The sequence below is a fragment of the Uloborus diversus genome, chromosome 10 (genome assembly GCF_026930045.1).
Source record: "Uloborus diversus isolate 005 chromosome 10, Udiv.v.3.1, whole genome shotgun sequence".
NCBI classification, from domain to species: domain Eukaryota; kingdom Metazoa; phylum Arthropoda; class Arachnida; order Araneae; family Uloboridae; genus Uloborus; species Uloborus diversus.
The window spans coordinates 120747987-120820075 of record NC_072740.1 but is presented as its reverse complement, the minus strand read 5'-3'; the positions used below and the strand labels follow the sequence as shown (position 1 = coordinate 120820075).

Sequence of the window (72089 nt, the reverse complement as noted above, 5' to 3'; positions counted from 1 at the left end):
AAAATAAACAAAGGAAGATAGATAAAAATGAATCTGAAAAAAGGGGAATGGGGAAAGGACAAGCACAAAGGTATTTATTTATCTTATTAATTTTATAATTTTTTTAGCAATATCTTTTAAGTTAAACACTAAAAGATTTTTAAAAAATAATTACAATATCAATACTGATTATTAAAAAAAAAATACTATTGAAAACTGCTTGAACTTTAAATGCAAATAGTATAACATTCAAAAGTGCCCTTTTAGTTGAATTAAAGTGCCCTTTTATCTGGAAGCACCCTCCCCCTTTTTTGGTGTGTCGGAACACTAATCAACTTAGTAATTTAAATTTTCAGTAATAAATCTTAAATGCTAACAGTTTACGTTTATTATAAAATTATACTGATTTACACATAAATTAAAATATCTCCGAAAAAGGGCACCTCTACCTAATTAACAAATGTCCAGTACCCTTAGTGTCCCTTATTGTTGAGAGGTTTTACTGTACTATTGTGATGTTCAGTTTTGTTGAATGCTCTTTCATCCACAAACTAATTTCTTCTTCAGAGAAAAAATTGTTCCTTGTAACCTCGAAACACGTGTATGCAACAATTTGCATTTTTTTGTCCATTATTATTGTTGTTTCCCCCGATTTAATTAAAAAAAAGGTGTTTTATTCCCGAGAAATAAATAATACATATTGGAATTAAGGTACAAAATCTGGATGTAACTGGAATCATTGCTGTTTTTTTTTTTTTTTTTGGTTTACATTCACTATTGAAGTCATGTCTGATAACACGATAAGTTGTCACAGCTAGTAACAGGAAAACATAAATTAAATAGCTTAATATCGATATCATTTGACCGCAAATGCTGATGCAAACGTTTTGAAGTGCTTTATTTCACTGAAATTTATAAACGCAACTTTTCCTCTCAGAAGTGATCTTTGAAACTAAAAATTCTGCTACACTTTACTTTTAGTTTACACCTGACAATTACACTTAAACCTGACACATTCACCAAAGAAAAACTTTTTACTTTAATTAGTTTTGTTTGGAGACGTAAAAAACAAGAACACACACACACACACATATATATATATATATATATCTATATATATACATACATACATACATACATACACATACAGTGAAACCTGTGTAAGTTGACCACTCGCGGTGCACTACTTTAGTGGTCAACTTACAGAGGTTGATTTATATGATAAAGGCTAATTCCATGCCTGAAAAAAGCGGTCAACTTAGACAGGTTGTCAACTTCACAGGTTTTACTGTATATATATATGTGTGTGTGTACGTGTGTTACGGTAAATGTGATAAATTATTAAATATTAGGCAATATTTATCAAACTTACCCGTGAATTTATGCAATCCTCAACTAGTAATGGGGAATGTAATGAAAGTCAATACTTATCCATAATTCGTTCAGTTTGCGCAGCTACTTGTCTTTTTCTAGCGCTGAGTATCTTTTCGCGATGAGGGTTCACAGACTTTTCGTTTTTGTCTATGTCGGTTGCACTTCTCTGCATTTGCCCATGGATTGACTTTGTTAATAGAATTTGAATTTCAATTCAATATAGTTACCCTTCACTAATCGGGACCCTAATAAAGCGGATTTTGATAAATTCGGAAAGCCATTTAGATGTTCATACTGCATAAATAAAATGCGAGTTTGGGTATTAATGTATTTTTGTGGACCATATTTAGTGTTTTCATAACGTATATTGAAAATTTTCTCTTCAATTTCATGATTCATTTTCTTAAATTAAAAATAGAATTTTTACTGCGTACAGTAGTTAGTTTACCCACCTTGGCTCGATTTATCGTTTATTATTCTTAAATCCGCATATCGGACCGCCTATATGTCCGGATACCCCTACGTTCCTTCTCGGCTACCCAAGTACCCCCCTTGCAAATTTGATTGAGATCCGACGTTAACTGTGGATTTGCATAGGAGCCATGCACACATACATACATTTAAAAATATACATACACACACTTATATTCTTTGTTTTATTTATAAAAATTATATGGAACAATTATTTAGTTTTCATCCTTATAAAGCCAAAACAAGTAGTTGGTGTTAAGGCCATAATATTTGGATATCTTACAGAGGACTATTTTCAAAGACTGTCTCATGTTTCTGTTTGTTATTTTTTTGTTTTGTATCTTTATTGTAACCCACAAGTCATGCATACAAAATTGGAAAACTCGCCTTTAACTAACAAAACAACTGATTTTCAACCTGTATTTATACCCAACGATGAATAATTTACGAGCTATTAGTTGTGGGGTTTTTTTTTTTTGGGGGGGGGGGGGTCACTAAAAATTACCACTTTGGTAGACACCCGTGCTAGGAATTCCACTGTATAAAGCAGAAATTTTTTTTTAAGATTCTCGCTAATACGATTGGTGCTCAAAATGTGGTATGACTGAAATAATACTGATATTAAAAATTGCAATTTTTTCTATAGCAATAATAAAGTCATTCAGGATGGCTTTGAGACACTTTTTCTATTTTAAGCTGCCCTACTAATGTTTTAACAGTTTTATTGTATTTTTTGGCATAAAACGGTGTAAACACTTCTCACTAGTGTATAGATATCCAAAATTTAGATAATAATGATCAAATTCATTTAAAATGAATAATTATCCTGGTTTTTAGCTGTCATGCCATTTAGGGCAATTTTGAGCCAAGTTAAAAATGGGATGAAAAGAAAAAAATAATAATAAAAGTAGTGCGTTACTTCATTGAATCAAAATATAATTTCTTAATGTTCAAAAACTCTTCCTCTGTATTTAACCACCCCACAAAACTTTTAGCAGCATTTATAATTTTGCATGGAATATTAAAATGTAGGAAGGACAATTTCAAGAACTTCGACAATGGCTACCAGGCAGTCACTTGAGAATTGATGCGTTCAAAGCTAAAGAGGATTAAGTCGAAATGAACTTGATCTACTTTACATCTGAAGGCCTCAATTACTAAATGTGCTAGGTACAAAAAAAAAAAAAAAAAAACTTACATCATGACCTGGCGAGGTGAGCACTGGGTCTTTGAATTCTTACAAAAATCAAAAGTGATAAAAATATTTGAAGTGTCAGAAAGTTAACCCACATGGTTTAAGTTTTAAATGATTGCAGGTGAAGTTAATGACAAACTATTTCAAATTATCTTTATATTCCACTATCGGGTGACCGATTTTTATCAGCTTTTTAGACAACTGAAAATAAACTGGACAGTATGTAGTTTGAGAAGGAACTAATGTGTGCGGTTACTCGACGATTCGAAACTGTAGTGATGTTGATATAAACAGCTTTTATTTAAAAAAAAAAAAAATAGCGCTAATATCTATTTTACCCTTCCACAGTTAACGCAACTTGTATCAAATGAATTAATTGTCTGTTTTACTGAAATGGGGTAGTCTAGTACTTGAGTAAATGAATGATTCATAGTTTCAGGAAGTTCCACTGAACTTTACCACTCCAATGTGTTTACATTTTGAAATTCATATCTTTTGTGAAATTCTGAACGAACTGGCAATTAGTATACATAAAATGAACTATTCGCTCCAGTTTCAAAATTTGGATAGTAAAATCTTAGTCCTAGCTAAAAACTTTTTCAGCAACTTGTAATTTGCAATTTTACTTTGTGGGTAATTGTCTTTCTTAAGTACGATTTGACACATTACTAGTGAGTAATTGTTTTCTATAAATGTAATTACAAGCAGTTCCTCGTTATAGTGAACAAGCTGTACTGCCGTGGGCAGGTAAAGGGCAGTAACTGCTTCGTTTTCTGCATGTTGTTTAACTTTATTGTACATAGTACAAGCTTGCTTATTTGGTTTCCTCTGAGAAAAAAAAAAAAAAAAGACGTCTAAGTCCACCATTTCCCTATTGTTGTAATTGACTCCAAAATGCGTTTGTTCTAATATCTCAAAAACTCATTTCTGTAGATACTGCCGTTGACTTGCCCACGGCAGTGTATCCTTGCTACAGATTCTACACCGCAAGTGGCTCTCTTACGTGGCTTTTTGAAAGTGTGTGCGTCCCGTCAAAAATAAAATACAGAAAAGCACCGATTATCCTAACGCCAGTTAATCGAACGGCCCGATTATCCGAGTATGCCAGCCCTCTCATTTTTTTTTATGACTGAGCATGCAAACTCGAAGACATTTCTCGTACGTAAATTAGAATGAGGTCTTGGAAGAAGAGTCAAGAGAAGGTCATGGTCTAGGTCAGTGATTCTCAACCGGTGATCTGGCAGACCGGTGCCTCAGAGAAATTTGACCGGTTCTCAAAGATTTTTGCTCGTCCATTAAAGAAAAATTCCTTTCAAAAAAAGAAAAAGGAAACACTATCATAATAACACTATATCACATCCGTTACGTTAATTTTGAGACTATTTTTGGTAGTTTTCTATGATTTTTTGGCATTGCTTAAAAACTCATTCACAAATTACGATAATTACTTATCTTATTCTTAACATTTATGTTTTTGTAACAATTCTTTAACTTCAAGTAAAGCTTTATTAATATTTTTATTAATTCATTTATTATCATTATTATTATTTTGTAAAAGAAAAGGAGAAACCCCTCAGTCATTCGCAAAATGTGTTTAACAGTATCCGAGACAAAGGTTTTTTTTTCCCTCAAAAAAGTGGGGAAAGCCTCACCGGTTCGTAAAAAATCACACGTTTTTAACAGTCCGCAAATGAAAGTTTTTTTTTTCTCTTTGAAAAAAAAGAAAGGAAGAATAAGAAAGGAAAAGAAAAGAGAAAGGAAAAAAAAAACTGGTCCGGATGTTATTTTTTTATTATTATTATTATAATGATTTTTTTTTCTTCTAACTCTTGCCAGTCTACGGGTCAAAAAAGGATGAGAAACGCTATTCTTGACAATAGTGCCTATGCCTAGACCAAGAGAGTTTCAATTAATAGAACTATCAAATCCCCCCCCCCTTCTATATTTAATAACTGCGCAAGCAATATTAGAAGATGTTTATCCAATGCAAAAAATAATAAGAATTTGGGAGAAGGGGGAAGCCAAGGTCAAGACAACAGAATGCAACAGCTGCCTGGATAAAGAGTGAAAGAAAATGTTGTCCATAATATTACTTAAATCTACTTATTCACTACCAAATTTAATCAAATATTTGCTGCATTTCAAATATGTATTACAATCGTTTTAATGTAGTCAAAAATATATTTAAAGTTGCTATGCCTAAGATCCAAACTTTTGCTTATCCGAACGAGTGCCATCAAGAATTTCATTTGTTTGCACTCGAGAAAAAAATGACAGCAGATCATTCTTCTCAATGATTTCATTCACAGTAGTTAAAACTGAGCTCGCGGCAATTTCCGAGACTAGAAACCGCAAACAAAACTTTAAAAATAAGTTTTAGAATATGAAATCAACTTAAAATGAAGAATTAGTGGGTGTTCTAACTATCCCTCGAACTTCGGGTAAAGTTCACATTGTGTAGCATTTTAAGGGCTTTAACATGCTGCAAAAACCGAACAAATATGACCTTTGTACGATGAGATACTGTCAAAGTTCTAATTTTCTATAAAAATTGAAATAAAAATCATGGAATACTTTTTTTCTAAACAAAAGGTACCTTATGTACACCCTGGCAACCCTGACAACGTGTATATGAAATTTCATGGCGATGGGATGAGTAGTTAAGGCGTGAAAAGGTAATGAAGAAACAAACAAGCAGAATAACTTTCCCATTTACAATATTAGTGTAAGGATAATGAAGTAATGAAATATTTTGATACTTACGTTCTTACGCATCATATCAGATCAAATTTGGTGTCAAAATCTGTAAAAACAGGGTAATGTTAAGAAGTGATGCAAGTTTTACAATTCAAAGTAAAAGAAAAAAAATTATTTTTATTTTATTTTTTTAAATTTTGACTGACGTGTCAGCTATTATATTTATTGAATTTGGCAATAGTTCTATCAAGAAATGTTGGTAAAAGTAAGTTTTTCTTTCATTTTATTATACTTTTATCTTTTTTCGAAATACGTTATCTTTTAACATTTTGTTTAGAATCCAAATTAGTTTTCAAACACTAATTAAAAATTTATGAAAAACAAACAAATAAAATTTACGGTAAGTTGGGGCCAGATGGCCAGCATAAGGTCAGAGCCGATTAGAACTTTAAATTAATTTTAATTTTTGCTTAGTATTTCACTTAAAAACAAGTAAGTTTTCAAATGTCTTTTACCTATGTTGAGTTTTGAAAAAGTAAACAAGAAGAGAAATCAAGTTTTTATTAGCGTCTCGTGATCTTAGATTTTAATAATCTACACTCTATAACAAAAGAAACGACGCACCAAGAAGCAATCATCCGATTGCTTTGAAATTTTGTATGCATGAGTGTTTTGACCAGATATGCAAATGATTAAAATTTGGTGTCCAGTGAATGAATAGTTTGATCTCCTGCGCATCGAAACTGCGCATCTAGCAGATTTATATAAAGAGCAGTTCTTCAACAGTTGTTAAAACTTTCGGTTTGATTGTGATTCATATTACCTTTCAACAACTTAAAAATGCCTCGCCGCATAGTTCGTGCTCATTACGAGCAACTGTCAGAGTTTAAAAGAGGTCGTAATCATTGGATTGAAAGAGGCCGGTTGGTCAAATCGGAGAATCGCTCGTCATTTGAGTCGAAGCGGTGCGTCGATTCGAAGATGCTGGCAAGGATGGGTGAAAAATGGCAGAGTTCAGCGTCAGGATGGTAGCGGTCGACCTAGGGTCACAGCAGATCGTGATGACAGAGTGATTGTCCGATCAACTGTCATAGCGCTTTCTTCATCTGTATGAACAATCAGACGTTCAACCCAAACACTAGTGTCCATCTTGACCATTTACAGATGGTTGAGATAACGAAATCTACGCACGCGCCGACCGTTACGCCACCTGCCACTGACGTCTACACACTGACGAGCCAGATTACAGTGGTGCATGGCTCATCAGGTTGGAATGGTGCCGACGTATAGTCTTTAGCGACGAATCCCGCTTCCAACTGTGTCATGACGATCATCGAAGACGTGTTTGGAGACACCCAGGGCAGAGGGGGGATCCTGGTTTCATTTTTACACGCCGCACTGACCCTCAACAAGGCATTATGGTCTCGGGTGCCATTTTCTTTGATAACTGGACCCCTTTGGTCGTAATTAGAGGTACACATACTGCACAATGGTACGTCGACGACATCCTACGACCAGTTTTGCTGCCGTTCCTTCTGCAGTACCCTCGCTGGTTTTCATCAGGACAATGCCAGATAACATACGGCACGTGTTGCTATGAACTGTCTGCAGCTTGTCAAACTCTTCCGTGACCAACCAGATCGTCAGATCTCTCTTCCATCGAGCATGTCTGGGATATGATGGGATGGCGATTGCATCTGGCAAGGAATGTTAATAATCTCGTCCGACAATTGGAGCGAATTTGACCGGAATACCGCAGGACACCCTCTGGGAGCTTTATCGGTGTTTGCCACACCGTACTTCAGCTTGTATCCGGGATAGAGGCGGGTCAAAACCTTATTGAACTTGTTTGGTGTGTCCAATAACACCAAAAGCACTGGTGCTTGGGGGGGGGGGAGGTAGTGGCTCATGGCGCTAACTTAAAATTTTTAATGTTTGTAAAAAAAAAACATTTTAGTTGCTATGAAAGTTTTTTTGAGCAATCACGATTGTTTATTGTTCTCATTTGACAGTTTTTGGTGTCCGTGCCTTTTTCAACTTGGACCAGAAGCCTTTGCAGTACCACCGCCCACCGTCCTCTGCCTTCAATTCCGGCTGCTCCGGTTTTGAGCTATCCGCTTCTACTGGTCGGAGGCGTCCATGTCCTACACACACGCACGTTCACACACATACACTACACGACTTCACACACATACACTCACACACGCCTACGTACATGCACACAGGTCTACGCACACACACAACTATGCATACGTAACCGCCCAGGAAGAGAGGCAGGCTTGGGGGGGGGGGGGAACAGGAGCCGTTTCTAGAAACAATAACTCCAATGAGTAGGGTCCTGTCTCAGTTCGTGATTGCGAAAAACATAATTTGGATTCCAAATTTCAGAATTGAAATTAATTTTCTCTTTTTTTTTTGAAGAGAGTGGGGGGGGGGGTGCCCTCAACCTCCCGTTATACGTGTGGGGGATGAATTTCTTTTTAAGGGGGGAGCGTCCTCTTTCGCAAGTAACTCTGCAACAGGGAACAGCCATCGACAATCTGGGAAAAAAGTTCATGCAATTTATTCTAATAAGACGCAGTGGTGCCTACGAGGTGGACGGGGGGACGGGTGGATTTGGTCATGGCGCAGACTGCGTCAGTGAAGGGGATATTAAAAAAAAAAGCTTCTTAAAGTCTCTTCTTTCTTGGGAGAGGGGTACCCCAGACCCCCCTTACAACATCCAGCTCCCCCGAAAGACGTGAAAGACTACTTATTTTTCATTGGGGTTGTGGAGCGCCCCTGAAGCAAATAACTGTACATTGAAATCTCCAATAAAGAAAATTAGGGGTTGTCATTTTTTTTCTAGGGTTCCACCTTTTTGCCCCCGACGAACGTTAGGTTAAAGGTTCCAAATTTTTACATGAGTTAAGGTGCTATTTCAATTCTCTATAGGGTTCCGCTAGTACAAGCTTTTCACATCTGAAAGGTGCGAAATGAAACCAATTGCTTTATTAGTGCAGATTTCAATAAAAATTAAGGGAGCATGCAGAAAAATTGAAACCATTGCATTCTCCCCTAATTTTTTGTGAACAGTGTAGTTCCTTATGACAAAAAATGTTGCATGGAAATAATCAAACAGATTTTAAATATCACTATCACACAGATTAGGAAATAAACGAATACCTTTGTGCTGAGATATAAAAGACAATTAAACAACGTATGAAATGTACAAACTTGTATTGCGAAAAAATGAAGGCACGAGTTTCGGGGTTTCAAGAAACTCCTTTTTCAATGCGCATGTGGAATTAAAGATATCGGGGGAAACTTTTTGTCGGATAACTATGCGTCCAAAAGCTCACACTTTTCAGCATTGAAAAATTTGTTCTTTGAATTCCCGAAAAACGCGTCTGCATTTTTTCCCCACTCAAATTCGTGCAGCTGATCCGCTTGTTAGTTATCATTCATCATACGTTTAAGCTCGTTCAAACAAAGCCATTGTCTGAATGACGAACATAAAATTTAAATTTCAAAACAATTTTTGTTAAAAATAAAGCGTTGCGAATTTCACATACTAAATCATTCAATTCATTAGTGGTAATTGGTGTTTTTTTTTTTTTTTTTAACAGATAGGTGTTGAGGCAAAATGAACATGTGTTGTGTGAAAATATGATTCGATTTCTTAAAATGTCATGATATTTTAATAATTTTAATTCCTTTTTAAAACGGAAAGTATCACTGTGTAATTTAAGTACGGAATTAAGTATTTATACAGTGCAAAATAAAAAACTACATTTAAAGTTTCCAATTTGCATTTAATTCACATAATTTAAACTTTTATCGGATGACTTTTCTGTCATACGCGCACATCTTTTTGCACTGAAAAAAGGTGTTCCGTGACACCTCGAAAACGCGTGTATGCATTTTTTTGAAAATATATGTGCTCGTATGGCGTTGTTTAGTTAACTTTTACTTTTAAGCACCAAAGTATTTTATTATTTATTTTTCTAAGTATTCGTTTATCAAAAATATAATAGGAAAAAAATACAACTCTTACAAACTCCGATAAGTAAAGTTTACGGAAATTTTCTTATGACCAATATTCTGAACAATTCCGAGCATAAAGTTACTAATGTCGTACATATTTCATTGTAACGAAATTTAATTAAAGATCTCTCTCTCTCTCTCTCTCTTTCTCGGCATTTCCCCCAAAACGTTATTACATTTCAGTAAACTTAATTTCTGCTGGAAGATATCGTCACATTACAGAAGTTTGGAATGAAACATTAATTAAATGAATATTTAAAAATTACTTTTGAAGATTTCAAGTCGCATTTATATTTATTTAAATATACAAATTCTTAAATAATTATCATCATAGAAAAATTCAGAAAACGTATTGAAATTGCCAGAAAATTTTCCATCGGAAGCACAAAATTATTAATGAACAGACATAGTACAGTAGAGCTCCAATTATCCGAATTCCAAATGTACGAATCGCTTTCGGAATTTCAGCAAAAAAAATAAAAAGTCGAAAACGTACAAAATAATGATTACGTCTCCGCAAAGCTGGTATGGACCGATGTTCAGCAATGACATTTATTTACAGTATCATACTGTACAGCACTTGTAAGCGGGGCTGCGGAGTGGAAGGAAAAAAGACCGACTCCGACTCCGACAATTTTAGAGGCTTAGACTCCGATTCCGACAATTTTGGAGCCTTAGACTCCGACTCTGACAATTTAAGAGCCTTCATTTCCGGCTCCGGCTCCGACAATTTTAGAGCCTTCGACTCCGACTTCGACAATTTAAGAGTCTTCAATTCCAACTCTGACAAATTTAAAAGCCTTCAGTTGTGACTCCGGCTCCAACTCCGACAATTTTAGAGCCTTCGATTCCGACTCCGGCTCCATCTCCGACAATTTTAGAGCCATCGACTCCGACTCTGACAATTTTAGAGCCTTCGACTCCGACAATTTTAGAGCCTTCAATTCCGGCTCCTACTCCAACAATTTTAGAATCTTTAACTCCGACTCCGAAAATTTTAGAGCTTTCGACACCGAAAGAATTTATAGCCTTCAATTCCGACTCTGACTCCGACAATTTTAGAGCCTTCGATTCCGACTCTGACAATTTTAGAGCCTTCGATTCCGACAATTTTAGAGCCTTCAATTTCCGCTCCGACTCCGACAATTTTAGAACCTTCAAATCCGACTATGACAATTTTTAGAACCTCCGTCTCCGACTCCGAAAATTTTAGAACCCTCAACTCCGACAATTTTATTGCCTTCAATTCCTACTCCGACTTCGACACTTTTAGAGCCTTCGATTCCGACTCCGACAATTTCAGAGCCTTCGATTCCGGCTCCGAAAATTTTAGAGCTTTCGACTCCGACTCCGACAATTTTAGAGCCTTCGATTGCGACTTATCCGGTTCCATCTCCGAAAATTTTAGAGTTTCGACTCCGACTCCAACAATTTAAGAGCCTTCGATTCCAACCGACTCCGACTCCGACAATTTAAGAGCCTTTGAATCCGACTCCGGCTCCGTCTCAGACAATTTTTGAGCCATCGACTCAGACTCCGAAAATTTTAGAGTTTTCGACTCCGACTCCGAAAAAATTTATAGCCTTCAATTCCGACTCCGATAATTTTAGAGCATTTGATTCCGACTCCGACAATTTAAGAGCCTTTGCTTCCGACTCCGGCTCCGTCTCGGACAATTTTAAAGCCTTCGACTCCGACTCCGACTATGACAATTTTAGAGCCTTCGACTCCGACAATTTTAGAGCCTTCAATTCCGGCTCCCACTCCGACAATTTTAGAACCTTCAACTTCGACTCCGAAAATTTTAGAGCTTTCGACTCTGACTCCGAAAAAATTTATAGCCTTCAATTCCGACTCTGACAATTTAAGAACCATAGACTCCGACAATTTTAGAGCCTTCGATTCCGACAATTTTAGAGCCTTCAATTTCGGCTCCGACTCCGACAATTTTAGAACCTTCGACTCCGACTATGACAATTTTTAGAACCCCCGTCTCCGACTCAGACAATTTTATTGCCTTCAATTCCTACTCCGACACCGACAATTTTAGAGCCTTCAATTCCGACTCCGACAATTTTAGAGCCTTCGATTCCGACTCCGACAATTTTAAAGCCTTCGATTCCGACTCCTACAATTCTAGAGCCTTCGATCTTAACTCCGACTCCTACAATTTTAGAGCTTTCGACTCCGACTCCGACAATTTTAGAGCCTTCGATTCCGACTCCGGCTACATCTCCGAAAATTTTAGAGGTTCAGCTCCGACAATTTGAGAACATTCGATTCCGACTCCGACAGTTATGAGCCTTCGATTCCGACAATTTTAGAGCCTTCGTTTCTAACTCCGACAATTTTAGAGCTTTCGACTCCGTCAATTTAAGAGCCTTTGATTCCGACTCCGGCTCCGTCTCGGACAATTTTAGAGCCTTCAATTCCGGCTCCGACTCCGACAATTTTAGAACCTTCGACTCTGACTCCGACAATTTTGGAACCTTCAACTCCGACTCCGAAAATTATAGAGCTTTCGACTCCGACTCCGAAAAAATTTATAGCCTTCAATTCCGACTCCGGCTCCGTCTCAGACAATTTTAGAGCCTTCGACTCCGACTCGGATAATTTTAGAGCTTTCGACGTTGACTCCGAAAAAATTTATAGCCTTCAATTCCGACTCCGAAAAAATTTATAGCCTTCAATTCCGACTCCGGCTCCGTCTCAGACAATTTTAGAGCCTTCGACTCCGACTCGGATAATTTTAGAGCTTTCGACGTTGACTCCGAAAAAATTTATAGCCTTCAATTCCGACTCCGACAATTTTAGAACCTTCAACTGTGACTCCGACAATTAAGAGCCTTCAATGCCGACTGCTCCGACTCCGACAATTTTAGAGCCTTCGATTCCTACTCCGACAATTGTAGAGCATTCGATTCCAACTCCGGCTCCGACAATTTTAGAGACTCCGACTCCGACAAATTTAGAGCCTTCAATTGTGACTACGATTCCGACTCCGACAATTTAAGAGCCTTCGATTCCGACTCCAACAATTTTTGAGCCTTCGACTCCGACTCCGAAAATTTTAGAGCTTTCGCAACTCCGACTCCGAAAAAAATTATAGCCTTCAATTCCGACTCCGGCTCCAACTCCGACAATTTTATAGCCTTCGACTCCGACTCCGTCAATTTTAGAGCCTTCCATTCCGACTCCAAAAAATTTTGAACCTTCGACTCCGACTTTGACAATTTTAGAGCCCTCGACTCCCGACTCTTACCCCAAAATAAGTCCGAAGCCCACTTAGACTCTGACTCCATAAGCACTGGCAGAGTTACGGACTTTGACGGAAAATGATCGACTCTGACTCAGACTCTTGAAATTTTAAACCATTGACTCCCGACTCCGACTCCTTTACCACAACGTCAGTTGGATCTCGACTCGACAGCCCTGCTTGTAAGTACGCTTAGCATGAAAAATGTTACCCTACTAGTTGATTAAGTAAAAGTCCTTTTTCTTTAAAAATAATTTTTTTTAATCTAATTTTCAACATAAATACATTAATTGATTAAATTGCACACATTTTTCAAAAAAATCCAAACATCCAAATAAGGTCCAGTTCTAATTGATTCGGATAATTGGAATTCTACCCCCCCGGTACATAAATTTTCATTCACTTAACCATCATTAACATAAATTTTCACGGACTAAAACTTGTAACACTGCATGATTTTAAGTACCAAGTTAAATTTTTGATTAACCTTAGAATTTAAAAAATTTTACTAACTACATAAATTTCATTCGGTTAAGAAATAATGTTTTAAAACAGTTATATCAATACAAAATTTAGCAAATTTTACTTATCGGAGTTTGACTTTAAAAATTTTCAGTAGTGTAAAAATTAGTCTAGGTGTATTAAAACTAAAAATATCAGTGTTTTCTAAAAATATTTTACACTTTATTAAACCTAACTATTACACACAAGCTAAACTGTTGTTCCGTAATTTATACAAGCACTTTAAAATTTTAATTTTAAAACAAATTATGAAAGCATTTTTTTTTTTTTTAATTTGAAGTCGCAAATACTGTTTTAGAACTCAAACTTCTTTCATTAAAAAGAGAAAACTCTAAAATAAGTTTCATTCAAACTATATTGCAAGAAACTTCCGATAAGTAAAGTTTGCGAAAAATTTCTTCTCTGACGTTTATTTATTTATTTAAAAAAAAAAAGTCAAACTGAATTTCCGCTAAATAATGTAAAAATTGCAGTTAGGTTATATTAAACTAAGAATATCAGTGTTTTTTAAGTAATCAAAATTTCATTTAACGGTACTACTCACAAGCAAAATTGTCGCAGCGTAATTTACGTACAGTAAACTTCCCGAGTACCCGCGGAATTGAGTGGCACAACTGCTACGGATAATAAAAATCGCGGATAAACCGCAAAAAGGCTAAAATGAGGGACTAATAAGAGAAAAATTGTTGACGCGTAACACTTTCTACAAACAGTGAAAATATATGCAGTTAAGTAAAATGTTTTGCATTTTTACCCAACAGAACTCAACATAAATAAAGAACAAGTGCATGTACGATAAAGAAAGCGCAATAAATAAATAAATAAATAAGCAAATAAATAAATAAAACAAAAATAACCGAGTTAAAATTTACAATTTTTCGACAAAAAAAAAAAGTCATTGGTGTTTCCTTTTTGCTACGAAAATACATGTCTCTGAGTTTAAATGACTCGCGGATAATGGGGAGTTTACTGTAACCAATTACGCTTTGATTAAAATTAATTTAAATCACCTTTAAACATTTAAAATCACATTAATTTTTTTTATGAGCGCTCAAACTCATATCATTAAAAAGAGACCATTCTAAAATACGTTTTAATTAAATTAAGTCCGGACAAACCTTCGATTGGAAAAGTTTGCGAAATTGTTTGCGAATTTTTCTTAAAAAATACATTTTATATTTACAGATTATTTTCATTAATTATTTTCTATGTCTAGCAAAATTTCTATCAGAAATAAGATGTTAAAAACAAAAGTTCTAACCTTTTCAAAGGAATTGCGGAATCTTCTTTCCGATCTCGAAGATGAGTGATGTTTCTCGGCTCGAAATGAGTCAAAGAATGTGAAAAAGTTGGTACTACTATCACAGATTTTATGTACAACATAGACGAAGGTTGCCAAAATTTCGCCATCGTCGCCAATGCTGGATGGGCGGGACAAGCAATACAGCGTGATGGATCACAACTTGAGGTTATTTACTTGGCGAAAGGGTTTCTTTGAGAAGTTATTGTCTTTCGTATTTTTTTAATCTAGATTAATTGATTTTAAATTATATAGTTGGAGTTTCTCCTTTATGGCTAAAATTTGGAAAGACTGAACCCCTGCCATTACTGGTCACTGTATTAGTAGCCGACATTAGTTGATAACCATTTATATTTAAATGATAATAAGCACAAATTTGCAGGGAACTGCATACAAGTGCTTTAGGGTTCCATTTAACACTATACACGAGGCTTGTACCCCGAAAGATATACAAGTTTGCTTGAGAGGTTCTTGATTTATTCCAGGAACATGACCGGTTTTTACTCGGGAGGTTTCTGAATTCGTCAGAAAGACTCCGGGATAATTTCGGGAAAGTCACTAAATTTTAATGTAAAACTTTCCTGTTTTTGTCAGATATTAGGCGTTCTAGTCACCTTTTTTTTTTTTTTTTTTTTTTTTTTTTTTTTTTTTTTTTTTTTTTTTGCAGGGGTGCTTCAGATATTTTTTTTTTTTACAGTAAGGAACAACAACGCCAAACTTTCATAATGAAATTGTTAGCTTCATGCATAAATATAGAAAACTGTCCCTCCCTTTCTATTACAGTCAAACTCTCTTATAACGAGCGCAAAGGGACCATGATGCATGCTCGTTATAACCGATTGCACGTAAAAAACAAGTTCGCGAAAAAATGATAAAAATTCGTCATAGTCGCTTTTCTTCTTTTTAATCTCTATGCAGTACCAAAGAAGTTGGATAATTTGATTTCAACTGTCTGAATGCCTGTTTCTTCTGTCATTGTTTTTGGGAGTACACATACGCACACACATATTAACTCCTGTTTGTGAAAATTGCAACACCATGAAGGAAGCATCATAGTTGAATGAAATTTAATACACAGTTGAGTGGTAATGGTACAAATAAATGACTACATTTTCAAACCAAACAATCAATAAAAGGAGATAGAAATTAGTATTTTGTGTGGCCACCACGTGCCGCAATAAGAGCTACTACATGAATCGGCGTGGAGTGAAACAAAGTTTGAATATCTGCCTGCGGAAGAGTATTCCATATTGTTTGTATGCGCATCCAAAGTTCGTCTGTCGAAGCAACAGGACGAGGATCACGAACGAGACGCCACACAACGAAGCCCCACAAATGTTCAATCGGTGACATATCCGGGGAATATGCAGGCCATGGAAGAAGCTGTACCTGCTGCGAAACAAGGTAGGATTTGACAGTCTTGGCGACATGTGGACGGGCATTATCCTGCTGGAATACAGCCCCTGGCAATCCTTGCCGGAAAGGAATAGTTTGGGGTTGTAAAACTTCGTTTATGTATCGGGTACTGTTCAAATTGCCCACAATTCGTAGCAATTGCGATCATCCATGATATGCTATGGTACCACAGACCATAACTCCGGGTGTTCGTTCACTGTGGCGTTCGATAATGCACTCCGGAATGTGCCGTTCACCGGCATAGCGCCTGACACGAATTCGGCTATCATGGTGCTACAAATTCAAGCGGGATTCTTCAGAAAAGACGACCTGCTGCCAATCAGCAAGCCAACTCCTATGCACATTGGCGCATTGTAGCCGCAGGCGGCGATGGTTTTGCGTGAGAAGAATCTTGCATAAAGGAATCCTTGCGCGCAGCAGACGTTTCCGAATTGATGAAGCACACAATGAAACACCTGTAGCTGTTGACCACTGTGCTGCCAATTATCTAGAAGAAGCTGTGCGGTTCGTCAGCGCCATACGCACCAGGTGTCTGTCATCGCGAGCTGACGTCACATTTCGGAGCCCACTCCCGGATTTCCGAGCTGTCCGACCCTCATCCGCCCACTGCTTCCAAACACGCATGATTGTGTTGCTGTTACGCTGCACATGAGCGGCTACAGCACGATAAGACAATCCAGCTTCACGAAGGCCGACGATTCTGCCCCGTTCAAACTCCGAAATTTGCTCAAATTTCGCTTTCTTTCGTCGAAGAGGCATAGTTAAAAATTTAGTTAACGTTTACTCTAGCATATAACCACTGAGAATCATACACGCCTCACTACAGCCGTCTATTTATATTCGGTTTGGTCCGCCGTTCAGAGAGAGCTGCTCAGTATACGCATGCGCTACCGATCTGCAATTCTAATCATTTGCATATCATGCCCTACTTTATATTTCCTGCAATTTTCAGCTCACTCGCGTAAGTCCTTCGTGGTGTTGCAATTTTCACAAACAGGAGTGTAATTTTAAAATGCTTCTCTGCTCCACAAACTAAACGAGCTGATGTGTGCCTCACATGACTTCCTTTTACTCCATTTTAATGTCATTTTCCCATTATTGGCAATTTTAATGTGATTCAATAGTTTAATCTCTAAATATTAAAAACGATGGCCAAATTAAAACCAGATAAAAAAAAAATCGCCAAATTTTCCGCCAAGTTGGCGACAAAACTTGGCGACCAAAAGACTGGCGATATATCGCCAAGTATCCGCCAAATTGTAACACCACTTAAGTTTGCATTGATATTAACAATGATTTCCCCCCAAAAAGGTGCAAAAGACCCCCTTAGGAACATCCGAAAGCAACCAAAAGGGGAGGTGCACAACTAGACCCCACTACGAGTCTATGTACCAAATTTCAACTTTCTAGGACATACCATTTTTGAGTTATGCGAGATACATACGCACATACACACATACGCACATACATACAGACGTCACGAGAAAAGTCGTTGTAATTACCTCGGTGATGGTCAAAATGGATATTTCGTGTGTCTATACATTCTTAGGCACTTTTCCGCATGTGGTCGAATCGAAAAAAAAACTCAACATTCATTTGGGGGGGTGAGCAAAATGGAAATTAAGGGCGATTTTTGAGTGAAAATTTTTTCGCGAATACAATACTTCCTTTTTTGTAAAAGGAAGTAAAAAACGAGCTTTCATTTCTTGTTTCTCAGGATTTAAGATTTATCACTAACTTTTAATTGACTTCGAAATGTTAAAGAAAATTTTCCCGAAAATGGATAAACTTAGCTAGAAGTCAACAGAAATTTATGAATCATAGAAATATTGCTCGCTTTACGTGGGGTTTACTCGTTAAAAGCAAGTTACGCTCCCCATAGATTTAACATTATACCAACCAAGTATCTGATTTCCTCGCTAAATCGAGGTTCTCGTTAAATCAGGGCTCGTTATAAGCGATTTCGACTGTTGTAATTTTACGCAGAGGGAACGGATCGTATATCAATCGAATTACACTGTACATGTACAGCAAGGAAGAAAAAAAAAGAAAGAATATTACTTTAAATTAGATCCTTTTTTGTTGCTCTTTTGTTGCGAAATGTGCCCATAAATTCCCAAAATGGGGGGGGGGGGGTTGAACTCTTTAAAATTTTCATACCAATGGATAGGTTTTTGAACAATCACGAATTGCGTATTGTTCTCACTTGACCATTTTAAGCTTCCATCCGTCCGTCCTTAGATATTATTTTTCCCCTCGCCTCCCTCTGCAGCATCGCCGTCGATCGGCTTCAGGATGCCGCTCCTCCAGCGAGCAACGTCCACCGAAATCCGTTTCTGCTGGGCGGTAGCCTCCATATTAATTGTCCGTTTTCCACGACACTTGTTTCACTTGACTCCTCCTTCGTCACGTGGTGTCCGATGATTCTATCTCGCTGTTCTCGGCAGAAGGTATATTCGGATCATAGCATTTTGTTGTAAAAGCAGCAGTTTTTAAAATGTAAGAATAACTAAAATGACAAGAGGTAAGTGATGTAAAGGGCGCTAAGACATGTTTGCACGTTAAAATGCACGCCCGAGTTAAAGCTGTCTGATTGTCTTCTTTAGAAGCGCGTGGATTGCTTACCGATCACCAACGCGTAAAATGGATCTCTGCGTTCGAGGAGGCGGGGCGAAGTGCCTTCTCGTGAAAAACGGACAATACACACTTACACACGCTTTCATACACACACACACACACACACACACACACACGTCCGCCTACCAGCGGCGCACATATAGGGAGGGTCCAGGGGTCCGGACCCCTCCCATCGCCCTTACAAAATTCTTGATTGTCTATACTGCAGTGGGCAGGTGAAGGGCAGTAACTGCAAATTTTTCATTTTTTTTTAATCTATTGTACGTTAGCTTTATTGTACAAGCTTGCTCATTTGATTTCTTCTGAAAAAAGGCTAGGAAAAAGCGTCTAATTCCAACATTTTCCTATTGTTAGTATTCAATCCTGCACACATTTCTTCAAATACTCGAAAACTCATTTCTGCAGATACAGCCGTTTATCTGCCCATGGCAGTATAATCCCATGCATGTACTACGAAAAATAATTCCAAGCAAAGGTAACAATAATTCAGATTTAATAAATCTTCAGAGATTCACATATTTTCTAATATATTTTTTTCTCGCATATAAATTATTTACTCGTGTATTCGTTTATTGTTTTATTATTCATTCATTCATTCTTTTGTTTACTCATTCAGTTGATCAAAAATCTTTTTAATAATCAAACAGAAAATATTTTATTAAGAAATATTTTACTTCTCATTTTACAGCATGAAAAATAGTTAAAGTTTTCCACTTTTTTTTGAAGATAAATTCACTGCTAAAAATGGAAAAAATGTTTCAATGCAAATTTTATGCACGTTAACAACAGTCGAGTCTTAAAAATTGGAGTTTCCGCTTAACAAGTCAGACGCCACTCTGATTTTACGAGCCGTTTTGTTCGGGCCACAGTTAAGCCAGACGTCAGGATTTTGTCAAAAGAAGAACCACATCAAGCAAATTGGAGGAGCTATGGAAGACAAGAAAAAATCTTTTAAACAGTGAAATTAGAATATTAAACAACAGTAAAGTCTCGAAAATCCGTATTACCGCTAAACAAGTTAATATCGGCACACCAGTTTTATGTGCCGTTCTGTTCGCAGCACAGTTCTGCACAGTTCTGTGTCTGTTAGAAAGAAGAACCTCATCAAGCAAATTGGCGGAGTTATTAAAGACAAAAAAAAAAGGAAGAAAAATCAAAATAATGGACAACAGTAGAGTCTCAAAAATCCGAATTTCCGCTTAGCAAATTAAAAGCGCTACACTGATTTTATGTGCCGTTCTATTCGCGTCGCACACGTTTATTTAAAATCGTTACAACAGTAATGTTTGAAAAATACCAGCAAAAAAAGCTACTTTTCTGGTTGAGTCTTTAGTAAGGTGACCATGTGTCCCGTTTTGAACATCCAGCCCTATTTTCAGATACCTTGTCCCGTGGTCCCCTCACATGCTGAAATATCTCGCTGTTTGAAGAGACAGACCGGGACACTGTATGCTTCAACTAAAAGTCTCTGGGTTGTTTAAGTATTTTCAAACCAATAAATTAAGTCCGGCATAATTATTTAACATAATTTATTTTTTTCTGAACCTAAAGCATTCATATATTTTTGCTTGGGGCTAACATGTGGGCTAGAGAAAAAGCACTGTTGTAATTCGCAGTTCTGAAAGCATTGCTGATATGATTTTAAAAGTAAATTGTGAATTTCATTCTTATTCAAAATCAGCACCAACTTGATGCAAACAATAGTCATTCAAACTACATTAAGAAAAACTACAACAATTCTCCTTTTCCAAGTATTTATTTTTGTTTCGTCGGCCATAAAAAACGCCTCATTATTAAAATACTCAGTGCAGATGTTAAAAAATGTAAATGTTCCGCATTAAGAAGAAGAAAATGGTCACCTTCGTCATTAGGCAGGACATTCTGTCCAACTACATTTGAGCCATTTCAGTTCAAGGTTACTGTTGCGCTACTGTTTTAACACTTAATCAAATTTGTCGCTCTCCTACACTGGAAATCTTCGGAAGAAAAATAATCACCATTTGTTTAAACAAAACACATCATTATTATTTATTTTTTTAGTATGAGAAGTTTTCGAAAAGCAATCATCCAAAATTTCAATTAGCTTCGTGGGAGGAATCGAAAGATGTTTTTTTTTTTTTTGGTGCAAATACTAGGCAGGTTCTAGCTCTGTTTTGGTTCCTGCATTTGAATGGCAAAATTTGTGGCAAAGCGGGGGCGATACCGCAATAGAAAAGAGTTTTTTTTTTCTCTCTCTCATCAGCGGCACTGGCGGTGCCCTACGGTTTTTATACGAAATTTTAGCCAAAAGTGACTTTCTTCCCAGTTTTCAAAAGTTTGCTCTAGCTCAGGGCTGTCCAACTGGCGGCCCGCGGGCCGTATGCGGTCAGCCAATACATATTGTGCGGCCCGCATCGATGCTAAAGTACATCGATGTTGATATTCCTGCCCTTGTAAAGAAGGCTAATTGGACTCAGTTTTCCCATTAAAATGTAAGCAAATTGTTTTATAATCCTTCTGTTTCATTGTTTTGTAATTAATAATTCAACTATTAATTGTTATTGTATAAGAGATAAGAGGTTATCGTTCAACTTTTTCAAACTGCGGTTCGCCAGGTGATCATTGACCGGAATTCTGGCCCGTGGGCTCTTTGCAGTTGGACAGCCCTGCTCTAGCTAGTTAATCTTACCTTTTATGTAGCTTCAGGTTAAAGGTAACATAAAGGTAAAAGGTAATCATTCAGTAAATTAAAAATTCATAAAAACTGCTTAAGAAATAATACGACAGAATAAAGCCATCATCTGAATTGAATCCGAAGTCTCTGAAAAAATTGATTTCACCAAAATTGACTATAATTTTCTTTTTGGAAAACCAGAAAAGTTATTTTATAGGTAACTCTTTGATAGTCTTTGTAGAAGGACTGATTTACATACTTTTCGTTTCATGATATTTGTGCTTTAGTACTTTTTTTTTATTAGTTTATATTTTTTTAGTAAATACTGTTGTTTTGCATTTCTTATTATAAAATGTAAATTTTTCATTTAAAAGCAATTTGTTTGTTTATTATTTTGTTGAGGTTATTGACAAACTCTCATAATCTACTCGGAGTGTCAATAAACTTGTTTTGACACTCTCATAATCTACTGAGTTTTGCCCTTCAGATTTTATTTGGAGTTTTGCTAATGTTTTACTTTTTACATAATCTACTGAGTTTTGCCCTTCAGATTTTATTTGGAGTTTTGCTAATGTTTTACTTTTTACATAATCTACTGAGTTTTGCCCTTCAGATTTTATTTGGAGTTTTGCTAATGTTTTACTTTTTACTTTCATACAATCTATACTAATATAAGGATGAAGAATTTGTTTGTTTGTTTGAACGCGCTAATCTCAGGAACTACTGGTTTGAAATGAAAAATTCTTTTTGTGTTGAATAGTCCATTTATTGAGGAAGGCTATAGGCTATAATTTGCATCAAAGTTTTAATTAGAAAAAAAGTAATTCAATGTTTTATGTGATTTTTTTAGCAGTTTTTAGTACTTTTTACCCCTCAGAACCCGAACCAATTGCGCCAGAAAAATATTTTTTTGCACTAAAATGTAAAAACATTAATTTTAAGTATGATGAAAAAAAAGGTTTTTGCTTTCTGAGTAATTTCTGTATTTTTTATGAATTTTGAAAAAAAAAAAACTATTTTTCGCATTTTTCCCTGAGTTTAATTTTTTCTAAACTCATCACGAAAAAGTATAAAGGCTTTTTTTTTTTCTGAAATTTAAATATGAAATAGTAAAGCCATTTCTCCTTCTTCCGAAAAACAAAAGTTTTCAAAAATACGCAATAGTTATTTTTTTACATTTTTTTTTTTAATGCGGAGTACGTCACGACTTCCAAGCATACCGAAGTTTTGTCAAACTTTAATTTAGGATGGTCATTACGTCATGTAAATGACGTCATGGCCACGTGATCCAACTGCACCGTTTGCTTTTCCTTTTTTTTTAACTTCTGTTTAGGAATTTTATTCATTTATCCCCCCCCCCCCGATGTTTTACTGTTGTTATTTAAGATTCATGTTTATGTGCATTTGATTCAATAAAATCAGTGAGGTTTTTTTTTTTTAATCTTTTGCACACAGCGGGGTATAGAGAGTTTTTTTTTTTTTTTTTTTTGTGCTAGTGGTTAATTAAAAAATAAAGCAAGCAGTTTTTTTGCATGATCTTTGTTTTATATATACATAGAAAAAGATTGTTAGTTACCATCAGAGGTAGATCGTATACATAGATCGTACAGAGAGATCGATAGATAAATAGAGGTTGACACAGGTAGATGGTCAGTAAGAGATAGATAAGCCTGTATTTACGGAACTTCAACGGGTGATCAATGCCCCCCCCCCCCCCCCGAATTTGAAAAATTAAAAACACACATAAAAGTGGACAGGCCTTTTTTTTTTGTTATTTTCCGACAAAATGGGCATTGAGTGTACAACCTCCCCCCCCCCTTATTTGGGCCTGCTTGCATAGATAGGGTAACCAGCTGGTTGCCTATCTGTGGTCGGATATCTTTTTATGTGTTTTGTAAAAATAGTTTTAAATACCAAAGATACTAATAGGTTTTTTTGAAAAGGTGCGTTCGCATTTTAGTTGAAAAAAAATGATCATTTCATATCAGAAGGGGGGGGGGGGGCATGGATATTTTTATTCAACGGATTTCCTTTAAATTCTTAGTACGAGCAACGCCGTGCGGATACTGCTAGTGAGTTTATAAAATCAACGTATAATCAAGTATTAGTCAAAATATGAACAATTCTCCAGAAAGGCGGCACGTTATGTTTTTGCACGCGAGTGGCCGTCCCCTTAGGATCGGCCCTGACAAGAAAAAATCTCTTACAAAGTGAAATCAAAATATTAAATGGCTGTAGAGTCTCGAAAATCCGAATTTCCGTTTTACAAGTTAAACGCCACACCGATTTTCCGTGCCTTTTCCCTTCGCATAAGGCTAGATCTCCCGGGCTGATCGCCGATAGCCAAGCCGGCGAAAACAAGAAAGCTGAGTGTGCCACCGGTCCTTCGATCAGAGGCGGAAAAAATCTCTCGCCGTTCCTAAGGAACGGCGCGGCGAACGTGTTAGCTAAAGCTCCTAACCTATAATGTAATCCAAATATATCCTATAATATTAATTTTGAAGAACTTTCTACTGTTTCTGAGCTTCGTAATCTGACTTCTCTCAATTTGGATGCGTTTTTTTTTTTTTTTTGGAGATCTTTTTAATTTTGTATTTTAATATATTTTTAAAACATGGTAAATCACGTTTTTAACAAGTTAATAGGATTGCAATGGGATCCAATTATAGTTTCATTCTCGCTAATCATTTCTTGTTGTATTATGAAAGAAAGTTTCGTCTTAATGATTCCGCCTCTGTACCAGTATTTTGAAGATGATTTGATGGTATACTTGGTACTTTTTCTTTTCACAAGCAATTCTATTTATCCATTTTTTTTTTAAATCGTAAAAAAACTATTTCTAGTAATCTAAAATTTAACTTCCTTGATCTTAACATTAAAATTGGTTCTATTTGCCTTGCCGATATTTATGATAAACGTCAAGAGTTCTAGTTTACTGTTGTTCACTCATTCTTGTCTTGTCAAAAAGGTTTTGAATGGTACAACAAAACGTTCTACGCGAAAGTCAAAAACCCTCCCTACTGTATTATTACTTCGCAAATTATTAAAATGAAAATAATTTGTAATGCAAAAATCGATTGCAAAGTATCGACAGCCCATTCATGACATCCAGAAACTGCATGCAGTCTCCAGCTTCAATGAGAGGACATCCGCCACCTGCTCAGTTACTGACTATTCACAGGCTGATGACTCCATAACAATGACGAAACTGCAGTCTCTGGATGTCATAACTGGGCTGTTGGTACTTTGTATGTAAAGTAAGACAAACAACGTTAGAAAAAGCACAAATTTGCCAATTACAACAGACACGTGTTTCGGCGTTATACGGAACGCCTTTTTCGATGCAAAAAATAATGAGCTTATGGATGAAAAGACATCCGACAAAAGCAGAGAGCAGATAAGCATGCAGCTTAAAAGATAAAAACAGCGGATTCCATAAGCTCATTATTTTTTGCATTGAAAAAGGCGTTCCCTGTAACGCCGAATGTAGTTTTTAGTTCTGATTTAGCCCTGAACTAAGGGAGTAAGTTACTGTTTATTACTGAAACTGATTATTATTCATTTATTTAAACAAAATTATGAAATTCAAGAAAAAAACCTATAAAAACATTTTTTTTTTTTGCCATTTGCCAAATTTTATTTTTCACATTTTGATTTTTGTGAATGTTACGCTCCTACGGAGCTATTATAACTTTACCTATTGTGAACAGTTAAAAATCACACGTATCTGAGAGGCGTTTTTTAATGCTGGTTATCTTTGTAATAGCAAGTTGGCTTGGTTCAGATTTTTTTTTTTTAAATTTTAAACAATGCTTTTTGCATTTTATACTCTGATAAATAAAGTTCGATGTTTCACTAAGAAAATAAGTTAAATCTAGCAACATTTATTTACAGCTGTCTTAATGGTGATTAGCCATAAGCGCCACGACCTCGTTCGTGGTAAAAATTAACTGTAAATGACCAGAAAGGTCATCGTCGCCGCAATCAGTTCCAGATAGTAACAGTAACCACCAACCAACATATAGACCAACTGTTTTCATTTTGAAACATTTCCTACGTTGGTTTCTTACGTACGAATCAAAAAAGTAAGATATATTATGTCGGGTAGTATTGTTAAGGCTTAAAAAATAACACTAGTATAAATTAGTGGGGGGTATTGGGGAAAAAAATGAATAGAAATGAAGAATATTCACCAAAAATAAAAGGAGGGTCATTCCATGCGAAATGAGCTAATCAGCTGTGGCTGACATGTCACAGATTTCAATGAAAATTTTTATTTAGGTCAACCATGCATATCTATGAGGGAATGCAAAGTATGGAAGTTTAAATCTGTTTGTTGCTTTGTTATTGAAATTAGAAGTTGATGCTTACGCTAAGCCTAAATTTTCAGAGTTCATTGCTGCCAGTTTGTGACACAATAACTCCATAAGTTATAAACGTACACTTAAAAAATAAATATTTCCGCATTCTATAAACAAATCTCTATTGGAAGAGAGCAAAGTAAAATTGATTCGGATCTTTTTTTGAATCTGAGATAGTAACAAATATCTCAGATTCAAAAAAAGATCCGAAATCCGTTCAATTTTGTCAACTTACTTCAGATTCCAGATCACTCTTCTAGCTCTTTTAATGAAAAAATAACAGTAAAAATGATTCAGATTGAAAAACTATCTATAACTAACTATGAGCTCTAATTTAGTAACTGTTTATGAATTTCTTGATGACAAAATCGTACTTTAAAAAATCGAAAATTTCCGAAAATTTCATTTTTTCCTCTATTTCTGATGTTTTTTTGAAGATGAGGGAATGCTCTAAATTTACTCAATTTTTTTTACATAATATATTGAAGTGTGTTTTAGACGCTACTAAATTTTAATCACTGGTATCAGCGTATTTTTGTTACTAGAGTAACTTGAACTAAGGTAAAATTTCATTAGTTACTTCTTTTTATTTTGTAAGTTTAGCAAACTAATCATTTCTTTCGTGTTTCATTTTCTCAAAAGCATGTTTATGAAGAACATGCTAAAATGTACATTTTTTAAAAATCGAAATAAATGTTAGATATACTTGCTTTTGCATCATTGAGTCGTTTATCTAGTTTCTTGAATTCTCGTAATTTCACATACGGGTCAATCCATACAGGTTCCATACTACTCATTCATATTCAAATATTTCTAAGTTATGAAATTAAAATAATTATTTTGAAAATTACAATAAGTTTTTTCAGTACAATGTATTATAGAGGGCACAATATACGTAATTTAAGAAGGTGCAATGAAGTTTTCACACTTTTTATTTCTGTTTTAGTGTGTGAATTGACTAGCAAAATTGCTCAATTTCAAAGACCTGTATCTTTTTTACAAACCAAATACAAAAAACAATATGTATAACATGTATAGTACTTGAATGGAATATTCAGTTGACCAAGAAATTTTATTTTTAATTCCACCCCCTTTTGGTTTACAGGGGTCTAAAAATGTCAATTTTGTCATTTTTCCGATTTTTGGGGGGCTATAATCAATAAAGGGTGCACAAACACACAGCAACAGTTATATTCTTTTTAGCATGGTTCCAGTGATTAGTTTTTGCCGTATTTCATTTTGTGTTTCCGTCCCCTACGCGAGTTATCCTCCTTTGAAATGAGTAAAATTTTTACATTTGACCCTGAACTTTAACCTGTTGCCGTTATTTTAATCATTAACTTACAGCTACATAACTCAGCATGTAATACTATCAATTTATGCACTTTAACATCAAAGCATTAAATTAACTGTCATAAATGTAATTCAGATAGAATTTGGCCAAAATACAAAGATCTAAAAGTCCCATTTCTGACTACGAAAATCACTTTTGATGACTTTTAAAAAATCAAAGGTCCAGTTGAGAGAAAAAATAAAAGTGGTTTTAAACATCTTTCATATCCAGCTTTTAGGGATATGAATTTCAAAAAAATTCAAAATGGTCAAGCGCACCCATCCGTCGAACCTGTATGGATTGAATCATAAAACACAAAGAAAGTGCTATTTTTCTGAATTTTATTTTACGTTTGGAAAATAAAAATCAATTTCGAGTTTCTTCAAGAAAATAGTAGAAACACAGCTCTATATTCTTGTAAAATTTTAAAGTTGCCTGAATTTTTTCTCATTTGAATTTTTGTGTCTATGTAAAGGGGAAAATCATCATTTTACAAAATGTCACTGAGTTTAAAACTGATTTTGAAGACAAAGGAGTTAAAATGCAACTTCAAAAGTAAGGTATTTCTTTTATGATACTTAGCACATTATTCGGTATTAATTTCATCAAAGCTAATGCATTCCTTAAAGATTGAGATCAAAAAATAAAATGTTTAATTATGAGAAAATTGAAATGTTTTCAGTTTTTGAAACTCGGTTAAATGTTAACTATAATAACTTTGAAAATTTTACTGACATCAGATTAATTATTGTACTCCATAGATTGCAACAACATAAAACTTTTACGTTTTCATTAAATAGTTAATAAGATACAAGCCTTCAAAAATGCAACATTTAGCATTTATGAGAATACTGTTCAATTTGAATAATTTTCAATCGCATGTAACTATCCAAATAAAAAAATTTAAGCAAAAATATTTTAGATGTTTTTATATAGGCATAAAAGGAACCTGTATACCAAATTTTATAAAAATCTGTTAACATGCGGCCACCACTTTTTTGTGAATTTTGCTCATTTTGTATGGAATGACCCAGGAGTAATTTTCCAAAGAATTGTCACATTAAGATTTAGATTTTTTTTCTTTTTTTTTTTGCATTTTAAAAATGCTACAGCAAGAAATTTGGACTTTGTTTTTAATTTGTGTCAAAAATTACCATTTCCGAAAAGATCCCAGAAATTCTTCATAATTTTTTTTTAATGATAATTTCATTCATCAAAATGACTATTTATTTTTGTGAAAACTGATTTAACTTCAACATACACAATAACTTACTTAATCACCTTCAATTTAAGCAGTTAAATATCTATTTTTACTTCAGCTACTCATTTTCTACAGCCGCCAAGATTCCACCAATCGGACAAATTCCGGGGGGGGGGGGCTTCTAGAATTGCTACTGGAGTTGCAAGAAATTTTTAATTTAAGCTTTTTTTTTCCCCATTTTAACATTTCTATACTTGCCCTAGTCATTTTGGGAATTTGGCAATGATTTTTGTTTTGGCTACAATGATGGAGTAGAGACTTCTCAAAATCTTGCGACTATTGCCATACTGGCACTTGGTTCAGAATCTCAGTTTTTGGCTTTAAATTGGGCAAGATATTAATAAGTTGTTGGGCAAGATTTAATAAGTAAACGTGACTCGAGCTTTATTTATTTCGTTTGTTTGATGCAGTTTTACCTTAATCGCGTCTCTCAAACAAAGCTATAACTTAAAAAAAAAAAAAAAAAAAAGAAATCACAACTTTTACAAGGTGACAAGAAATAACTTGGGCACACATAATATATTACAATTTTAATGCTAATTAAAGTCCAAACTTCAAAATTAATATGTGAATACATTATTTTATCTAATATATTTACAAATTTTCAAAGTGGCTACCTTTAGCCTTAATACAGAGCTTTAAACATGTGACAAAATTTTCGGCTGTTGGCTGCAACTCATTTACTGATATTTTATCCCATTCCTTGCATAAGGATTTCTTAAGGGATCTCAAAGTTTTATGAGGTTCAGCACACATCCTTGTCTCCAAGACCTTCTTGCATTGTTACACTGCGTCAACGACCACAATGTAATGGTTTGGGGTGATATGTGTTAGGAAAACACCACTTGTTTCTGTTGATCAAGGGATAAAGATTGATCAAAAAACATATAGCAAACTCATTTTGGAAGATGTTATCTTACCTTCAACATTGGTACAAGACACTTTTTGCGGACTTCATTGGAGCTCAAGAATAGCCACCGTCCCACCGTATTCCCCAGATTTGAACCCAATGGATTATTTTGTTTAGTCCATCGTGGAGACAAGAGTATGTGCTAAACCTCATAAAATTTTGGCATCCCTAAAGAAATCCTTGAGGAAGGAATGGAACAAAGTATCAGTAAGCGAGTTGCAGCCCGTAGCCTAACATTTTGCGAAACGTTTAAAGCTCTGCATTAAGGCTAAAGGTAGCCATTTTGAAAATTTGCAAACATATTAGACGAAATAATGTATTTATATTTATTTCGAAGTTCGTAATATTTTCATTAGCAATAAAGTTATAATGTATCACGTTGTGTCCAAGTTATTTCTTATCACCCTGTATTTAATTGAAATACGCACAAATGATTTTACCAATGCGCTTACTGTATAATGCTTGAATTAAAACAGCAAAATATATTGAAATGCCTTTTCCAAAATAAAATAACAACAAAGACAACAATTCCTGAAAATCCCATCAGAAAATAACGTTTGAATTTTTTATTTTCCATTCAAAGATTGCAGCCAGGAACCCGTGATTGTAAAATCCATGATTTTGAATAAATTTTTGCTTATCTTAAATTTTTTTTATTTATGCTATATATCATACAAAATAAGCACTAATGAATAGCAATGTTTTAAAAATTGAATCATATTGCATGAAACCAGCAATAAAACATAAACTACATGTGCAGTAAGAGACGTGAGTTAATTGTAAAAGTTTGCAGAGTTATTCTAACGTGATCTTGGCTAATTTTAAAGAATGCTGATGCCACAGCTGTTTTAAAAAAATACAATAAAACGCAAAAAATCAGTCAAGTAAATAAACTAAACCGAAAAAAAAAAAATCCCGGAAACCAACTTCTAAAACACTTTTAATACTATACAGGAATAGAAATACAAGTAAAGAACAAAATATGAACTTACATGAAAATAGTGCATTGATTCCAAATTGAAATATCGTATTTCCAAGTGTGGTGTGGTCACAGGTGAAAATAAAACAAAAACTGAATTCGAGTATGTACAAAATGAAAGTCATATCAAAAGATTAGAGAAGAAATAAATGAGAGAGAGAGAGAGAGAGAGAACTAGAAAATAAATATCGTCGTTCAAAAGAATGTTCGTTCAAATGTATCTCTAGTTCTTATGTTGACGCACGATCACACCCGCAAAGCGTAAAAAATCATTATTTTTCAAGTGCAATTTTTTTTTACGAAGATGGTACTTCATATTATGATACATCCTGCCGCGGGCAGATAAAGGGCAGTAACTGCATTTTTTTTTTTTTTTTTTTTTCATTTTTGTCATCTATGTACGTTAGCTTTACTGCAGAAGATTGCTTATTTAGTTTCCGCTTTAAAAAAGGCGCGAAAAAAAAAAAACGTCTATTTCCGACGTTACCCGATCGTTAGTATTAAATCCAAAACGCGTTTCTTCAAATATCCCGAAACCTCATTTCTGCAGATACTGCCGTCTACCTGCCCACGGCAGCATACTGGTTCCGTTTTGAATATCTGAAACTTAAAAGATAAAAGTTTAAAATTCCGGGAATAAATCGCAAAGATACGCGCATAAGTATCACACCCGAACAAATGGATTGATCAATAGACAAAATTCACCAATAAGATAATTGCACCCATTTTTTCTAGATTTGACTAATTTCTTGGCGAAGCATTGAACTTTATTTTCAACAATGGACCATTCTCGCAAAAATATTAGTTGTCAGTTTCGTTTCCTGCAATTATCGTATGCGTTCATGATACTTCCAAAAAAATAATCTTCGGATTCTGACAATAAAATTTCCTCAAAACGCAGCGTTAATTTCATGGGATCAAAACTTGCCAAGTTTAGCGATAAGTAGCCAAATACGTGCTTATGTTTCTTCTCGCATGCGCATTGGATGCCGAGTCGGTGATATTGACCCCGCAAGGGTAATCAACACAGTATACATAACTCCTCCTTTCTTCAGCCGCTATGCTCCGGTCTTCGACACCGTTATTCACCTTGAAAATTAATGAGATTTCTAAAATAAACAATTGAAAACAAACGGTTCTCGACCCCTTCCATCCCAATACCCCACCTCCTCCCCCCACTCCAGCAGTGTGAGAATTAAAAAATTCCTTGATTCCCACGATGTAGGTAAATCGAAATGGAAACTTTTTTGTTTTTCAAGACGATGTTTTTAATTAGATCTGCGAAGGTGCTTATTTACAGCGCAACACAACACAATTTTACAACTTTTAGTGCTGAAAAACGACTTCTTTCTCAGGAGAGGCATTGGAAATTTTCAACAAAAACATTAAAGTGTCGCTTTTGTTTCGATTTATCTGAGGTGAAATGGCGTTTTGAATTGTTACACTCTTGTGTCAGCATTATTGTTTTTAAATACGTGTTCAATTTTGTGCGCTAGTTATAGAATGATCTGATTCTTCAATTCCGATAATTATTTGAGTTATCTCGGAATAATTTATAAATTAATGCAAATGAAGACATGACTCTAAAACTCGGTGAAACAAAATCCAGTGGCGCAGCGAGGGGGGGGGGGGTAAAAACACCCTCCAGAGCCATTAGTTTAACATAAATGCAAATTCTAATACAGTAGCTCATGCATATGAAAGGGCTGTTTTGATTAAAAAAAACTCCTTTCAGAAGGTATTTTTGATCAAAACATCCCCTTCAGAAGATATTTTTCATTAAAAAAAAAAAAACCCTCCTGAAGATATTTCTGATTAAAAAATACACTCCAGAAGGTATTTCTGGCTGCACTAGTGACACAATCAATTCTGAATTTACTGTTATTTTTTTTTTTTTGTTTCTTTTCATTTTTTTAAAATTCATTGCTCTATTGTATTGGAGGTGCGATACTCTAGAACAAGCACCCTGGCAAGGAAAGGAACAAAGTTCAAAATTTGAGAAAAACGTATGGGAGTAGTTGATACAGTGAGACAGGGAGAACAGTGAGACAACAACAATATATTTTCCGTTTGGATATTTCCTGCCTGGTAAAACTTTTGAAAAACTAGGTCGATATACTGTGAAAAAACATTATAGAAAAAAGTTTGCTTTCAAGCATCATGCAAGAAAAATAACTTTGTCATCATAGTTTGATACAATCGAAATAAAATTATCTCCATTGTTTGTTGCACTGTTTCTAAAAGACTAGATATACTTTACAGACTGGTATTATTAATCTTACATTAGCTTATTAACAAATATTCATTTTAGCAGTAGAATGATGTTGTTAATCTTCTTTGTCTGAGAATGGCAGCCATTGAGTTTATATTTGAGAGAACAGTGAGACAGGAAACCATTAATTCGTTGCTCACTGATCTCATGCTAGATTTATATTAAAAGTAGAAAAAAAATTATACATTGATTTACGTTTAGTTACAACTAGCCTGTTCATGCAAATTATAGTAAAATAAGGACAAAAGCCCTGCAGCTACAAAATAAGGATGCTTGAATGGAATTATGACTTTTATGGCTATTCAATGTTATATAAATATTTCCATTTCATGATTATTCTACTCATATTATTTTTTTTATCGTATCATTGCAATATCCTAAATGTAATAATATTTTTCCACATTTTAAAATTTCAACATGTCTAGAAAAATGAAATAAGCTAAGATATTTGGAGATTTTCTAAAACAGGCAGCAAAGAAGCTGTTGTACTAGTAAGAGACAAAGTCTACAGTGAAATCATTCCATCTTTATCTAATGTTACATCACAAGATGATACTTAAGATCATTTTACTAATCTAGAATCATCCGAATCATTCTGAGTCCCGAACAAATGCGTGTAAAATGTCACTGCTGTGTGTATAAGACGATAAGAAATTTACCTTGTCAAAGGCAATAGCTCATACCAAAACCAAACGACAACAATCATTCATATTTTCCAGGTAAATTTAGATTATTTCAAAGTTTGCTAATTCAAAACGTATGTGTCACACTGTTCTCATTTACCAGGGGAACAGTGAGACAAAATTACATTTCGTTATTACTTTTTTTTTTCTCTCGTTTGTGTGAATTCGTAGTTTTTTCTAGATCCACTTTTATGATACATTTTGTAGTGACAAATATTTTACCATTTGAAAGAAGTTTCTTCTTATTATTATTATTGTTTTTTAATGATAAGAAATGTGATTGAATTTTCGTGTCTCACTGTATCTCCTTAAAATCTAAAATTAATGCTCTTGCCACAACCCTGACCCCCCCCCCCCCCATTTACCTAATTGTGATGAAATTTAGGCTCGAGCCTCCATTCGGCTTCAAAACCAATATTTGCGACAGATAGGAAAAATTTTATCTCGAAATTGAGGCAGAAGAGCTCAAAAATAAGCTTTTGGATTTTGCTCGAAATGGCAAAAAATGCCATTAAGCACCACCATTCCACTTTTGCCATGTCATCAGGCGCAGACACCCAGAGAAGAGGACAAAGACGACGACTACGATCCGAATGGAACTTATACGTGCAAAAATTGCGTTTTATGTTTTGTTTTCTAGTTTTGCACAAGTACAATTTATATGTCGGTGCCTACTGCCACCTGGAAAAAGAGTACAGAAAAATTCTAACATTATCTATTTCCTAAGTTTCGTGAGAACGTTTATTTCCCAGACTAAAATTTATTTTGTGCGGATTGAGGAACTCATTATCCCAAGAACATTTGGAAGCATTCATGCTGATGAGTTCAGAAAAAGATATTCTTGTATCAATTGCAAAAGGATTACGTCATATTTGACATTTACAAATACTAGTAGCTGTGTTTTGCGTAATATATTATGATAAAATTATTTTTGTAAATATGTTTATAATGTTTTTATATTATTTTTAGCATCTGTTTTAATATTACAGTTTTTGTTTTGCTAATGTTTGTGCTCGATGTTATAACATTGTTGAAATTTTGTTTTTGCATATGAACGTATCATAAGATGTGACTCTACAGGGAGAAATTTACCGCCCTTTTTCTTTCTTTTCTTTTTTTATTTTGAGAACTGAATCAAAAGTATACGGGCTTTCAACAGAAAAGTAAATGCATTTAATAATCAATTATTAATTTTTTAAAGCACTTTACTCTCAGTAGCATATTTCCATTAAAAACATTTTTTCTTGTGTACCATATAAAGTAGAATTACTCGATTTTCATTTTGCGTTGTTGTAAATTACAAAAGTACGAAAAAGAAAATGCTACGGGTTTTCTTCTTTTTTTAAAACTTTTATTTATCCTTTTATTTCAAATTTAAACTTAACACTCTGCAGTATACCCAGATTTAGTCTTAGAGACCTATCAAATGTTCATGAAATTAATAATAGTTTGAAAACACGATATTAAGACAGTATTCTGAAGCTTTCAGTGTACACTTTCGCTATCGGATAAATTTCTAATTTGTTCCTAACATTTTGCGCTCATCTGATCGGCTGCGCCCTCGAGCCTGAACACCTTTTTTTAAAATTATTTTAAATTTTTATTCATTTACTTAATTTTTGGTGCAACCTCCTTATTATTATAATTATAATTATTATTATTATTATTATTTGCTCTCACAAACATGTGCGACTTCTCTTCGTTTTTTTCCCCTTTTCTTTAAACTCATAAACTTGTGTACAATCGTTTTTTTTTTTCTTTCTTTTCTTTTCACTTTTTTTTATTGCACTTTTTTTTCCTTATTGCCTTTTTTTTTTCGCCTTTTCGATTCCAAGGTTGGCGCCCTCTTGCGAGACCCAGTCCGCCTCTGACTTTGACCATTTGATTCACCGTGTTTGACCCTTTACCATTTGTTTAACTGGCTCTATGTAAAATATTAAATCGCCTGGATAGGTTTGGAACGACCCATAGGAAGAGAGTACACGAGAAACTGGAAAACTCAGCAAGAGGTCCACTGAAGAAAAAGGTTGGGAACTCCTGCCCTTCATGGAGTTGGAGTCGTGGCGGATCTTATTGATTATATTAGGGGCGGAAAAGAAGGAGGAGCAGAGTCTGGTTTTATTTTCATAATGAATTGGGCATGGGCAAAGTCGTTCTTTTCAATGATCCGTCATCAGAGGATCGTTCGTTTCTTCTATCCGTTCATTGAATTCGTTCATTTGAACGACTTCATTCATTCAAAAAAATTATTTACATTTTTGAAAAGTTCAACAAAAAAATCTCATACAGTTAAATTAAATTACAAGTGTTTGAAAACTCGGAAATTCGGTTGTTTCTCTTCAGTTTTACTATCCGTGTTTGTTTGCGCTGATGAACTCGGATTATTGGGAAATAATTTTTTTAAATGTACAATTTTACTTTCTACTTTTAGCTCACTTTAGCAGTAAGGTGGCAGTTTGATCCCCCCCCCCCAACTCTATTTTAAAGTTGGTTCTTTTTTATTTAGATATTTATTTTTTGTATAAAATATTAGTATGTATTCATGAAAAGAAGAAGCAGGCGGCTTTTCGCGTCGAGGCTTTGCAAGAAAGCAAAGACAATTCAAGGAGGTGCTTAGAAACAAAGCACAAATTAATGATAAATGGATGGTCGCAATCTATGTTACTCAATTTCAGTGACGGATTTCCTGCCGGCCCGCGGGCCGGTGCGCCCTCGAACCTGTGCGCGCATTTGTTTCTTTTTTTTTTTCCTTTTTCACGCCTTCAAACCTTAGCATCCCTTCGTTTCTTTCTTTCTTTTTTTTGCACTCTCCAATCTGCTCGACTTTTATTTATTATTATTTCTTTTTGCACCCTCACACCATTGTGCTGTGCACCTTCGTTCTCTCCCCCCCCCCGCCCTTAAGCCTGTGCGCCTTCATTTTCTTTTTTTTCTGCTTTTTTTTTCCGCTTTCAAAACTGTACTTTTTTTTTTCTTTTTTTACTATCTCGAGTCTGCGCGACTTCGTTTTCTTCCTTTTTTTTGTGCCCTCGAACCTGTGTACCCTTTGGGAATCAAGGTTGGAGTTCTCTTTGGAGACCCAGTCCGCCCCTGACATAGGGCTTCAGTTTCCGATGTTTTTAACAGTGAAACTATAGTTATCATAAATTTATATTTTCACCTGTGACGTAGGACAATATTAAGTGTTAATAGAATTAGTTTCAAAATTTTTAATCATGAACTTTGTTAAAAAAATAAACTTGAATTTTAAGTCGATTTTCAAAATTTTTTTACATCGTAATGTACATTGTTGCTTATCATATGAAAGTGCAAAAAAAAAAAAAAAAAAAAAAAAAAAAATGCTATAAAATAAAAACCAATTTCCTCTCTCCATCATACTTACCTGTACTAAATTTCAAGAAAATCGGAGATGGGGAAGATAAAAAAATTTCTTTGTGTTGAATTGACACAGAATAACCTTCTAATTCCTTATTTTTCTGCTGCGTCTCTTTTAGCTTTATTTATTTTCAAACATTTCATTATCTTTTTATAAAAATATCTTCGCCGTCTGCTTTTGATAAATAAACAATAATAATCTTGAAAGGAAACGGTGAAGATATTTTTTTAAAAAATAATGAGTATTTTTGAAATAAAAAGAGTAGAAGGAAGTTAAACTAATAGAAAATTCCAAACAGAAGAAAGGATTTTCGAAAAAAAACAGGAAATCTATTGTGGGGGTGGAGTAGGATGATGGATGTCCATTTGATTACTCGATGATAGCTAGTGGTCACCGCAAAAGATCATCGATCCGAGACTACAAATTTCGAAAAACAATCAGAACTGCGGAGGGTCTTTGAATGCCTCAGTTGAAATCAAGTCATTGCCCGGAGATATCATTAAGACTCGTTTCGTTGCACCTTGAGTTCGTAGTCCTTTCTTTAAAATTTTTCTTATAATTTCTCATAGATGTAGGAAACACCTCAGACATGTAAGAACAACAGAATGGAGCGTGAGATTTTTTTTTTTTTTTTTTTGAAGCTTCCCCAGTAATTGCGTGCCATCTTGGTAATACCAAAAATGTGTCAAGATGTCATTTGTCAGGATAACGTATTATCTTCATTTTATTAAAACAAATTTTAAAGGAATTTCGACTTGATAGGGTCCTGTGTGAGGGTGCCAAAGATTAAAATCATTTCTATGTGAAACATGCAACTCTTTTTTGGAGCTGACGGGAGCTCAGCTTTCAATTTTATCAGAATTTTTTTAGTTATTAAAGTGTTATTCAGACTTTTTATGCAGGGGTGCCTACAGGGGAGGGGGAGGAGGGTTTATGGCGCAAGTTGCGCCATAAAAAATGGGGGGGGGAATGCTTTTAGTTTTTTAAATTTATTCATTCAAATTTATTTATGGATTTATTTTTAACTTTAATTATTTATTTTATTTTATTTATTTATTTAGTTTGTGTGTGTGTGTGTCATTGGCGTAGCACAGAACTTTTCTAATAAAATAATAATAATAATTAAAAATAAATAAATAAAGAATTTTTAAAAAAAAAAAAGTTAATAAAATAAAAAAGGGAAAGAGTTGAGAAATATTTTGGGGCGGAATTTAAGCCATTGAACGTAATGGGGGGGGGGGGTGAACACCCCTGTTTTTAAGCATGGAAATGAGTTCTGAAGACTATGTTGCTTCCTGTTCCAGAAAAGTGAAGTGCAGTTAACTTTGTTTGAGTTAGATATTATTTTGTTGCTCCTTAAGAATTTCTATCCTTCCGGAATCAATAATATTTTTTTAGCACTTTTTATAATTCGGAGAAAGTGGAGCTTTGAATTGAAATTTTAAGACATTTCATGGAGAAAAGCTAATTAACATAATTTGCCTAATGCATTTGAGAGGCAATGATTTTTTTCCTAGTCCACCTTTGCAATATAACGGTTTATCCGCATTTAGTGGAGCAAAACAGGACACCATATAAATTTAAGCAGTGGCGGCTCATGTAATGTTGGGCCCTAAAGCGGTAAAAATGTTGGGGTCCTCAAACTTATGTTATAAATTGAAATTGCAAGATAATAATCACAAACTACTAGCGGAAAATAAAACGCACGGAAAGATTCATACCGTTACACTCTGTGCTGTAGTTTCAAAAATAAATTTTTTGGGACGTATTTTTTTTAAGTCAAAAAAGCTTACTTATACCACTTTTAATTCAGAAAGCAAACATTTTTTTTAACGAAAAATGTGGTTTGAAACCATTGTATACATTAATTTTGCTTATTCTTACAATCATAAGCAAGAATTTCCTGGTACCGCGATGGCGTACCGATGCGTTTCTCGCCAACTCCAGCACCGGTCACATAACACAATTAAATTACATTTCAGTAAAGTATTTTTATGAATATACATCTTGCTCTTTATTTCTTGCAATATCATTATTAAGAGCAATAATCTGAGAGAGTGTTACGGCTGTGATTCATGCCATCTCAGATTTTCTCCAAAAAAAAAAAACCAACTGTTACTTATTTAAAAACTACATCCAGAATTTTTTAATTCTAAATTTGAGTTGTTCACTTTCTATGGACCCCTAAAGGTTAATATGCGGCATCAAAAACTAAGCGGATTTTTGAGACATGAAAATTGCTATGAGTCACAACTCTTTCAAAACTGTTTGCCTCCAAATTTTTTTTTTTTTTATGTTTGACACATAGAAGGGTCGAAGGGTCGAACTTTATATAAATTTGATGCAAGTAATTGCCCCAAGGTGAATGAAGGTCACAAAAGTGTGGCATTTTCAACGTTTTTTTAAGCATTTTTGAGGTTCAAAAACAGCTTGCACCTTTCAGTTGTCACGGCAGCCAAAGTAGTGTAGTTTGAAAGGCAAGTAAAAGCACTTTAAAAAAATGTACAAATTACTGAGGCAAGTTCAATGTGCTTTCAGTTATATTAGGCCGAAATATGAAAAATGTCATATATTACCGATATTCAAACTCTGTCATAAATGTTTGCGCGAACATTGTACTACTGAAATATTTTTTTTTACAATTATTATACTTTATTACGTGTCTAACTACAACAATAAAATCCATTGAGGCGAAATGCTTAAATTTTTTTAAATATTTTTTTTAGTTTAGCCTATTCCTGTAGTCTGGATTTTCCTCATTTTGATACTACTTGCCTCACGTACTGTTTTTGTAATCAAGTAGCTTGCAATGTAAACTGATATTTTAATGTTCTGTGACACATATATGATATTTTTAAATATTTATTTAGTTTTATGCATGGCATTAATAACATTTAGATGACTCTGGAGAGAGTTAGTTCCGTTTTTTGTTGGAGCTCATAACATTTGCTCAATTCAATGGAACATTTAACATTACATATTTATAGAACAAACTTTCCCCCCATCAAAACGCTATGCCGATTTTAAAATTTATATATTAGAATAAATTATTTAAAAAAAAGTTGTTAAAGGATCAAGTCTCCTTTATACTAGAAGACAAGATTTCAGTCTGCAGGAGACTTGATCCTGAGGGAAAAAAGTGTCCTTAGGAGTTTTTTAAATGCAAGTAAACCAGTATTGCAAAGTAATTATTATTTACTCATTTAAAAAAAATGTGATCATATCAAATTAGAAACTGAAACAAAAAAAAAAAAAAAAAAAAAAAAAACAGCTTAGACATATATATTTAACAAATTATATATAGTTATAATTTATAAATATTACATATATTTAACTAACAAAACTTTGCAAAAGGAGATAACTACCATTGCTTGAGGAACTAATACTTTTTCATCAATCTTGATCAAGTATATGGGTCATTCTCCGGAAAACATAACTTTTGAACGCAAATATTTTTCAGATTCGAAACCTTTTATTTATTTTTTTTTTTCATTCTTACATGAAAGTGTTACATAATTTAATATCAAAGTAGTAATTTTGTTAAATGTGCAAACAATCAGCTATATTTATGATTAGTGGGAACATAATATTAAGCTCTCTTAATTAAAGTGCGGCTTAATTAGAAGCTTCAAATGTATGCTAAAAAATAGTACATATTTAGTAAATTTGAGGATATACTGGCAATTTATAATTTTGGTTGAATGCTTATTACAGTCGACTCCCGCTACAACGCGATTCGACTTACGTGAAATGGCTATAACACGAGTTTTTTCCGAGTAACGAACTTTAGGACTAACGCAAATTCCTCGTCCGCAATACGAATTTTTTTGGAAGGAAGTATCGGTTTCGTTATTAGGTCCTAAACAGTGATTTCGTGAATATATTTTATCCCTATAGCGTCACTGATAGCGGAAGTTCCCTTCACCATACCAGTCCACGCATCGTTTTGTTAGTGCATCAAGTAACCAATCGGCGTCTTTCTTTCTTTTTTCTTTCTAAATATTGAAGTTGATGAAATAAAATGGCACCTAAGCGCACTGTTTCATCTAAAGTTTGACCGCTGGTCATATGTAAGTATTATTGAATATCTTTGTACATGTTAATATACAAATGTGTTTTTCTTGTTAATATGCATTTGGTAGAATTCCGATGGTAGCTGATTTAGAATTTATAGAACTATTATAAAGTTATTGTTTTTGCTCTAACGCATTAAAACGTTAAATGCCAACATTTCGTATCAACAGAAGATTATCGTGGTGTGCGAGCAAGACAGAAAAAATTACTCAGTTTTTTTTTTTTTTTTTTTTGACAGATTGAAAGTAAACATTTTAAATCTCTAAATAAAAGTATTTCTTGCTGTTATATTTTTTGCGAAAAGGCATAGCAAATTGTTAATCTTTGAAAATTCAATTAAAATTTTGACAAGAATAAGGGTCTGTCCACGGTGAGACGTTACAATTTGACTCTATTTTTAACATACAAATTCAGCGCTGTCTTGAAATTAAATTTTGTTTCTTCTGAAATTGATCTAAAATATCATGATATGGTACATCACTGCCCCCCACACTTGTTTTCAGACTTGAGGAAATTTTTTTGTGTGAAATAAAAGGGAATAAAAAAACGTGACTGATGTTACGCAGAGGAGACATTGAGAAAATTGACTTATATACAATTTGAAATTCTCTTCAAACTAATAACGCAAAATCTAAACAGATTTTTTCCCCTTAAAGTAGAGATTTTAGGCCTGATGAAAACGCTTTGATTTACTGGAAAAACTTAAAAACGAAGAGTATAAAAATTATTTAACACCCGTGACTGATGATACAAAAATTTTGTGACTGATGTTACTTTAACAATAAATTGCTGCAATTATAAATTATTTCTCCTTAAAAATGAAATTAGCACATGTTTTGTTTAAAATTGTACTTAAATTGCAAGAAAAGTACATTTATAAAGTTTTGCAAGATATATTTTTTATGTATTTCATAACATAAAAAGTCCCCTTGCACTTATTACATCTAGTGCGCTAAATATTTTATTCCTTTCTCATGTGAATAAAAAATTTCATTCACATTGACAGACTATTTCCAATGTCTTTCTGCTTGAATCCTGACAGTTACTAACTACTCTTAGTTCTTAATTTCAATGCATCTAACTTCTCGTGATACAATTATTAGTGATATCCTTCAAAAACCCGTTCTCCAATTGCAGTCAACAATTTCGCTGGAAGTGATTCCCTCCTTTACTGCAAAAAAAAAAAAAAGTGTTGTTGCTAAACACCTGCTGCAGCTTATAAATTTTTAAAAAAAAGTATTATCTCAAATATAACTCTTTATAACATGGCTACAAGTCGGATAGTGATAGCTCTGAAATTTGCATGAAGCTGTGACATTTAGAAATATTTCTGTATCGATGATATAGCATTTTTTTTAATGTATTACATTCAGAATTAATTGCATATTTTTGTCAAATTTCATGTTGAATTTTTCTTTTACGGCTGCAGTTTTCTTTTGTGAAGGTATAACAAAGAGTGCTTTTAATAACAGATTTTACCAAGGTTTCATTATTTAGAAGAGGGGTAATGCAACTTATAATTTAAACCTGAGACTTTAACATTTTAAATTTGTTCTACTCTTGTCCTACTTAATCATCTAATTTCTCTTTTTAGTTCCATTCTGAACTAACTTTGGTAATTATGCTAGGTTTTTTTAAATTATTTTATTTATTTTTTATCGTCCGCTCTTTTTAGCTTCTACTTTGTTTTACTTTATGTAATTTTCATGTTTTCCTTTATTTCTTAATTATCTCGCCTCCTTTTTTTGCCTTTTTGCTGCAATCAATGGCATTTGTGCAATTTGTTTGAGGTTTATTACCGAAAAGAGAAATGTGACTGATGTTACATATTTTAAATAAGTTTTAAATAATTAAATTCAACTGGTTCTAAATATTTAAGGGATTAATATTACAGACATTATCATAAATAAAGAGAATATGACATTTTATTAATTTGGGTTTGTTTTTGTTTAAGCAATGCAAACTTTTATACAATTTTGTGACTGATGTTAAATTAGTATGAGGCCTAGTTTTAAAAAAAATGTTAAACGACAATTATAACAGTTAAAGGTTTCTTTGTTGGTCTAATCTCTTCCTGTGCAAACAAAATTTCAATAAAAAATAAGATTGTAGACATAACACTTAATTTCCTAAGTGAAAAAAAGGATCAACTTTTAGAGCCGCTAATAAACGACACATGAGCACTGAGTAGTGTTCAAATTTGCCTATAAAACTTACAAAAAATGTTTATAACTTTTTTTTGCATAGGTTTATAAAAATACAGTATTTTTCTCCTCATACAAAAGAAAAAATGTATTGATACAATGAAGTTTTTTTTTTTTACTATGATGTCTCTAGTTTTATGGAATTGCCCATAAGTTTTCTTGACTGCTTAGAAATCTGGAAACATTCATTACTCCTTTCGGGATTTTATTCACAATAATAAATATAAATTACTTAATTTATTTTATTAGGATCTCATCCAACAACTTATTTGAGATTATTGCAAGTTTCTTTAAAAACATTTCGGGTAAAACGAACTGATTGATATGTTTAGCCTAAGTATAATGATTATGCACTAAAAATCTATGTTACTATTCCAATGAGTGAAAAATGCGGAAATCACCAGGAGGGGGGGTTATACATCATCTGAGCCAAAAGTTCTTCACGTGTATGTCAATGATTCTGTTTTTAAACACAGTAAAATGGTATGCGGTACTCTCCATCAGGTATGTTATTCCATGATAAAGTTAACCGATTTTTAATGGTGTTTTATTTGACTCATTCTGCAAATAAAAATATTCTATTTTTATGTATGCTTTTCCATGCCACGCCAGAATATGTACGAGGGGATGTCGAAGGAAATATCGAACAGTATCAGCATCGAAAATTGGTGTTATATTCAAATCCACTAATTTCGTTGTTGGTACTTTTCGATTATTTTTATTCATCTGAAGGTGTGGAAAATTTCGTGATAGATGCTTGAAGAAGAGCTGTATGGTAGGTAAGTTATCAAGCAAAATTTTCACTTGAAATATATTTGAGTAATAAATACAAATTAAAAAAATAATAGTTTTTGAATGGTTAACTATTTTTCTATTATATATCATTTTTAAGATAGGATAGAAAAACGAGAATGAAATTTCAGTAAAATATGTGAAAATGAGAAACGAAAAAATAGCGCAACGAAAAATCAAGAACCGAAAGTTCTGTAAAGGCGCAGAAAATTTAAAAACGGAAAAATAGATGACCGGAAAATTTAAAAACGGAAAAATAGATCAACGGAAAGAAGAGAAATGGAATTTTCGATAAATCACAAAAAATTTATAAACGGAAGAACAGAACTAAACGGAGAAATGAGAAATGAAACTTCTGTTAAGTCACGGAAAATAATTTAACGGAAACGTAATATTTACGGCAACTTTGCTGCCGGTACTTTATCCGTTATTTTCAGGAAATTTTTTTAACAGTGTACTTACCATGTAGTTTTATGTCTTTCCCTGCCATTGATCATGTATTTTGTGCATCTTAAGTTTTTTTATGTAGAATTAGGCAGCTTTTTTACTTTTTAAACAGTTCTTAATTATAATGAACTTTAATGTACGGTTGAGGAATGCTTTAAAGCAGTTTGGGGAGTGTTTACAAGTGTCTAAAAGAATTTGGTATGTTTCAAAAAAAAAAAAAAAATGTATGCATACCCTTTTCTACAACGCGAAATTTCGACTTACGCGAGCAATCTTGGAACGCATCCCTCGCGTAAGTCGGGATTCAACTGTAGTATTGATATATTTTCCCTCCATCATTTATTTTCACCTCAGAAATAATGACATTGATATGGTCTGTCACGGAGGTGAGTAATTTTCCATTAATATAGGCCTAATACATACATTTTTCAGGGAAAATATTTTTTTCTTCGTTTGCTGCAATCTGCATATGTTAAGCATATGAAAACATGCTCACTACTTTTTTTTTACATTAATTTACATCCCTGAAATTCAAGTTCACGGAGGTGAGAAGTCAGAATAACCACACTAAGTTTTTAAAACAAAATCTATCTTCTTGTTTTTCGATAAAAATATCACAACTTCAACTACGGCTGAAAATAAACAAGGGGGCTTGCTCCCTTGTATCATGGAAAATAAAATTTGATGTCATTACTGCCACGTGGTAATGAGGACTGGCATTTTGTGTTTAGGTAACGGAGGTGAGAATTTATAGTGTTACATAACTCCTTGTCCTACTAAAACGAACTATCACTCTAAGAAATTTCACCGTTAAAGTACGGTCAGTGACCGGCAGAAATTGGTCCGGTCAGTGCTCGTAAAAATAATATTCTGCCCGTAAACTTTAATGACCGTTAAAGTAATAGGCTTGCCCGTAATATTTTTCCCGTAAAAAATGAGTAGTGACTGTAGTTTTATATTTGGTCCATAATTTCTGTCCCGTAAAACAAATGGGCTGTGACCGTAATTTTTCATTTTGCCCGTAATTTGCCCCCCGTAGAACAAATGGGCATTAACCGTAACTTAACATTTTGCCCGTAATTTCTCCCCCGTAAAACAAATGAGCTGTGACCGTAAAATGACATAATATCCGTAATAGTTTCTAAGGTCATTGCCCGCAAATTGAAGTTACACCAGTAAAAGTTATATTCATTTTCTACAGCCACTGCCCGTAAAAGTTTCTATGGTCATTGCACGTAAATTGAAATTGCATCCTTAAAACTAATATTCATTTTCTATAGTCACTGCCTGTAAATTAATATTATGCTCATAACAGTTATTTATTTTCTACAGTCTGGAAGATATATCAAAGTAAAGCTGAAATAAATTTGGAGATAGCAAGTTTGATATGTCAATGTGTTAAAATCCAAAATTGAGTAAAAGTAATAGATAGGCAACAATTACATTGCCCTGAAATTTCTCAATAAACTATTTTATATTTAATAAATTTTCATAGTTGAAAAACTCTTAACAGTAGATGAATTAGTAATGCTCTAAAGGGTCAACTCATTTTTCTTCAGAGCAAAAATAGTCTTTTAAACATCAAGTCGCATGCTAATCCAAGTAAAGGTGGAATAATTATGAAGAACAAAAACTACTATTCAATACACATTGCAACAAAAAATAAAATGAATAAATTAGTTTTCAACTGAAAAATTATTTCAGAAAATATATGTGCATAAATTATTGAAATCAACTAAATGCTTTTGAATGAGAAGTAACCATTCCATAAATATGGATAATAAAAACAAACAATTAGAACTAACAAAAAAGGTTTTATGTACAAAAGTTTACATTGATTGATGAATTTACAAACTCCATTTTGATATATCCAATTTTTTATATTCGTCAGTAATTTTAACACTTTTGGGTGCATGTGTAATCTCTTCCCAAATCTTTTTTCGTCTTTGAACCCTTTGTTTGAGGGTTTATTCCGAATATTGCCCTATAAAGAAAATACAATGAGAATAAATAAAAAAAAAGTTTCCGAGTTCAGTTAAAGCAGGAAAAGAACATGCAATAAGGGGAAATTTGAAAAAAAAAAAAAAAACAACTGGCATTAAATGCTAGTCTGTCATGGAATAGTTAAGGGTATTTTTGTTTTTTTATGCATACTGTCATCTTTTACACTTTAGCTGTATTGTGCAACCTTACTCATTTGCATTTTGTTAAAAGAAAAGCACAAAAAAATATCAAATTCAAAAATTTCCCTACTGTCATTATAGAATCCAAAATGCATTTCTTGAAATATCTCAAAAACTCATTTATGCAGATACTGCCCTCTACCATCAAATGGCAAAAATACTAGACTGTTTCACAACAGGCATTTAAAAACCTGCTGGGGATAAACCAAACAGTTCTCCCCCCCCCTTTTTATCTCACCATGAAGTTAAGATTTTACAGTCATCCATCGCCACTTCACACTTTTACTTTTGCGGCTTCGTCTCTATCACTTTTTTTTTTTTTTGAATACATGTTCATTAGCCTTTTTTTAACCGTTATGTTGCAACCTTTTTCAAAAGATCAGCAAAATATTGTTTTAAGTATGGCCAAGTTTTTCTGAGGGCTTGAGTAGCACTAGTTGGGGGGGGGAGGGCAGGGAAGGATAGTTAGTGTAACATATAGGGTAATATAAGTATAAATAAAAAAAAATAATAATAAACATTTTGAGGGTTTTAAAAATGTTAAAAAAGACTTTTAAAAGGTCATTAATGAGTTTTCTACACCAACTAGGAAAACATTCCATTTATAAATATGGAATATTGCTTCAAGGAAATTCAATTGTCATGAAAGAATTGGGAACAGATTAACCGTGGTGAATGAAGGTTGTTTAACTGTGGATATATAATAAAACGTCTCATAGAATACATAAAATACACCACCAGCTCAGTCATTCCAGTCGAGGACTGCAGTTTTGTGCTTATTAGCACTCATCAGCCCGGCATAGGAAGTAACTGAGCTGGAGGTGGAAAACCTCTTGAGGAAGCCTAGAGTGCCAAACAATCTGGTAGCTAATATAGAATTAGCACAGACCAGACGAGTGACCAAAGCAGTGGCTCGCTTCAACTCGAAGATTGAAGGCAAGGCATGGTATATTCAGTAAGTTATCCCCTGTAGCCATTGCTCAGGCAGAAATACTTGAACGGCCCCGTCAACTCAGTCATTCCAGCCGAGGACTGCAGTTTTGTGCTTATTAGCACTCATCAGCCCGGCATAGGAAGTAACTGAGCTGGAGGTGAAAAATCTCTTCTTTCTATGCCGTACTGATGAGTGCTAATAAGCACGAAACTGCAGTCCTCGGCTGGAATGACTGAGCTGGCGGTGTCTTTCAAGTATTTCTGCCTTAGCAATGGCCACAGGGGATAACTTACTGAAAAGTCTCATAGAAGTTTCCTGAAAGGTTCTGTGATCTCACAGGCATGCACAGAGCTTGGGGGTACCAGTGAACTAAGTGCACAGAAGTAGCAGCCAAAGTATGGAGTTGGTAAATCTGTTTACAAAAAAGGGTGTGGTTGCATTTATGCTTATGAGCTTAAAACACATTAAAAAACTAAATGTACTTAAACAATTAGAATTTGAGACACTTGTGAAAGGAATAATAAATAAATAAATAATTATGTACTTTTAATCAAACAAGTTATTAAGCAACATAAACAGTCACACAAGGTGTGTGACATGCCACGGAGGTGAGAATTCACATGTTGTGAACCAAAAATATACTAAAATAAAAATTATTATTAAAAAATTGTTGGCAGGTTTAAATAGATATATTTTTGATGAAATTAAAAATCAAGTTTTTATTGTAAAAAGCTTTTGACAGAAAAGTTTCAGAATACTGTCTTTTTGAGGAATGACCCATATACACTGCTTGACAATTGCTAAGGAATAAGTGATTTATGCAAATTTGTACCTCAACCACCTGGCCAATGAAAATAATCTCAAGTTCAGAGGGTTTGGTAGACCAAGACTCGTTATCTGTATAAAAGACAGTGCATACACGCTCAAAATTCGTACGAAAATTCACGCTGTTTGGTTTTTAACAAAAATAGTGCTGGATGTTAAAAAAGGTTTTTCTCTGAAATTCTGTTTGGTTCTTTTAATACTTAAGAGTAAAATTTCAGCAAGACATCATTTGAGTATCTACGATCGTGGACAAGTGGTTGCACTACTGGAAGCAGGTCTAAGTGTCACCACTGTGGCTGCTGCAATGGGTATATCAAAAAGTGACAACTCCCAATTAAAGACGGCCGCTGAAGGTGGAAATGTTTTGCAAAAGCATGCCAGGGGTCGTGGTAGGAGCACCACACCTTCAGAGGATCGCTATGTAGCCCTCGTGGCAAAAAGAAACAGAAATTTCACTCTTGGACAGATAGCTGCAAATCTAACAACCGCTACCGGTACGCATGTTTCGGCAAGAACCATCTCACGGCGAGTATATAATGTCGGTTTGTATGCACGGAAGCCCGTACGTTGTATCCAAGTTCAACCACGCCATCGTCGAGAGAGATTGCGCTGGTGTAAGGAACATGTTGGTGGGATCACCAAAATTGGTCTAGAGCGATGTTCTCTGACGAATCTCGTTTCAGTGTGACAAATGATTCTGGTCACTAACTACTGTGGAGAGAGCCTGGAACATGTTATGCACAAAAATTTGTTTGCGAACGTGATCGGTATGGCCCAGGCGTCATGGTGTGGGCAGGCATCATGCACAATAGCAGAACACAGCTTCACATTTTTAAATAAGAAAGCGATACCTCACGAATGTATTGCATAGATGTTACGCTGGACCATGTTCGTCTTTTTAGGGGGGCTGTCGGTTCAGATTTTCTCTTTACGGACGACGATACACGCCCACACTGGAGCATTGAAGTGTCAGACACACTGCAAAGTGAAAACATTCTCTGTATGCAGTGATCTGCTTACTTCCCCGACTTAAATCCAATTGAACTTGCCTGGGAGGCTCTTGACAGACGTGTTGCGCGAAGAACCGTCCCTTCCAAAACAATACAAGAACTCAAATCCGCATTGAGAGAGGAGTGGGAAAACATCTCCCAAGCACTCCTCAATAATTAGTGGGGAGTACGGAAAACAGATGTAAATTGTGCATCAGTGTCCCTGGTAATCTTACATCATAATAAGGTAATCATGTCTCCATCATTCTGACCTAGATCATTTTTTTGGTGTTGTATGAAAATCATCTAAGTAGGTTATTTTTTTATTTTTAAGTTTTTACTTCATTAATGCAGTGATATTTGTATTATTTTGTACTTATAATAAAGGCACATCCTCCCTACTAACTATATATTTCGTTCTGTTTCTTTAATCATTATCTATTCTTAACTATTAAAAAAAACGTAATTGTTCCTTAGTAATTGTCAAGCAGTGTACATATATATATATATCTTAAAAGTGTTTAAATTGCTTAATTTTTTTTTGTACGAACATTGTTAAAAAAATTTCCTGAAAATAACGGAAAAAGTAACGGTAGCAGTTGCCGGAAATTTTCTGTTCGTTAAATTATTTTCCGTGATTTGACAGAAGTTCCATTTGATGTTTCTTAGTTCTATTTCTCCATTTATAAATTTCATTCTTTATCTTTAGGTTCATTTTTTTGTCTGTGTCTTTACAGAAATCCCGTACCTCATTTTTTCGTTGCGATATTTTCCGTCTCTAAATTTTTCGTTAAGCTATTTTTCCTTTCCTGTATTTACAATAATTCGATTTCTCCTTGCTATTGGCAAACTCTTGCATTCGTCATTCTTCTGTTATTTGATTCTGCCAGTATTCATTTTCTGGGAGTGGTATAAGGGTGAATATCAGAAAAAGTGCTAATTTAAGTCCCAGATGAATTTCCCAAGCAATGATGAATGCATTGTTACCGATGTTTTTCAATTATTTTTTTGTGTAATGAGTTTTTTGACTATCTCATGATTAAAAAGGTTTAATTTCTTAAAATATGCTTCTGAAACACGTTCTTCCAAAAGTACGAGTTCTCTAACAAAATTTTATCTCCATTTTATCACCCTCTTTTACATAAATATTCAGACCTTCGTTCGTAACTACAGCCCAAAAAACTATAATTGTTTTTAAAAAAGTAAATCTATTAAGTAGTGCAAATCCGCCTCCGCCCCCCCCCTTTCCAAACTTTGAGTGTCTTGAATTAGTTTTGTTCTTTAAGGGGTCACAGTACCTTTCGAACATTTTTTTTTAAATTTAAGTAAATTTTAAATTACTTTGAAACCATAACATGCATACTTATTTCTTAATCAATAATTTATTTTGAAAATTGAAAATATTGCCTACTTTTTTTTTAAATTCAAAAAATTGAAAAAAATTTCAATTTTTTGAAATCCCTGAGGCTTTTTTCTTTTTGCACTAATTAAAAAATTTTTTTTTGCTAAACAATCACTATAAATCATCTCTAAAAATCTGTGCATTCCTTTGCTTATGAGTTTATTAGAAAAGTTTCTGTGATTAATTATGTAAAAAATCAATGTTTTTTTTTTAATTGATTTTTAAAGGTTTAACATACTCTAAACATTTGAGTAGTTTATAAAATGCTTATCCAATGCACAATTTTGTCAAATATGTTATCCCAGTTGCAAAAAGTATTACTTTAAAGCTGTATCTTTAATAGAAAAAAATTCTTAGGGATTCTAATGACATGAAAACACAAAAATACCATCATCGAGAAAAAGTAGTTTAAAGTTTTTCTTTTGTATAACAACACATAGCGAGCATAGCCTAAAACCACTCATAACTTTTTAAATATTTGAACTAAAGCAATCAAACTTTTTCCCTGTGTTCAGAATAGTTTTTAGCTTTGAAATAAGCAATAAAAATTTTTTTGATCGTTTCATCATTTTTGAGGTACCCCTTAAGCTTGTTTTAAGATTTTTTTTTTTAGAATTTTGTTTTAAAAACTATTATCTTATGTGTTATATCTTCCTCAATCTATCCTTATATATTATTTCTGTAGCCTGTTTTTGGTTTCTACGCCAGATTTTCCTCAATTCTTGATCGATTTCTTTGATTTACGCCTTATTTTAAAGCTTATCGTGCTGGCTACTGACGAAAAATAGACCCACGGTCTAAAAATTGTTTTTTTCAGCCGAAAAACCTGTTTTAAAGAACCAGAATGAGGTTTTCGGTCAAACTTATAAATTTAATTTGCGCTATGACCGACAGAGCTGAATAGCTTGATCGGCAGAGCGTTCTCTTTGTAACCAGGAGAATGCGGGTTCGGGCCCACGTCCGGACAATCTGCAACAAAAAATTAGAGAAATATCGCACATTTCATGAACACTTAATTAAGTGAATAACAACTATGAAGGAATAGAATGAATGAGAAGGAAACACTCTTTGCTGATATGAAAACTTGAAGTGACTTTGTGCTAAATTACTTCGGAATTGTACGTTTTTTTTTTCTTTTTAAGCTTTGGCTCTGGTAAGAAAATTAAAGCATAATGTAAGCGAAAATATAAGTAACAGATTTAAGATTTCAGACTACAATAGAATTGTTTTTTGTTCAGAAAAAAAATAATAAATCGTATATTGAAATATATATTCTTCTAATGAGTTTTTGACTCTTTGTAAAAATAAAAAATTACTACCTCAATTTGAAGGGTAAAATATATATTTTTTCTTCTTTTTGCAAAAAAACAAATAGCTTATCACATTTTTACTACATTCCAAAAGCTACGCTTAAAAAAGAGCATAGTTCAATTTATTTTGTATTTTAACCGTACTGTTAAATGATGAACACGTGCTGCCATCTGGGTCATAACGGTTCGAGCAGCCTGCGGTAACAAATTGTAAAAATTTTCAAGAATAAAAAAATGTTTCTTCAATATCTTATCTTATATATTATTCCCTTCTCATTTTAAAACTTATCAGGCTGACTAATGAAGAAAAATAGACTTACGGTAGAAAACTCAAGTTTTCGAAAACGCTCCTTGCTGTTTCAAAACCTTGATGCTGCCTGTAGTTCTTATGCATTTTTTAAAAGCAAAGTTCTAATGCAGTTTTCCATTTCTTACGTCGCTTTCGGCAAAAAAAATAGCCTGTGTGTGTATTCATATTTTAATAAAGCTTAAAAGCACTGGACTTAGTTGTTCGGTTAAATTGATAAGTTTTTTTTGGTAGAGCGTTCGGCTATAAACTATCTGAACTTCGGGCAAGTTTGGGCTGTCCGATATAATATCAAATTTATATTAGTATTACGCATTACATGTACTCATAACATACAAACGTAATAAAATAAATGCAGTGGGAATGCTACTTGGTGTTTCGACTCCTTTATGCAAGCTACAGTTATCATTCGGATAAGTTGACTGTTAATCGAAGAGTGTTCTTCCTTTTTTTTAAGCTTTGACTACATTCAGACCACTCAGCATAATGTAAGCATAAAAAAGTATTAGATTTACCTAAAGGAAATCCTTTTCGTGCAGAAAAACATTTTCATTGTATGCTGAAATGTAGATGTTTGTAATAGCAGTGTTCGACCTTTTGTACAAATGAAAAAATACTACGCTAAATTAAAACTACGAGTTTCACCCAGTAAACCTTTAATTTTTTATTCGCGCGAATACGATATAAAGCATTAAAATTATTATCAACTTCATTAGCAAGAAATCATTTTCTACTCCTCTGCTTTCTGCTGAAAAAAAAAATACATTTTGTCTACGTTCGAAAAATTACACTTAAAAAATGGACTCAGTTCAACTGGTTTTGGTTTTGAATTTTAAGTGTTCGATTAAAAGAGAAACATGTGCGGGCATTTAAGCCGTAACTCATAAAGCAACCTTCTATGTGAAATAGTTCAATATTCAAAGATAAAAACACTTATTTTCAATCTAATTTATTACTTCTCTAGAATGTTCGTTTCAATCGCTACGTGAGATCTTCGTCATTCTTCAATCAAATTCCATGCTTTTCGAATAATTCTAAATCGTATCATGCTGGTTAATGACAAAACATAGAAGCATGATCTTATTATTATTATTTATTTTTTGGCCAAAAGCTTTTTTTGCTGTTTTTTACTACGCATTCCTTCAATGAATAGCTTTTGAAAAGGAAGGCGCAATTGCTTGGTTTGTTGGGGTGTCGGGCTGTTAATCAGAATGGCGCCAATTCGAATCCGTGCCAATAAATATCTTTTTAATGTTTCTTTTTTTCCCGTCAGATGCTCACATGGGCAGGACTGAATTTGCCACAACCTGTTTTTTTTTACATGCACAATTATTGCTTTTTCACGAGTCACTACTCAGCCACACTTTTAATGATATTTATGTTTGAATTGAAAATATGTACGACCAAAAGGTGAGCGATAATCAAATTATCACAACGTTGTATTTAACGAGGTTTTGTTACTGATGTCTTTAAATTACATGCCTTCTCTTCTGCGCTTACTGTTTTTTCGGTTCTTCTTCATAATGTTCTTCCTTTGAAATTCTTAAAGAGCGAAATACCTTATGAAACGATTCGAAGCACAGTGCGGAGTTCCGCACGATTCGAAGCACAGTGCGGAGTTCCGCACGGGTCGACTAGTTTTTTATAATTTATATTTTTAAAAATATTTTTAAATTGCAATTTTTAACGAGAGATGTTATGATAGTATAATTCAATGGCTATCAATATAAATTAAAATTTAGGTAAAATTACATATATTTACTACATATTTTATTACTGATATAAATTATACAGGTAATGTATCATGCCCATAATATAAAAATTTGTAATATTTGTCAGATCTGTAACAGTCAAATACACCTCCCCCCCCAAATGGGGTTAAATGTTTACTTTGATATTGTCCCTAATTTAAAAAAAAACATTACATTATTTGCAAAATAATGCTGGAGTTTCATACATACACAACTAGCTTATACTTAAAACAAAACTCTGCACAAGAATTTACTATTTAAAAATTAAATGCTTTCTTTTTTTAAAAATTTTCAAAAAGTATTGTAAGAATCAGGTTTTCATTTCATTAAAAATACAGTTCTTTAAAATGACACCCAATACACATATTTTAACTTACCCTTCTTTAAATTGGCTTATTTTATTTATATAAATATTTTTGGGTTCTAATTTGATTTTAGTAATTGTCAAGTTATTAGTATAGTTACTTATTTTTCAGAAAAGACTTATTTTACACAGCCATAATTTATCATTTGTTTTCAAAATAACATATTTTTTATACGATTTAAATTTTATCCGTATTTGAAATTGATTTTGGTGTGATCATTTTCCCTGGAACTTCAAATTTGAAAGGGGGCCCCATATCAAAATATGGGAAACAATCCTATTCCTGGGCCACGAGACAGGATACTTAAGACGGCGGCGTGGGCATCATTTCTTACTTGCGATTTTCTTTATCGCTGGAACCGTTCTACATATTTTGTAGCTGTTTGTATTATTTAAGAGTCTCTTAAATCTTAAGAGAGACAGAGAGAGAGAGTATTAAGAGAATAAGAATAAGAGAGTAATTTAATCCTGTTTTTTCTCGAAGATGCCAAGTTAATTTTTTTTTACAGTTGATCACTACCATTAAGTACTACATTCCCTAAAAAGGAGAACTTTCATTTTTTTTGTTTGACAGGCAACAACTTATGTTAAGTAAGACTTGAAATTTTATTTAGCAGCAGTTGACCTGAAGACATGTTTAAATTAGTTATACAGCAACATTTTCATTTTTAATTGCAACTGTATCCAAGAGATTGATTTCTGTGAAAACAAGAAGGCACTGTGCAAAACGAATTGTTAGGCCTCGCAAATCAGTTGAAGACTGCTCTCTTTTTTTTTCCATAAAAAATAAAATTCCTGGAAGAAGCAGCAACTAAAAATAAAAATGGTGCAATATAACTAAATTAAAAGTGTCTTCTGGCTATTTGCTGCTCCATAAAATTTTGAATTTTCAAGTCTAACTTTACTTAAGTTTGTGAAAAGGCCTCATTTTTTCAAACGCCTCTAAAACCTGCTAAATCCGAAAGAGGAAGTTCTCCTTTTACGGTAATGTAGTACTCAATGATGCTGATCAATAGTAAAAAAAAATAAAAGATTCTGAAATTGGCATTTTTGAAAGAAGTGAAACAAAAAAAAGATTAAAAATTTGTATCTTTTAAAAGGCTGAAAGGAAAAATTAAACATATATTTCAAAACGGTGCATATCTTTTTAAACAGAAAAAACCTCTTAAATAAAGAAAAACTGCAACATTATGTTGTAGAGAAAAATAAGCAAATGAATTAAAGAGGGAATTATTCTATAAAGGAATGTAAATGAATGATTTATAAATACATAATTACAGTAAAATCCCTTCTAACAGACACCTCTTAAATGTGGACGCCCCTCTTATGCGGATAATTTTTCATTCCCTGATTCCAAGGCAAATAACATTTTTAAACAACTGTCCTAAGGACCCCTCTCTATTGCAGACCAAAAAAAGTGTCCCATTAATGTCCACATTAGAGAGGTTTTACAGCAATTTCGTAAATGATCGAGTGAGTAAATGGAAAAAAAAAAAATTTCACTTTGCCCCACATGTACTTGACTAATTGTAAAAAAATATTTAAAATCCAAATAGGCTTAATATGAACTAAATAAATACTGCACTGCATATTAGATTTCAAGTAAAATTTAAAGTGTGAGTAAAAATAACTTTAGCAATTTATAATAATAAAATGTTGACTTACAACAAAATCTTACAATACGAGTATCAATTTTTGAAAACTGCCTTTATTATCATATGCTTTAATCTTCGGCGATATTTTTTTCTGACTGGACTAGACTTCATGTGCTACTGCACATGTCACATGTTTAAAATAATATCAGATAACTAGCGCTAAAAGCAGAGTAAAGATTTGATCATTTCACTTTGCCCCACATTCCCCTACTATACAAAAATAACTATGTATCCGATTGTTTTCATTATTTTTCTATGTAAAAAACCTTCTACAGAACGGACAGTTTCTTAAAGAAACACAGATAGGAAAAAAAAGCATGCATTTAAAGTTTAAATGAATTATGAACTATATGCAAAATCATCTAACAATCTTGATAATGATCTAGATTAAAAAGATTGTTTCATACCTAAATGCAAACTATTGAACAAAAGCCTTGGATAAAACAGCATCCACTCCCTTTTTCTAGAATTTCTTTCAGGTTAAAAAAATGAATATACTTCTTCTAATCTACTTTGCTTGTCATTTTCAAAGAAGGAAACAATAATACTAATTTTAAAAAAATGCAATTACAAAACTGAACTCTTTACAAAATCTCATGATCACAAAAACAAACCACTCTAAACTAATAGTGCACACTTCTAATCTTCAATTCACTCCTAAGATTTTATTTTCATTCAATTCAAAATGCTTATCCAATTTTCATGTAATTTTTAAAGCAATGGCATTTCAAATTGAAGCAAGATAAGTTGTAGGCATAGGACACTTAATTTTTTTTTACTTTGCATGTTTCAATGAAAAGGTTGGAATTGTACCAGACATGAATATGTTTAAAAAATAATAAAATTATAAGTGTATACAAATTCAAGATGACACTCAACAAGTAAGCTAGAAAATGAAAGAGAAGCATGATAGCCTTCTCTTTCATCACAGTGGAATGAATCATCAAAATGGATTGTTCTTACATGTCTACAAATTGTTTCAACTAATGTTCATTTCTTGCGATTATTTCATTTAGTTATTCATTATTATTATTCTTATCATTTTGAAAAGAAAAAAAAAAGGTGAAGAGAGGGGAAAAGCAGTGTTGTGTATTCAGTGTGATCGAAAATATTTCAAGAATTTTTTCTTCTTTTTAGAGCGAGTGGAGTGGAAAATGAAGAACATCTGTTGGAATTACACTTGCATTAATGAGAAATAGATGAGCTTTTACTGTACTAATGTATTCAACTAATCATGAAGTCAGTATTTCTTGCACTGCCACTGTTTAAACAATGCCTTCAGTAATTTTGTGAAACTGCTTTTGCAACAATTTGATTATGGAAGGGGCAACCTGCAGTTTCCATCTGCATTTGGCTCAGTAGAATCTTACTTAATCTAACTTGTAGCTCTTGAATAGTTTTAAAAATTAGCAGCAACATTGCCATTGGCAAAAAATTTTTAATAATTGTGTACACATATCAAAATGCATAACATACAGCCATGCTGTTTGATCATGAAATCAAGAGTATCATTCCAAGACAGTAAGATAAACGTAAAAAAAAATACTAGTCTAGGGAAGACCGACCAGTGAATGAATAGTTAAGCACAATTTCATTTTTCAAAAATCCTAGTAATTTTAAATTCTATAGGGTCTGGTGGGGGAAAGTGGTCAATGGGGTAAAGTGGTCATACGTCAAATAAATGGTTATAGCTTGGAAATAAATGTTCGAATGAATGTGAAAATTTTATTTTAGAGTAGGGCAGTTAGTAACTACATTTTGAATACAAAATTTCACAACTTGCAAAATTTTATTTGGCAAAAAAGTATATTCTGCGTGAATATGAAAATTTTTTAAATCTAAACACCTTTTTTTAACTTCCTTGAGAAATTTTGTTTGTTAGAATTATGAACAGATTGACTGCCCAGGAAGCTTCCTACAAGTCTCAAGAACTCTTACTCATTAGCAGTTAGCTCAATCTATTTTAGATAATGTTTTAGAACAATTTAAGTAAGATGGGGTAAAGTGGTCATAATATTAGGCTTAACGAATATTGTTCTTCTAATGTCACTTAATCTTTAAGTATAAGGCAGATACAAATTAAATATTAATTTTATTTTATATGTATTGTTTTTACAGTAAAGGGGTTAAATATACGAGTATATGCGTATATATACGCATATATACTCGTGTAGGCACGTACATAGACGTATTCACATAAATGCACCAATAAATACTTATATGGGTAGTCTGCAAGTATTTTTTTATCCATACAGCTATACATTTTACTATACACGTATATGCTCGCTTATACTCGTATATATACGAACACTTATATACTCAGGTAGACATTTAATATACAAGCATAAGGAATACAAGTATACAGTGTGAGTTTAAACTCTTGAGCAAATTATTAAAAGGTGTTAGAGGGGAGGATAAGAAGCAAGAATCATAAAGAACATATGGTCACAAACACAATGCTGCCGCGCTACATGCACGCAAAGCCAGAAACTGATGGATGCAAAAAAGGTCACAAATTTATTACACAAAGACAATTTTATACAACATTTTACGTGTTTAGAAAGTTTTAAAGCGATTGATGAAATTTGAGGCCTGCAGCTGTAATACATGCGTCGCATTCACAGATGTTGCAATAACGAGACTTTTGGAAAACTTTCATCAGCCGCTGCGCCTTTGTTGCGATGCGTATATTAGAGCTACTACAGGCCGTAACTTTTAACAACTGCTCTAAATATTTCTTAAAAACTAAAATGTTAGGTAAAATCATCTTTGTGCATTAAATTTGTGCCCTGCTTTGCATCCATTAGTTTCTGACTTTTTGTGCATGTAGCGCGTCAGTGATTATAACTTCCTTATGATTCTTTGCTTCCTATCCTCTCTCTCACGGCCCTTTGATTTTTGCCCAAGAGCTTAGATTCACTCTGTAGGCCGACATGTATATAAGCGTATATTCTCGTGTATACATACATGTACTGGTGTATACACGTAAATGTAATCATGTCTATACAGGTATATAATCGTGCTTACACGTATACATGCGTATATGTATCGTGCTTCCATATTATATATACGTGAGTAGACGCGTACAAAGACGCACTGGGTGTATCCACGAATACGTGTATACTCGTATATGTATGTATGTACATTTATATAAGCGTATATAAATCTACTATACACGTATATACTGAAGTATGCACGCATGTTCTCGAGATACAAGTGCATACGCGCATATGATGTTCGTTTGTACGCGTATATACTCGTATATATACGTGAAACGTATGTACTCGTGTAGACAGTATACACTCCTGTAGGTAATTACGTATACATGCTTATATAGTCGTATATACACGTATATACTTGAGTAGGCACGTGCATGCATGTGTCTGATGTATACATGTATTGACTCATATAGGAACGTGTTTACTCGTGTATAACACGATACGTAAATATTCGTGTGTACACGCATGTGCTTGTGAATATACTTGGAACTACAAAAACAACCGAAATATGCAAGTATTAGGGTTATTTATAATGGTTTTGCATCTAGTTTTAACTACGACCACTTTCCCCCATGCTATGACCACTTTCCCCCACCCCATGGGATAAAGTGGTCATAAAAACGTAAGGAAAAGAAAGTGCTATAAAACTACTAAAATTAATATTTTTCTTCCTAAAATTCAATGTACCGTGTTCTTTAATAATGCAATGTAAAATAACAACAAAAAAAGTTGAAGTGATTAAAGAATTTATTGTATTTATTATCCACCTAAGTTGAAAACCTACGATTTTATGACCACTTTACTCCATCAGACCCTACTATACAGATCGTGATAGTTAAAACATTTTAATTGATTTATGTAAATATCTCTAAAAAATCGCGGGAACTTAAATGGTACCGCTTCCGACTTTTTTAGGTGTTTAAAGAAAAAATGGCAAAATGACCCAGTGAATGAACACCTCGAACCAGTAAATGAACACAAATCGGTCCAGTGAATGAACATGATAAATTTTGATTCAAAAAGAAACTAAGTTTCTTTGAGATCTATCTATCTATATATATAACTATCTATATCTATTTATCTATCTATCTATTTATATAAATATTTATATCTATTTATCTATTTATATCTATCTTTTTATATCTCTATCCCAATACATCTTTCTATCTATTTTTCTATCTACACATCTATCTGTGTCTATTTATCAATGTACTTATCTATTTTACTATCTATCTATATACTTATCTATCGATCTACTTATCTATTTATCTCATGTCTATTTATATATCTTATCTATCTATCTATCTACTTATCTATATATATATATATACTTAACTATCGATCTATCTATCTATCTATCTACTTATCAATTTATCTATCTACTTATCTATATACTTATCTACTTATCTATCTGTCTATCCACCTATTTATCTGTCTGTACATCTAAAAATATCTACCAATCTATTATCCTAATCAATCTATTTATCTATCTACCTGCTTTTTTACCTGTCTATCTATCTACCTATCTATATCTTATCGGTCTGTCTACCTGTCTATATATCTACTATCTATCTCTATATTTGTCTCTCTATCTACTTATCTATCTCCTAATCAATATATCTACCTATATATATCGGTCTATCTACCTGTCTATATATCTACTATCTCTATATTTGTCTCTCTATCTACCTATCTATCTATTAACCACTACCTATCTATTAATCTATCAATAAACCTATCGATCTATGTATCTACCTACCTATTCTATCTCTATATTTATCTACCTATATATCTATTTACCTCTTATTTTTTATGTATCTATCTCTATATCTTCCTCTATCTATTTATCTATCTATCTATATACAAACATACATACATATCTACCTATCTATCTATCAAGAGAGATAAAGATATAGAAAGACAGATGTAGGTAGGTAGGTTAATATATAGATAGAGATATAGATAGATAAAAGATAAAACTCAGTAAAAAGTGCATTGTTTGCAAAGACAAAAATAAAGAAATTATAAAATATATAATGAAATACATAAATAAATGAGCATATAAAACTATCTGCATTACAAAAAAGTACAAAAATGAAAATATCTCAAAGAAACTTCAAATTTCTTTTTAAATCAAAAGAAATATTGCCATTGTTCATTCACTGAGTTTTCGCAATTTTTCATACCCAGTGACTGAACACCCCTCTACCTGAAAATCTACGCATTCTGCATTGACTGAAACAATTTAAATCCATAGCCTATATATGTATACTTAATTTTTCTTTCGTAGAGTTAAAAAATAAAATTTATCGATAAAAATAATATGTATCAAAATAATTGCTAGAACGAAAGCAGCCTTATTACTTTGAAAGAAAGAAAGAACGATTCACGGCAGTAAAAATTTCAAATTTTTTCCAGGAAAAAATACGTATCCAAAGTAACCAATCAGGTGTCATATAGATTAGAATGTCAATAAAGAAGGCTTTTGTAGTGAATTTATTCAGAAAAATTTTTTTGGAAGCTTTTATTTTTTTTAAAAATGACGCGCTGTTCATTCACTAGGTGGTGTTCACTCACTGGTCGGTCTACCCTATTCAAGTTTCAGGATGCACCAGTTTGAATACATGTTTATCATTTATTATCATGCAAATCAGAAAGCAACGACATTTCTTTTTTGTTTCTCTCTTGAACATGAATGTAGTCACCTCAGCACTCTGCCAGTGAAGTGTGTATTGAGTGGTCCAAAATTTAACTGACTTTTCTACCTACTCCCACCTAGGGTCAGATTTAGATTTGACAGGATCTAAGTTATTTCAGTTATGAAGCCCCTTCTCCAGTCCGGACAACTTTTCTGTCAGAGGTGAAAGAGATTAATTTTAAATTCCTTTTTTTTATGTGATTGCCTGCTGCCCTTTTTGCATTGGCCTTAAGAGAAAAAATGCAATGCATAGAGTAATGCAGGCCTCCCCTTTAAGGTGGTGTATAGAATATACCTAATTTTAGAAATTACAGGGGTTTCTCTACCAGAGGAATTTTTGAAAAATAGAAACAAAATCCAGCATTTTGAAGCCTTCAAAGGCTAATTAGAACTACAAAAATATCAGGAAAAAACAGGCAAACAAAACTTTTAAAAAGTTATATACTCTTTTACAAATAAAGATAACTTAGTAAACAGGGTGGCGACAGGAACTGGAAAAAAAAGTTCCCTGACTTTTCCCTGATTAAGTTCACCAAAATATCCCTGATTTACGTTACCAATGATACTGGTTTCCTCTCTTTGCCCTACCTGAAAAGCATTGCATATTTTTTTAAAAAATGCAGTGTTTAGAACGGTTTAAGCTGTTAATTAAAAATATATTTTGAAAAGATGTTCCTTTTTTTTATTAAAATAGTATATTAAATTATCGACAGAGAAATAGTGTGGGAAAGAAAATCCAAAACAAGTACAGTGAAGCACCGTTTATACAGTTTTGAAGGGACTGTATGAAAAAAGCGTACAAATGAAAAAATGTATAATAGGTATAGGTTAATGTGTATTAGACTCTGCAGGGACCAATTTTAAAAATGTATAATTGATAAAAACGTATAAAAGAGAAACGTATAAACGGTGCTTCACTGTACTTTACTTCCAGGAACCAGTTAACATAAGAATTCTAAGAAATTATTAAAACCACTCTTAAAGGAATATCTGTAATCTGAAATGACAGTGAATAATACCATGGCAAAAAAAAAAAAAAGATTCAGTCAAAATTCTATTTTAGCAATTAAATTAAAAACACCAAGGGACAACTTTTAAGATTTTTTCAGCATTAATTTAAAAAACAAAGATTTTTTTTCTTGAAATTGTGATAACAGTATGCTAATTACTTCAAGACAATGAGTAAAGGCAAGGGAGCCAAGTCATTAATGATGGATTCTTCTTTGCCTGTAGGGTTGTTTATTTTACGTAGCTTGGAATGCTTGGAAGGAAAATTCAAGCAAGGTAAAAAAACAACAATCTTAGGAAGCTCATTCTAAGATTGAATACTTTGACCTTGAGGAAAAAAGATGCACAAATATGCGGCACTGTATAATCACACCTCATTTATTTTACTTTTTTTAAAACAAATAATTGGCAGAAAATTTGTAGGGAATCAAAGTCCTTCATTTTGCAAGGAAGAAGTTTTTTTTCTTCATTTGATCAATTTTCCCTGAAGTTTGGTTATTTTTTCAAAATTCCTGATATTTCCCTGATTTTTCCCTGAGAGATCAAGTTCCCTGACTTTTCCCTGATTTCCCTGATCTGTCGCCACCCTGGTAAACTCCCAATTATCCACAGAATGGGATGGCATGGTAACCGTAGATAAATGAATTTGTGGATGATTTGCAAATGAAATAAAAACTATGCTAGTGTGTGAAATAGCTTAAAAATATCTGTAACACTTGCATACATTTAAATTATAGCTAAAAAGATTACAATGTACATAAAAAATGCATGAAAAAGCTATAAACGGATCTCTCATTATTGCAAACTGGTTACGCAGATATGCGAGCAAATAGTGCAAGTGATGTATGAAACTAATTAATCTGATACTGTTGTAATTGTAGTGATGTCAGCGACACCGACGTCACGGGAAAATGTTCTCTCAAGAACAGGAAAGGTTGGAAGATTCCAGAGGTATGCATTGGTGACACACTTTGCCTTGCTTGTAGTGTTATGTATCTAGTTAAGCATAGTATTTAGAACAGTAAAACCTTTAACATTATGAAGTTCTGAACGGTCATTTCCTATTAAACATGAGAAGCAAGCTAAGTTATCAAAAGAAACTAAGCACCAACAGGATTTTCTTCAAGACTGGTCTGGTCACACACATTTGCGCACTAAGTAGTGTAGATCTAAAAATTAGCAAGTAAGGTAGGTACAAAAATCAGTAAATTGGGTAAGTCTAAAAATCAGTAAGTGGTGAAGTTCTGAAGCAGTAAGTAGAGTTAATTTAAAAATCAGGTTTAACCTATTCAGGTTTTGGTGACCTTGAAAGGTTTGATGTCATTGGAAGGGAAGGAGAAAAGTGTAAAAGTAAAGACAAAAAATAAATTTTGCACTTGTTATGTAAAAACCTGTTCATTTATCTACATTAAGTTTAGTTAACTATTGCCGATTTTTTTAAATCAGGAGCTTACTGTACACAGCAAAAAAAAGTTTTGGGTTGATACATCAATGATAGAAGTCTACAGAGAGAAAGAGAAGGGGAAGAGAAAAGAAAATGCATTGCTACTTTCTCATATCAGCTTTTGGTAAAATTAGGTTTTTATCAGCTTTCCTACCCTCTGACAAATACAACAATGAATTAAATATAAATTGATCAATAGCAAAAAATGCTTGAAAAGCAATGGTGTAGAGATTTGAAAAACAGCTAACAAGAGAGCAACATACAGCCCATTTGGACAATTCATAACTTTATACACTTGAAAAAAATAAAATTGAAGCACACTTCGCTAACAGGGTGTAGCAAAAAAACTCAAAGTTTGCATCATCGAACAGAAGTAAACTAATTTCTTCTTAATGAGTCTTAATTTATATTTGTTTCTCTCTTTATTAGAAAATAATTTATAATATATCTCCTAGTTTATGTATTGTTTTTGGTTTTCTTACAATTTTACACAAAAGACCTGCTATTTTAAAGTTTTTTAACCAAGGAGAACGACAATTTGTTGCTTGTTGTGCCTCGTCAAACAGTATTTGATGCAGTATGCCGTTCAAAGTTGCTTGGAAATTATGGTCAACATCCAAGAAGTGTATAAAAACAAACAGTGAACATTTCCGTTAATTGTCAGGCTATCCAAAAGTGAGCTCAATGAAATCCTTGGGCTTCCAGCAGGGAAGCCATTCGTGAGACAGGAATTTGTGACCGATGAGTGCGACTAAGGGCAAAAACAGAGCTTGGGCAGAAGCTTTATGAATTCTAAAAAGTTCAGCCTTTAGCGGAAGAAAACAAATTTGTATGACCCCAAAGATGCCAGAATTGTTTGAGACTGGTCGCAAGTGCAAACTGGAAGAGATACCTTTCACTGATTTACCGTTCAACCAACTCATAACCCTCGGAATGATAGTATTAGGTCTGTAGACACTCTAAGCACCACAGAAAAATAGTCGGGCTTGGTCTGTGAGAGAATCATCACAAACGACAAAACATCTGTGTCTTTTGTGGATGAAAGTCATAATATGAATCATAAAGTGTAACAGAAGGAAATTTTAGAAGCTGTTGTACTTTTGTGGGTCTAAGAGCACTTCAGCAATGTAGACTGGACATTTCAATTAGAATCTACACCAGTTCATATGGCCAAAAAGACAAGAGTGGTTCAAGGCGCATTGTTTTTGACATGATATCATCTATAGAGTGGACACTCTACTCGCTAGACCTCAATCTCATTTATTACACTGTATGGCCTATTTTAGAGTCAAAGGGCTATCCTAAACTACATATAAGTTTGGACTCTCTAAACCAATTGCTTTATAGGAATAGGATTGATTAAAGGACTTGCAGCCCTTGAATGAAAATTTTCAATCAGTTGCACCTTTGTTTTACTTCAAAAGGCGGCTAGTTTGAAACCAATTAATTTATTCATTGCTAACGGTCTTCTCATATTATTATTTTTTGTGTTTTGTTTATTTATTTACTTTTAATAAAGTTATATGGAAAATTGCTTGCCTATATTTTTTTTTGCCGCACCTTGTACATTTGGTTCGCACAGTCAGCAGAAACAGTGTTCTGTGATTCTGTGATTGAAGTTATGTTTGTTTGTTTTATGAAAAAGGAAAATAAATTCTTCACTAAGGATATTGGTTTAATTTTTATTAATTAGTATTAAATGTTTTTTGATCTATATGCAAATTATACGATCATACAACTTGCATTATCAAAGTTAGACAGTATTTTAGCATACAAAGAGAGGGTGGGGGAGGAAGTTGCATCAGAATTTAAGTATGAGACATTCCTAATCACTTCTTGCTGAAAATTTCAATTAAAACTTTTCAAAAAGTTGAAAAATTCATTTTTTCAATTTTTCCCAAGTGGAAATAAACCCCTTTGGAAAAAAACGGTTTTTTTCCGTTTTATTTTTTCGGAAATTTTCTGCTTTTTTCCTGACTGTTTTCATCTCTAGTTAAGAACAATACTTAATGAAAGGGGGGGGGGAAGAAATAAACTGTTGTGCAGCAAAAGCTCAGATTAAGGCGCCCTCTCATATCTTGGCACCTGGGGCAATCGCCCTGCTCATCTCCTTCTTCGGACGGCCCTGTTCCAAGTCCTTGAAACACTTCTAAAGAATTGTAGAAGCAATATACATAATGCAGAGGTTTGTCAAGTTGCATATAAATATGTATCATAGCAGAGAAAGGGAGACTGGGATACTTGATCCCTCTGGAGAATAGTTCACCCTCTTAAATTTCAAAACTGCAATCATACAAAATTTTAATATTAAAATCATTACCGAGCAGTCATGGTAAGCTTACGTCTACAAGTGTCAGATGATTTGTTTCGTTCATGCTTTTGAGGTATATGTCCATGTCTGTTTTCAGAGTTAGGATTATTATTTTTTGATTTTGGATCAAAGAATTTGTTAGTGTTCTTGAAGTTAAGCAATACATATATTATTTTTATGGTATGGTTGAAGATTTGAAACAATGTTACAAGTGTTAGAATTACCAGTTTTTTGGAGTCTTTTGTTGCAATTTTGAAATATACTTGAAAAGTATACTTCGGGATACCCAATAATTTTGAACCAAGGAGATTTGATTTGGGAACAAGTGTCCTTGATTATGATTATCATATTAAGTATAAGGAAGTTAATTAAAAAAGCATTTTATTAAATGAAAACAAACTGAATAGCACTTGCATTTAGATTAATGTTTCAATGATGCAGTGACTATTCTAAGTTATAATTAAAAAAAAAAAAAAACACTAAAGCAATGTATTATTATTGCCAAAGTTAAACTTGGTAAAAGTAAAAATAGTTCCATTTCTCCAAAAATAAAGAATTTCCATTTTTACCACTTTGGCAAAAAATTTGCCAGGAGATGATTTTTACCCACTTATGGCAAAAATTTGCCAACCCTACAAATCATGCCCAACGACCAAGCTTAATTTGCATGGGAGCTCAGCTCCTGCTTTTCAATTTCCAATGATTATGTATTAGACAAAATTCAGATTGTTTACATAGAACCTTTGTTATAAACTATAAATGATACTTATGAATGCAAATTGCTAACACTGTTTTAACTTTTCCTTAAATTGATTTCATTTTCAGAGAGAAATATAAAAAGTAGGCAAGAATATATATAGTTACCAAAAATCAACTTGCTTATAAGTGTGAAAGTTGAAAACCTCAGCTTCACTCCTCTTGTCCCCTTCCAGTTATAATTTAGAGACAGATGGGTGGAGACCAGCTTACTGAGGACCCGCCGAGCTGTGCCCTTCACTGACCTGCCTCCCATGCAGCTCAGAAAGTTGCACTGAAAGAAAGGAAATTGGTTAATTGTACTATTGAACTAATTTGGGTTAATCTTCACTAAGAAAAATGATTTTTGTAGAGTACTTCAGTGCTAAGAGATGTAGAGTTCACAGTAAAATTAAACTTTTCATTCCTACTAAATAGAGGATAGCAGACAACTTTCAAAAATTCGACTTATTTACATCCTTAACAAAAAAAAAAAAAAAAAAAAAACTTCACCTCTTTTTTTTTACATTTTGCTGCAATCTTGTCTGTTTAACTTTAAGTGCTTTTTCATTAAACTTAATAGTGTGGAATTTTTGCTTTACTGACACTGCTTCCTTCCTTTCAAAACTACAATTTTCAAAACACCATCCTTGAAACTTGAACCCTCATCTAATCTTCTATAGGACCACAACCTAACTTTTACTCAGGCAACGTAAAAGCTTATATGATCTGTGCTTAAAATACAGCAGACTTTTCGAAGCATGAACAAAATATGACATACACTTTAACAGGGAGAGTTGACTGTGTATTTAATGTATTTTTACTCACATTTAAATCATTTCAAAAGGATATTAACACAGTGCAATACTGCATTGCTTGTTCATAGGTTTGTAACTGAATTCAAGATAAAAGTCTTATCCTTAGTTAATGTTACTTATATTCAGCAGTTAAAGATTATCTTTTCAAATACACTTCTTTTTCTAATTTAAAATCAATCAGAGTGTGTACTTAATTTTTAATCGCTGTATTTCATTTTTGATTTACTGCAAATAGGCAGAATTTCAACACAAATTCAAAACAAAACTTAGCCCCCTCCCCCTCTCAAGCTTACACTGTTTTATAACAAGGTTTTTAAGGATCTCTTTACAGGGCAATTAACCTACTTTAAGTACATAAATATTATGCACTAATCTACTTTGAATGTGGATGTAAAATATCTATAACATTTCATGCCAGTTAAATACTAAATGTAACTTGACAAAGATGCTATAAAATAAGCTGTTGAACATTGTCATAATATTTAGAACTAGGGCCTGATTAACCTCTGAAGTGGAAGTAAGCTCCATCTTATTTTAGGGCCAAGCAGATTTTGTTTTGGAAAATATTTTCAAAAATTAAACACACATTTGAATAAAACTCACTGCTGCTATGGGGCAAGAGATGGTACTAGTAGCTTTGATGGGTGCTGCTATGCAGCATTATTAAAAAAAAAAAGAAATCAATGAAAACTTACCTAGGATCTGAGCTCTAAATGTGTTTTATAAGAAACTTTAAAAAGTCCATTTACATCCCTTTGCTTCTCATTTACTGCCTCAGTTGAAAAAATTGAACTGATTTCTTTTCTTATTATTTGCAACCAAACTTTATTAGCAACAGCAAAAAAAAAAAAAAAAAAAAAAATTGAAAACAGGTATACACTTACTATTTCCTGAAAGAGGCTTTCATCTTGGAGGACAGTTACCAACTCGGCCAGATCCTTGAGGTTTTTACATGGCAACTGTGGGCAACTTGGAGGCAGACCCAGCAATGACCCAATGGAAGCTTTAACAGTCTCTTTGAGCTCTTTAATATCTTACTACATCGATTCCAGCATTCAAATCATTTTTTTCATAAAAACTGTAAATATAAACAATATTTTATTCAAATGAAAATTATTGTAAACATTAAGAGAATAAAATATCATATAAAATTAAAACATGTAAAAAAAATTTGAAACCACATCATCACCTCAGAACAACAGTACAATATCTTAGTATCGTTTTCAGATATTTTTACTGTTGCTCAATTAGACAGCAATATTTTTTTTTCAGTTTTTATTACAAATATTGTTATAATAATATGTCCTGTTTGCATGCATTTTAGAATATTTTCCTTTAAATTTTCAGTCATTCTTATTGAGTTACTTGAGCATTAGCTGCTTTTCTAATTTTTCATTTGTTGACAACTTTTCAAAAATTCTTTAATTTAGAAATAAAAAAATATATACATTAGTCATAGTGCACAGCCATAAGATATTTTCCTTTCTTCCAACAAATTTTTAATCTTTAATTAGACTAGGCATTTAAAAATATATTAAAATTATGCTACATTACTTTTAATTTCATTAATATAAAAAAAGGAATACTGTATTAATGATAGATTAATAAATAAAAAATATAGAAAATTACTCATGGGGTAATTGGTTAAAAATAAATGATTATTATCAATATGGTGAACACAAAACATTTTTCAATTGCAAATATTGTATTTCAAAAATCAAATATAAAAAATACAATGACATTTCAAAATAAATATGGGCTATACTTTTCGACCTATTTCAATGCATGTACACATGTGCCCATATTGCAAAAGAGCAAAGAAGGCACCATGTGTATGAAAATTAGGACTCGACCGATGCATCGGCGCCGATGGTTCAACAATTTAGCCATCGGCATCGGCGGCCGATGCTAACTTGCAGGAAACATCGGCCCATCGGCCTTAAAAAACATCGAAAAGCCGATGGAATTGGCCGATGTTTTTGAAAAAAAAAAAGGACCTTTGCTGTTTTACTTTTTAATACAAAGTAAAGGGAGTTATTGTTTTCATATAAAATTGTTTACTTAAATTTCAGTATGACACCCCTATCAGTTACCCCTGAAAGAGTTTTTAATACTGCTTTCTCAGGTACCAAACAAGTTAATTATTGCGTTGTTTCTTGCTGCTGGATGTACGTATGTATCTCATATAAGTTATAACTCAAAAATGGTAAGCTGTAGAGGGATAAATTTTCGCATGTGGGGTGTGCGTACGTTCCAGTTGTTCACTTCCCTTTTTGTTTTCGATCGCGTGTTCTGAAAAGCCTGTTTACTCATTTTTTTGTGGCTATTAATTACTTATTTCAATGCAAAACTAACATGGCGTCGCAAACTGACGATCATTTGGTGATATATGGTCGAATTGGAGATCATGGAAACAAATATCAGATGGCCGCGAAACCGGTTTTTGTGTCATTTTATTAGATTCTCGTTGAACCAATGGTAATTTTTAATCTTTCGATATTTGTAATATGAATCACAGTAATGCAGTCTTTTCTGTATCGCTTCGGCGGAGTTACAAGTTTGGGGCCCGTCGCAATACATTTTGGGGCCCTATTTCTCTATCATAGAAGTTGTAAAACATTTATCAGAAGCATTTTTGTAACTCCTACGGTGCCCCTATGGTTATGAGGAATCTCGCACAATTGCAACATTTGCTGTATTTTAAATCTGCCACTGCACGTCAAAACAAACTCGGGTGCAATTTTTGAAAGGTTTTTTCTGCTCAATGTTTATGATTATTTTGAACTCTATTTTTTACGACTATTTTTTTAATTTCCAAGAACACTTGTGTGCCTCTCCACCCTCTCCCTCAATTTCTGAAAAACTATAGTTGTACTTCTGAGTTGTTTAAAACTAATAACATTCATAAAATTAGAGATTTTTTTTTTTTGAAACTTTATCTATTGTTTAGAAAGAATTTAGAGCATTAATGTAAGAAACTGATTAAAGACGTTTTGAATGGTGACATAATTTGGAAATCAAAAGGACTTGTGAATTTTTTCTTCAGAAGTACTGAAGTAGATTCAGAAACTCTTCCGAGGCGTTGGTGGTAGCGGTTCTGTACTAAAATGAGCTGTGTGTGCATCACATGACTTCTTTTTACAACAACTTAATGTTATTTCCCCCATCATTGGCAATTTTAATGTGATTCAATAGTTAACTCTCTAAATATCACCAACAGTGACCAAATTGAAACCAGATTAAAAAAATTTTTTTTTTTAAATCGCCAAATTTGTCGCCAAGTTGGTAACAAAACTAGGCGACTAAAAGACTGGCAAATTATCGTCAAGTGTCCGCCAAATTATAACACCACATGAGTTTGCATTGAAATTAACAATGATTCCCCCCCCCCAAAAAAGGGGCAAAAGCACCTTTAAAAACACCCGATTGCAACCAAAAGGAGAAGTGAACAACTAGACCCCACTAGAAGTCTACGTACCACATTTCAACTTTCTAGGACATACCGTTCTTGAGTTATGCGACATACATACGCACATACATACATACATACATACGTATATACGGACGTCATGAGAAAATTCGTTGTAATTAACTCGGGGATTGCCAAAATGGATATTTTGGGTGTCTGTAGGTTCCTAGGCATATATCCACGTGTGGTCGGGTTCAAAAAAAACTCAACATTCATTCAGGGGTGAGCAAAATGGAAATTAAAGCTGATTTTTGAGTGAAATTTTTTTCGCGAATACAATACTTCCTTTTTTGTAAAAGGAAGTAAAAATGAGGCCGAAGTGTGAGTTACTCCAAAATCAGAGGGTGACCCCCCTAACCCTCCCTCCTCATTTCAAGCATTTCTTAACTATTTATCGATTATTTATTTTAGTCAAGAAATGTCTTTTTGCGTATTTCTCATACTTGTTTCACCTATATTTCGTAATGCGCCATCTTTTTTGCATCATTAATAACGATCGATTTTTTTTTCTGTTGTAAGTAGCTATTTTTATGTATTTATAAAATCAATGAATAAGATATTTTTGTTTTTTATAGAAAAGTTTCAAGGATTTTTGCAATTTTTTAAATTTCAAAAAATTATTGTTAAATTGAAAAATTTAATTTGAACTTGTTTGCAAAGCTTCATAAA

At 33.4% G+C, this 72089-nt stretch overlaps 1 long non-coding RNA gene across 2 annotated transcripts; it reads right to left on the bottom strand.

The window, feature by feature from the left end:
* Nucleotides 1–19661: 19661 nt before the first annotated feature.
* Nucleotides 19662–68996, bottom strand: LOC129231781 (uncharacterized). Of its 2 annotated transcripts, none has more exons than XR_008581295.1 (3): nucleotides 68836–68996; nucleotides 67263–67428; nucleotides 19662–19800 (listed from the first exon to the last, which is right to left on the bottom strand). It is a non-coding gene; the product is annotated as an uncharacterized LOC129231781 (long non-coding RNA). The 2 variants fall into 2 exon arrangements; XR_008581294.1 differs by lacking the exon at nucleotides 19662–19800 and adding an exon at nucleotides 46069–46202.
* Between the last annotated feature and the right edge of the window lie 3093 nt (nucleotides 68997–72089).